General features: G+C 35.7%; 4 protein-coding genes across 14 annotated transcripts; 1 reads left to right on the top strand and 3 right to left on the bottom strand.

Annotated features, from left to right (window-relative positions):
• Positions 1-2,460: 2,460 nt before the first annotated feature.
• LOC104789511 (disease resistance protein RBA1) lies at positions 2,461-4,509 on the top strand. 2 transcript variants are annotated; one of them, XM_087450674.1, is made up of 3 exons: positions 2,461-2,705; positions 2,832-3,077; positions 3,837-4,509. In XM_087450674.1, exons 1-3 carry the CDS (start codon positions 2,482-2,484, stop codon positions 3,940-3,942), a joined length of 576 nt encoding a protein of 191 aa, XP_087306800.1. In that variant the 5' UTR covers positions 2,461-2,481; the 3' UTR covers positions 3,943-4,509. The 2 variants fall into 2 exon arrangements, with proteins under 2 accessions (XP_087306800.1, XP_019101057.1); XM_019245512.2 differs by having other exon boundaries at positions 2,491-2,705; positions 4,194-4,509.
• Positions 4,510-11,433: 6,924 nt separating this feature from the next.
• LOC104787467 (large ribosomal subunit protein eL21z/eL21y) lies at positions 11,434-12,368 on the bottom strand. The gene is made up of 2 exons (XM_010513057.3): positions 12,046-12,368; positions 11,434-11,852 (listed from the first exon to the last, which is right to left on the bottom strand). The coding sequence occupies exons 1-2, from the start codon at positions 12,280-12,282 to the stop codon at positions 11,595-11,597; spliced, it is 495 nt and encodes a 164-aa protein (XP_010511359.1). The 5' UTR covers positions 12,283-12,368; the 3' UTR covers positions 11,434-11,594.
• Positions 12,369-21,827: 9,459 nt separating this feature from the next.
• Positions 21,828-26,969, bottom strand: LOC104787469 (shaggy-related protein kinase delta). Of its 7 annotated transcripts, none has more exons than XM_010513059.3 (13): positions 26,676-26,969; positions 25,635-25,869; positions 25,427-25,519; positions 25,285-25,344; positions 24,938-25,210; positions 24,616-24,690; positions 24,035-24,091; positions 23,813-23,953; positions 23,662-23,712; positions 23,411-23,506; positions 22,880-22,963; positions 22,663-22,765; positions 21,828-22,233 (listed from the first exon to the last, which is right to left on the bottom strand). In XM_010513059.3, exons 2-13 carry the CDS (start codon positions 25,773-25,775, stop codon positions 22,145-22,147), a joined length of 1,263 nt encoding a protein of 420 aa, XP_010511361.1. In that variant the 5' UTR covers positions 25,776-25,869; positions 26,676-26,969; the 3' UTR covers positions 21,828-22,144. The 7 variants fall into 7 exon arrangements, with proteins under 7 accessions (XP_010511361.1, XP_010511360.1, XP_087306797.1 ...); XM_010513058.3 differs by having other exon boundaries at positions 25,427-25,534; positions 26,676-26,930; XM_087450671.1 differs by having other exon boundaries at positions 24,616-24,682; positions 26,676-26,920.
• A 17,267-nt stretch (positions 26,970-44,236) lies between these two features.
• LOC104787471 (beta-glucosidase 29) lies at positions 44,237-49,157 on the bottom strand. 4 transcript variants are annotated; one of them, XM_010513060.3, is made up of 13 exons: positions 48,816-49,157; positions 48,104-48,173; positions 47,934-47,989; positions 47,776-47,851; positions 47,609-47,686; positions 47,399-47,486; positions 47,043-47,298; positions 46,768-46,886; positions 46,474-46,691; positions 46,320-46,354; positions 46,112-46,214; positions 45,900-46,008; positions 44,237-44,904 (listed from the first exon to the last, which is right to left on the bottom strand). In XM_010513060.3, the coding sequence occupies exons 1-13, from the start codon at positions 48,957-48,959 to the stop codon at positions 44,484-44,486; spliced, it is 1,773 nt and encodes a 590-aa protein (XP_010511362.1). In that variant the 5' UTR covers positions 48,960-49,157; the 3' UTR covers positions 44,237-44,483. The 4 variants fall into 4 exon arrangements, 3 of the variants coding, with proteins under 3 accessions (XP_010511362.1, XP_087306794.1, XP_087306795.1); XM_087450668.1 differs by having other exon boundaries at positions 48,954-49,152; XR_015557452.1 differs by lacking the exon at positions 46,320-46,354 and having other exon boundaries at positions 44,287-44,904; positions 48,816-49,061.
• Between the last annotated feature and the right edge of the window lie 11,791 nt (positions 49,158-60,948).

The raw sequence follows: 60,948 nt of genomic DNA, 5'->3' as shown, positions 1-60,948 counted from the left end.
CAATTTCTCAAAATAACACTCCTGTCAACATTTTTTTGGTATGGTTATTTATTATACAAAATTTAAAATATATAAACTTTTCTATAAATCAAAAATTAACCAATACTACAAAAAATTATTACAAATTGATGAGCTATATTAATATAAATAATAATATAGAAATTTAAACATTTTCCTAATATGAGAGAATCTATGTTTATGATCATGTTTTATAAAGGTTAAACATTAATTTAAAGATTTTTTCTTAATGACATTGTAAACATAAGACTGTAGTATAGTAAAATTGAATCAAATAAAATTATCAAAAAATTTAGTAACTACGTATAAAATTATTGTATATAGAATATTCCTTTTTCAAAGTTTAAAGCAATTAAAATAATTAAAAAATATTAAAATTTTACCAAAAATATTTTTTCTTGAAAGATAAATATATTTGTTGGAGGAGTTAATGTAAAATTATTGGATATGAGCTACATTTGAGTTAAATGTAGAGTTAAATGGAGTTAAATGCCTTTAAAAATGGGTTAATAATCAATAAAAATTTTAATTTATTTTTGACTTAAAAGAAAAGGAATACCAAGTGGCTCAATCAAAATTTAAACTTACACTTTTTGATTGTTTTGTTGATATAAACTCAACACTAATACATAATATTCCAAATTGAAAATATTACTTTTGAAGTGACAAACTAAATTAGTTTCTTAAAAAAATTATATGAACTTCAATCTAAAGATTTTTTAAAACCCCAAGAATAATTTCAATCCTTTTGTTTTTTTTTTTGTTTTTCACTCATCAATTTAATTTATAGTGCTAGATTTCATACTAATGGTTTCATCTTTAGAGGATTTAGTTAAATGGTATTTTAATAATTATATTATTTTCTATATTTCACTTCCAATTATGATTTCTTTTTGGAATCATTTTTTTATTTTGCTTAAATCAAGAAAATCATTTTTTTATAATTAAGTTCTTTTTGTTTTCAAAAACCTCAAATCTTAAATAATATAAATATTATATTGATCTTTACATATTTATCTATTGGATCACAAAATAAAATAGACTTTATAAATGGATAATTATATTGATCATTCTATATTTTTAAAAATGATACATGAATATGTGAGATAAACAGAGTACATAATAGAGAATTAGATATGGATTTTTTCAATTTCATGACCTTATTGTGTGGTGAATATTGTAAGAGTATGAAAAACAATGACTTATAAGATGCTAATCTAAAATAGATAATGAAAATAAACCTTTTAAAACAGATTCTCAAATAAACTTGATTTTTTGTTAAAATCAACATATGTGAATTTAAATTTAGCTATAAAAATTTTAAAAATAAATATGAATAGATTAGAAAGGCAAGAAATATAAAAGAAATATTTATTTTTATATAAATAAAATAAAAACTGAAAACAATGTTAATAATATATAATACTTTCTAAATTAAAATATAGAATCAAATTCTTACAACACATATTAGATATAACAACATTTGATACTGGTGAGAGAGGAGGAGAGAATAATTACTTATAAGATGATAATCCAAATTAGATAATGGAGATGAATCTTTAAATATAAAAACAATGTAATATATATATCATGTAGTCTCTAAAATTAAAATTTTACAATGATATTTCATTTGGTTTTTTATAACCCATACAACAAAAATAAGAAATTGAAAACATAAAAAAAAAAAATGATTTGAGATATTGTGGAAGAGAATGGGAGAAGTGAAAGAGAATGAGAGAATGTGAAAATGAGAAAGTAAAAAATGTCAATATGAGAGAATGAGACAATGCTTATTTATATGATAAGAATTGATGGAAGTTACATTTAGAATCATTGGAGTTACAAATATTATTTATTGTGTTTGAATAAAATTGAGTGGTGGAATATGATTAATGCATAATTTATTTTATTTTCAGTTATAATTTTATTTTAATGTATGAATTAAATGTATTGTGTTAATTGGGTCTTAAATATTATTTAAAACAATTAAACAATTAGAAAGCAAAAAAAAAATATATATATTAAATGAAAATCAAAATGTTAAGTATGTTGCATTTCCACAACGAATAACGAGAAAAGAATATTAAAGGTAATTGTGCCTGCGATTTGTCCGCGGGATGTTGTCACATGTAATGCTAAAGAAAGTACATGTAGTTCATAACTAAATCTAATCCAACATATTAATATATTTTTTAACAATCGATAAAGAACAGCTTGCGACAAGACAAAAAAAAAACCATAAAAAAAAAAAAGAAAAATAAAATAAAATAAAAATAACTAAAACGAACATCCCGTGTATAATCAGTGTATGTAGCTAGATCAGTGTGACTCTTCATCTGGAATTTTGTAGTACTGAAGTCAAGTCAGCCCCTTCACAATCACACAATTAGGATCGTCAAATAGTTAACGTGTATAACTAGTGACAAAATTTCTCTCAAACTCAAAACACTAAAATTATTAGAGATGTCCCACATGAAAATTATGTCTCTCCCTGACGTCCATCAAGTATTCCTCAGTTTCCGAGGAGATCAGTTGCGCTACAGCTTCGTCAGCCACCTTCTTGATGCCTTTGAGAGACATGAAATCTTGTATTTCGTAGACAAAGACGAGCTAAGGGGAAAAAGTATGACAACCCTTTTTGTGAGGATTAAAGAGTCGAAGATCGCGCTAGTCATCTTCTCTAGTAGGTACGTACTGATAATTAATTAAGACTTATGAGTGAAAGTATCCTCTAGTTTTACATGTCTTCTTCATTCAATCTACTTCAGAAAGGTAGAAATACTCCATAGGTATTGACAATATATGTCGTCCAGGTATGCCGAGTCGAGTTGGTGCATGGATGAGTTGGTGAAGATAAGAAAACGTGTGGATAAAGGAAAGCTCCAAGTCATTCCCATTTTCTACAAGGTTAGGGCAATTGATGTGAGAGGACAGACCGGTGAGTTTGGTGACAAGTTCTGGGCGCTTGCTAAAACTTCTCGAGGAGTTCAGATCATGGAGTGGAAGGAAGCCCTAGAGTGTGTTTCCAACAAGATGGGTTTGTCCTTGGGAGACAAAAGGTACCACCAGTGCTTCTTTGTTTTTATGTTTTGTTTTTGTCAAAACAACATGCAATTTGCACACGCCAGTTTTAATCAGGTGGTAAAATGACAACTAGACTACAAGTCTTGATTGTGTTTATGTTATATTTGAAAAAACAACACAACAAAAATTAATTTTAAATATTTTAATGTGTTAAATAATGCTATTTTTGGAAATTTATGGAACGTGTGTTATAATTGTCCATAAAACTTGTTTTAGTGTTATTTTAGGGCATTTCTCTTTTTTTATATCAGATGAAAAAAATAAAAAAAGTTAATTGGTTCATTTATCACATTTGGTTTTTTAAATAATATATAGAATTTTGTACATCTTTTAAACAATTGATACTTTATATACCAGAAAACAACACAGATAATTTTACATGGTATTATGCTATTGGTTTAAATCACATGCAAAATACACTGCTTATCTCCTTTCTTTTTCTTTGGGTTTGGGACAACAATATATATCATGGGGGTTTGAATTTGGATGATGGCAAAGTAAAAAACACATGTTTTAGCCCATTTGTTTCCTTGTGCAATCTTTTCTTTTGTATTCCAAATTTTATCTTAATATTTTTTTCTTGTAAATTGGTTTTATGACGACGCTTAAAATAATATGCGGTGACTTTCAAATGAATTTATCTTTCATATCATGCATCTTAACACTTTTGTGTCTTTTTATGTCACATTTAATTACTACTATTTTTTTTTTTTAAAAGAACGAATCATGTGTAGGGAAAATAATGCAAGGGTTTTTTTTTTCAACCATTGGGCCACAATTGGCCGGCCCATTAGCCAAATTTCTACATTGGTAGGAGCCGAGACTCGTTCCCGGGTGTGATGGTGCCTTCTACAAATGGACTTACTTCTTGCCACTGCACTAAAGTTACTTCACAATGCAAAGGACTTTATAATTAGTATCTTAGAATCTTTTATTCTAATTTTTTGCAATAGAGATAATCTTAAAGATTGTGGATCCTAAGGACTGACTATGGATAAGCTCTTTTGTTTTGCTTTCATGCCTCCTTTCGTAAAAGAAAAGACCTTTTTTTTGTTAAAATAAAAGAAAAGACATTCACAATTTTTTTGCAGTTCGGAAGCCGATTTTATCAAGGAAATTGTTAGAGAGCTTGAGAGAGTTCTAGATGAAATTCGACACAAGGCCACAGAAGATTATCATTGTATCAATTAGGTGCTTCCCCACGCAACGCGTGGGTTGTGGTGTAGTTGGCACTTTCTTATTTTTTTGTTTTTTTCATTTTCTCTTTTGTATTATTTCGTTTTAATTAGGCAGATACGGGCTTTGCCTTCACTTTTATTTATATACTATATCTTTATACCATTTCGTGTAGATGCGTATAATTGTGGCGTTTATTTTTTATGAATTATGAAGATGTTGTTTCTTGTTTTTGAGGATCCAATCTTATCATTGACTGATATTGTTTCCAATACATTTATTGTATTATAGATTTTCTAATTAACTGCTTATATAAACCCTTCATACGTTGATGTTGCAATAATAAGTTATTTTTTTAAAAGGTCTTCCGTGTAAGTGATTATGTTTGTATGCCCATGTTTTGGTCTAATATCAACAAGAACGTTTCTGTTTTTCTTTAGTTGACTTTGAAACCAATATTGAGTTAAGCAAATAATGGGTCGAATTATGGTGTTAATAAGTAATATAAATTCTTATATATATATATATATATATATATATATATATATTGTATATATGTGACTATAAATTTAGCTAACTAAAAAATTATGTAATATTTAAATACAATCTTGATCATATATATATATATATATATATATATATATTTTTTATTTGTGGGAGGAATGTATGAAATTATTGAATAGAAGTTATTTTTGAGTTAAATGAACTTTAATGTCTTTAAAGTGAGTTAAATATTAATAAATTTTTATATGTGTCTTGACTTTTTTAAAAAGGAATACCAAGTGTTTCCTTCCAAATTTGAAGTGATATAGTATTTTAGTTTTCTTATATGATTTTATGAACTTCAATGTAAAAGTTTTTCAAAGTAATAAGTACACTCACTGATTGAATTATAAAATTTGGAGAAATGTTTATTTCGTTTAATCATCTGCTCTTTTAAATAAATTAAATAAGTATGTTGTTATTCCTACAAATGGGACAACATATATTATAGTTTAACCATGGAGTTAAGCAATGGAAATGGAACTTGTGATTGCAAGACAAAATGCTTATATGTTACACATTGATCGTTTAAAAATTAATAGGAACATCTAATTCTCAAATAAAGTTGATTGTTTTGTTAAACCAACATATGTGAATTTAAATTTAACTATGCAAATTTAAAAAATAAATATGAATAGATTAGAAAGGCAAGAAATATAAAAGAAATATTTTTTTATATAAATAAAATAAAAATTGAAAACAATGTTAAATATATATATAATACTTTCTACATTAAAATATAGAATCAAACTCTTACAAGTTACAACACATATGAGATATAACAACATTTGATATTGGTAGGAGAGGAGGAGAGAATGTTTACTATAAGATGGTAATCCAAATTAGATAATGGAGATGAATCTTTAAAAAATAGAACAATATAATATCTATATATATATAATACTTTCTAAATTAAAATATAGAATCAAACTCTTACAACACATATGAGATATAACAACATTTGATATTGGTGGGAGAGGAAGAGATAATGATTACTTATAAGATAATAATCCAAATTAGATAAAGGAGATAAATCTTTTAAAATAAGAACAATGTAAAATATATATCATGTAGTCTCTAAAATTAAAATTTAGCATTAACAATTTACAATGATATTTCATTTTTTTTTTACAACCCATACAACAAAAATAAGAAATCAAAAATAACAAAAAAAAAACGAAAAATGATTTGAGGTATTGTAGAAGAGAATGAGAGAATGTGAAAATGAGATAGTAAAAGAATGTCAATATGAGAGAATGATAGATTGAGAGAATGCTTATTTATATGATAAGAAATGATGGAAGTTACATTTAGAACTATGGAGTTACAATAGTAATTTATTGTGTTTGAATAAAATTGAGTGGTAGAATATGATTAATGCATAATTTATTTTATTTTCAGTTATAATTTTATTTTAATGTGTGAGTTAAATGTATTGTGTTTATTGGATCTTAAATATTGATTAAAGCAATTAGAAAGCAAAAAAAAAAAAAAAATAGAAAACATTAAATGAAAATCAACCAATAAGGAGAGACCAAAACCTTACTTTTATATATATGATATATTGCTTTAAACTTTGAAATGAGAAATATATTATAAACAATAATTTTACATGAGAAATATATTAATTTAGCCAACCAAAATATGAATATAAGTTTAGCCAACCAAAATAAATAAAAAATATTAAAATTTAACCAAAAATAATTTCTCTTGAAAGATAATAAGTTAGTAGGAGGAATGAATTAATGTACAATTATTGGATAGGAGTTACATTTGAGTTAAATAGAGTTACATGTCTTTAATTATAAATAAATATTTTAATTTTTTATAACCTAAAATAAAAGGAATACCAAGTGGCTGAATCAAAATTCACATGATTTGGTTGTTTGTTGATATAAACTCAACACTTACACATAATATTTCAAAATAAAAAATATTACTTTTGAAGTGACAAACTAAATTAGTTTTCTTATAAAAATATATGAATTCTTCAATCTCAATAATTTTAAAATCCCAAGGATAACTTATATATTTTTGGTTTTCACTCATCAATTTAATATATAGTGCTAGATTTCATACTAATGGTTTCATCTTTAGAGAATTTAGTGAAATGATATTTTTAAAATTATATTATATTTTTATATTTAAGTTCCAGTTGAATATGTTTTGTTTTTTGGATCATTTTTTATTTTGATTAAAGACACAAAAAACCAATTGTTTAATTATGTTCTTTTTGTTTTCAACAACCTCAAATCATAAAAAATAAATATATATATTATATTGATCTCTGCAGATTTAACAATTGGATCACAAAACAAAATAGTCTTTATAAATGGATAAATGGATAATTATATTGATCTTTAAATATTATATTGATCTTTATAAATTATTAAAAATGATACATGAATATTTGAGATAACCAGAGACATAATAGATAATTACATATGGATCATTTCAACTTTATGATCTTATTGTGTGGTGAATATTGTAAGGAAGTATGAAAATAATGACTTATAAGATGTTAATATAAAATAGAAAATGGAGATAAACATTTTTAAAGATTAAAATAAATATATAAGATATACATATCATACAAACTCTAAAACTAAGCTTTTACAATGATATTTGATTTGATTTTTTATAACCCATATAACAACAATAACAAAAAAAATACAAAACAAAACAAAACAAAACAAAAAAAGAGATTTGAGAGAATGAAAGAGTGATAGACTAAGAGAATAAGATAATGAGTATTTATAGGAAGAGAAATAATAAAAAATTACATTTAGAAAAATGAGAGTTACAATTCTAATTTATTGTTTTGTTTTAATACAATTGATTAATACAACTTAGTGGATAAATAAAGTTAATGCATAATTTATAGGGAGAAGCTATAAAGATTTCAGTTTTATATCATGTGAGTTTAATGTAAAAATTAATTGTTTTAAATTCGTGTTTTAATATAATTTTATTTTTTATTAAAATTGCATTGCCAAGTGGACCAATAAGGAGAGACTGAAACTCTACTTTTATATATATGATTTTCTCCAGAATAAGAAAAGAAAAAAGATGTATCAATTTTTTTCCTGAAAGTGAGAATAAAAGTCTTGGAAATGGTCATATCAATTTCTCACATGTAAGAGGTCAAGAAGACTCAAGAGGAGCAAAACGGAGAAGTTCTGATATATAAACGTGGTGCAAAGTACGTTAGATAGAGCACCGTTTTTCAATAATTAAAATAGATTCACCCTAGGTTGCATGAAAACGGAAACGGATACGCGGAAGCGAAACGTTTCGGAAATGGGAAACGATTTTTTTCTAAAATTAAAAGATGGAAACATATGTATTATAGACGGTCCTAGCACCGGAGATATTACCAGTACGGCTGCCCCCTGTGTGAGGGGGAGTTTCGGGGTTCCACGGTCTCTCTCGAGTTTTACTTGTTATGTCGATGGTTCCTGGAAAGCAACAGATCCTTATGTGGGAAGAGGATGGTTTTGCATGTTGCCTTGGGGCGACGCTCCCATTATGGGTGCTGCCAACATTCGCCGTAGTCTCTCTCCTCTTCATACTGAGGTACAAGCCCTTATCTGGGCTATGCGATGTATGATTGGCGCAGATAATCAATCTGTAGTTTTTCTCACCGACTGCTCTGACTTAGTGAAGATGGTATCTTCGCCTTCTAAGTAGTCATCTTTTACACCTTACTTGGAGGACATTCAGGCGGATAGAGAGGAGTTTGCTTCTTTTTCCTTGGTTTATGTCCCACGCTCTCAGAATGGCAAAGCGGATAATTTAGCGCGACGGGGTCGCACAGTTCCGCACCTAGCTACTTTTGTAAACAATGTTCCTTCGTATTGGCTTGTTTGAGCCAATATTGTTTTTCTGTTGTAAAAAAAAAAAGAAACGTATGTATTATATATATGTATACATAGTAAAACACCAAACATAAAAATTATATCATAAGGAATATTTGAAACAACACAAATTCAAAATATAAATATTAAATAGTTAAATTAAAACATTAATAATATTATATATTTATATGTATCATGAATATATATTTTTAAATTATTTATTTACTAAGTTTCTAAGTTAAAAAAAAATTTCTCTCGTGTTTCCAAAAGAAAAACGGAGTTTCCATCGTGTTTTCAAACAAATATTTGTAGGAATCGTGTTTCCATGACTTGTTTCCATGTTTCCACGAGTTCCGGTTTCTGAAACTTTTCGGAAACGGGAAACAGACATTAAAAAGAGTTTTCATGCAACATAGAACTCACCAATTTCTTTATTTCATTGTAAATAATATATAAGGACTTTGCATATTATTTTTTGTTTAAATGTAGAAATTTTTTTCTTACATTTTTATTTTTATTGTCTGAAATTATGATACCTACATAGACTAGAGTAGATAATCATTTTTAATTATTCAGTTCATGATATGTGCAATATAAATTAGTTATTTTTATAAAAATATTTTTTTATAAAGTCTTGAAACTGTCACGCGTTAAGAAATTACATTACCAAGGGCTACAATATCTATGTTTGTATTTTAATTTTACCAAGGGCGAATGAAGAAGGGAATTGGTTACTACTCACTAAGCTTCTTTTATACAACACATAAGTGATCAGCGCAGGTCACACACTGGAATCAAGTTGATTTTCATTTTGGTAAGAAAGAAGAAGCCTTCTTGAACCAAACTGGTGAAGAGCTGTCTCGCCCCGTCCCTCGCTCAAGTATTTTATCAACCTCCGGCGAAAAGCTTTGGTTGTGTTCTTGCTGGCCAGGCTGGCTCTGTTGTGGCTATTACAATACTTCGGGCTGGAAAGGTCTCTTAACTTAATGACTTTACAAAGTGATTTTGTTTCCGTTGCTCTCTCTGTTTTTGTGGCACTACTTTATAACATTGAAAGATTGCTAATATTGATTGATCTCTGTTATTGTGGCACCAATTACTAAGACTGAAAGAGATTATTACTACATGTTTCGACAGTTCCTTGTTTCAATAGCTTGTCCTCTCCTCCTATGTACCGGATTCAGGAATCAAACGACTGCCCTATTTAACGATTCTTGAAATCAAACTGGTGGAAACATCTTTGATGGCCATTCTATCTCGCCCTGTGGTCCATCAAGTGTTCATCAACTTCCGAGGAAAGGATATTCGCCACGGCTTCGTCAGTCACCTAAAAGAAGCGTTGAAAAAAAACAATATCGACTTCTTCATGGATACACTTGAACAAAGAGGAAGAGACCTGAAACACCTCATTAAACGGATCGAAGAGGCCACTGTAAACTATAAACGGGTTAACCATTTTGCCTGCCTCTGTTTTCTTACTCAAATTTTACAGATCCGAAGCCGAGTTTATGAATAAGGTTGTAAAGGCGGTTGAGGAAGTTTTAACCACACCATTCAATATTCTGATGAAGCAAAAGAAGGCAATTGTGTGGAAAATGTGAAAGCATTTAACGTTCCACTGGCTCTGCTTTTGTCATGGTTTGGCTCGACATTTGAGCTGATTGGTGCAGTGCTCTGCTTACTCGTTGAGACTGTTCAATCTGATGAAGGAAGAGAAGATGATCATGTGAAGAATGAAAACATTTAGCATTCCATTGGCTCTACCATGGTTATGGTTTGGCTCAGCGGTTGAGCTGATTGGTGCAGTGCTCAGCTTACTCACTCAGACTGCTCACAGGTATGCCTCACCAGCGATGGTTATTCTTGCTAGTCAGGCTGGCTCTGTTGTGGCTATTTCGAGCCCAACTGATACGTCTGTTTGAGAAAAGCTTCTGTTTCGAGTTTGTCTCTTTTTTTTCTTTTCTTTCTTTCTATGTGGCTTTAATTGCTAATGGAAATAATTCAAATTTGCTCCTCCTTGATGTAGTTCAATTGGAAACAAAAGAAGGAATAAACATTTCTCTGAATTCTATCTTTGGCTAAAAGATTATACAAGAATACGAATTAGTAAATCTTCAGGTGAGTTTTTATCCAAGTATGTGTGTCATCTCTGTTCTTTTCCATCTATGTCAATACCCATTGGCCATTGCAATGAAATATCGACCCTTCTATCTTGACCAGTTTGAAGTGAAGCATTGAGTTCCGAGGTTATGCATAGATCTTTGGGTATAATCTGAAAACGTTGATATCCGTTGGATAATTGATGTTCTGCTCAAGTCTGTTGTTGCATTGCAATTGATTTTTATGAGGGACATGGGTGATGAACTACGACATTGGCTTAATCTTCCACTCTAATTTTTAGGGAGGTTCAAACTAATTCACAGTTACAATACCAATGGCTGCTTTATTTGGCAGATGGTTTCTTTCTTAAGAGCCTCTAGTGAAAGCTATCTTATCTAGATCATTGGTGAAGAAAACAAAAAAAGATGTCTTTTATAGTGGAGATTGAAGCAATACTTTACGAACTAGAATCATTTTTCTGAGTCGAGTTTATAATAAGATATCGCAACTGTATTTCCTACGTGAAATTCTAGGTTTCTATGTTACCAAGGTGTGATTAATATCTATCCAACATCGAGAGTCGAGACAATGGTTGGTGTACATGGGAAAATGTTGAACCTTGGTATTGTACTTACCAATTTAAGAGACGAGGAACAAACAAAAAAGAATGCATTAACCAAAATGGTAATGTAAACCAATCTCTCCTAACAAAATCTCAACTGCACTGTCATACCACATAGAAATCAGTCTTGTTTGGTACAAAAGCATCATTAAGAACACAAAGCAAGTGCAAAAATTCCAAGTAAATAGAAACACTTAATAGCCGCCCTTGAGATCGTTGACAACATCGTAAGGGATGGGAGTAACAGTCTCCAAGGTCATACCTTCAACCATGAAACCCGGTTTAGGACCTTTAGGTTGTCTCTTGGTGCTGATTGTCTCACCTCTGGCTTTAGCTGCAGCCTTGAGCTCATCGTTCTGCTTCTTCCTCAGTTTGAACTCCTCAGCACACCTTGATTGCTGCACATGCTCCACACGCACATGTATCCTCTTCCTTATGATTCTGTTCCCAATCTATAAACCAAACCCAAACACAAAATTAAGTTACACTCCAATTTAATAACTCCAAATAGCAAAACCCAAAACATGAGTCCTCTAAACCAATACAAAATCTCACATTTCAGAACTGAGACAGATACCAAAGCCATAAAAAACAACACAAACACACACAGATCCTTGAAATTCAACAAATCAACACATTACAAACCTGTTTGTTGACTTCAACACCAACGGCACGCTTGGTAACGTTCCAGATACGACCAGTACGACCATGGTAGAACTTGTGAGGCATACCCTTGTGGATGGCTCCATTAACCTTGACATCGACGTAATCACCGACCTTGAAGGTTCTGAGGTAAGTGGAGAGTGGGATATAACCCTTCTTCCTGAACGGTCTCGCGAAGAGATCCCTAGTTCTCGCCCTCACTCCGTGTCCCGCCGGCATTTTTACTCCTCTCTCACTTCTGTCTCTGGTGAAACCCTAAAAATGGGAGAGAGTGATGAAACTAGTTTAAAAGGCTTTTTGTATACATGGGCCTATTGGGCCTTATATATTTATGTCTTATTGAATTGACAGAAAAGCCACTGTACTTTCAGTTATTTCTGATTTGCACCCTGGTATATTAATTTATGGATTGAACAAAAGTACATAACCAACACGTGGCCGGAAAACCTGAGCTTCTGATATACCAGGGTGCAAATCAGAAATAACTGAAAGTTTAAAGTTGTGGTTTTTAACATTATGAAGAAGGGAACACGAAGAATTTATACAAGTTTAAAGTTGTGGTTTTTTTTGTGCACAAAAAAAAAAGTTGTGGTTTTTAATTATTTGGTTTTTCTATCTCGCAAGTCTAAATTCATTATCAGACAAAATCAAGTTTGTTCTTTTAGTCCTAAAGAATATCCATTATTTATAAATAAAAATGTCCTAAGATTCAAATTTGTCTTTATATAAAGAAGAGATCAATTTAAATACTTAAATATTAACATTTAATCATTTGTTAATAATTTTCTAAAATTATCCGAAATTATATCTTATTGATTTTCATATCGACCGTTGATGAATTCGTAAGATCTATAGTTTAGAAGAAAAATGAATACCACCTCAATTTCTCGTTTGTTTCCAAACCGTCAGAAGTATCGGCCTGGTCAATGGTTAATCGGCGATTCGACTATGGGGTCAGATCGTTGGATCGGACCAGGCTCTGATACCATGACCGACGAGTTGACCGAGGTATCACGGTACGTCCGGTACCAAGCTTCGGACATGAGTGGTACGGGAAGCCGATAGCACAACCGATCATCGTGAACCGAAGGGATTATAAGTTCCCATCTCTAATCTGTGCAAGCCTGTGGGATTGGTTAGTTGTATGGCTAAGCACAAAGGGATGGGTCAAGGTTAAAGTTATATTTCGCTGCCTATAAAGGTTTACAAAGCAAGGCCGCGAGCCAAAGCTAAGTAACAGAATCAATGGATATACGGCCGGGAATAGGGCCGTACGGAAGCCGTGACCACGGACGCAGAGACGTCCGAGTCAGGGTCTTTCAAGTTGGTATCAGAGCATGCGCGATCCTGTGAGGACGTATGCAATTGTGCTATGTGTTCGGACGAAATAGAAATCGCTGTTAAGACCGAAAACATGCTTGGGAACGGAAATGTGTTCGCCAAGATGCACTCGTGAATCGAGCGATTGTTCAAAACGTCGAACACATAGCATATCGACCAGAAGGTCGGGAATTACGACCACGTCCGGGGAGGACCAGGGTCAGGGAATATCGACCAAAAGGTCGGAAATTATGACCGCGTCTGGGAAGGACCAAGGTCGGGAATTATGACCGCGTCCGGGAAGGATCAAAGTCGGGAATTAAGACCGCGTCCGGGAAGGATCACGGTCGGGAAATATCGACCAGAAGGTCGGGAAACAGCGACCAAAAGGTCAGGAATTATTAAACGCACCGAATTCGAGGACGAATTCATTTTAAGGGGGTAGATTTGTAATGCTCGCGTCCCGTGATCCTAAAGGGGGGCAATTTGTTTTAAGCAAAATGATTGCTAGATGAGCTTAAGTAGCTAAGCTACTAGCTCAACTAGCTGGAACATAAGCTGAACGAGCTGAACGAACTGGATGAACAAGTCAGTTCAGCTCTGGACAGCTATCGGCCAGCTGAGGATAGCTATCGGCCAGCTGCGGACAGCTATCGGCCAGCTAGCGTCAGATCGACCAGCTGCCACTAGCTCGACCAGCTGCCAAGGAGCTTGACCGAGCTCGGCCAGCTGGACAGTGGTGGACAGTGTGCAGGTCAGCTGGGTAGCTCGTGGGCGGTCATGAGACGTAGTGACCGAACAGGCATGTCTGAACAGACATGGACGAACGGTCATGGCCGAACAGGCATGACCGAACATGCACGGCCGAACATACACGATCGAAGAGTCTTGTCGGACAGGTACCTTTTGGGGCCTAGACTTCAGCCAAAACCTTATAAATAGAGAGTGTGGCCTTCATTTTCAGACACCACCATCATCCATCCATCATCCATCAATGCTAAGAAGAAAAGGGGGTGCGGCTCAGTGAGTACTACGGTACATCGTCCGAACTGATGCGCATGCTACTTCTCTATTGACGGTACGATGAGACGAGCGACGGTTCGACAATCGGGTCGAACCGATCGAAGGATAAATGGTGGTTCGGCCATGGAGTCAGTCTGATCGCAGGATGATCGACGGTTCGATCATAAGCGTCGGACCAATCGAAAGGTCATCGACGATCCGCGTCAATGGACGGATCGATCGAGGATAGACTGGTGATTCAATCGCTAGTCGGATCGCAAGATCAAAGGATCGACGATACGAGCCGTAGGTTGGATTGGTCGGTCGGGTGGTCGGCAAGTCAGTCAGAAGTATCGGCCCGGTCAGTGGTTGATCGGCGATTCGACTATGGGGTTAGATCGTTGGATCGGACCAGACTATGATACCATGACCGACGAGTTGACCAAGGTATCACGGTACGTCCGGTACCAAGTTTCAGACATGAGTGGTACGGGAAGCCCATAGCGCAACCGATCACCGTTAACCGAAGGAACTATAAGTCCCTATCCCTAATCTGTGCAAGCCTGTGGGATTGGTTGGTTGTATGGCTAAGCACAAAGGGATGGGTCAAGGTTAAAGTTATATTCCGCTGCATATAAAGGTTTACAAAGCAAGGCCGCGAGCCAAAGCTAAGTAACAGAATCAATGGATATACAGCCGGGAATAGGTCAGTACGGAAGTCGTGACCGCGGACGCCGAGACGTCCGGGTCGGGGTCTTTCAATTGTCATGTTCGAATTCGAAACCAAAATGTGGAAGATTATTGAACATGCCACGTACGTTGCAAAGTACACTAGAGAACAGTCTCTACGTTATAATAATGTGTCCTTGGATGGAAATCTGTATTGGACAGCTTATAATCTAGAAACTAGTCGGTATTTCATCCGCGTCCTCGATGTTTTGAAAGAGATAATCAAGCCCTTTTGTGTCCTACCGTTTAAGAAGAGAAATTATTCCCATACACATGTCCTCACGGTTTACAAGGGAGATCGGTTTTCGTTGTTAGAACAGTGCAAGGAAACAAGGAAGACTAAGATTTGGGTGACAAAGAAGAAAATTAGGAGTGGAAGTAATGGAGACGATGTGGTGTGGATTAAATTCATGAAAGTTAAGACCTAACTATCCCAGGTTTTATCACGAGCTTTCAAGATACATGGTGGATGATATATAAAGAAAGTGTTTGTACCGGGGATTGCACAACACTAAGTAAATAAAGATTTTTTGGGGAAAGAGTGAAGCTGGTTCTTTTATTAACAATAAAAACGTGAGATCGTCACTAACACGAGTCAAGATTGAGCTTGTCAGTTCACACGAAAACTAACAAGCCAATAATGACGAGCTCGGAAGCTGAAATGAATTATACAAAAGACAATATCGGTTTTAGATGCAAAGTATTGCTCTCGGGGTCTTGTACGCGAGTCAGGTTGGTGATCCTAATAAGTGATGTTTCCTTTTATAGGCGATTGTTGACCTAGAGTTTCCTAGAGTTTTCATCGTGAATTCCCGAGATTGCCCTTTGCGGATTGTTAATGGCTTGCTTCCAATTTTGTCAGGCCGAGATCACAATTAATGAGTCTTGTTGGGCCGAGCGGCATATTGGGCGCAGCCCATGTCCAACAATAGTCCCCCCTTAGTCCGGAGAGCGGCAGTTCTTCTGTGATCAGCGGGCGTGCTTGAATTCTGTTAATATGCCTGCTCGGCACAGATCGTCTCGGGTTGCTAGTGAGATTGCTGATGATCGGCGATCGACAAGACTCCACAGTTGGAGATCGGCACGGCGCTGATGATGTGGAATCGGACAGGGGTCACCGTGATGACTTGACTTTGAGCGGGTTCGATCGATCTTGCTGGGCGTCGTCGAGGATCGCCGCACGAGAGAGTGATCTAGGTGAGATCGGTAGATTTAATGATTCTAGGGGGATCGAAGATCGGCCGATTGAGATGAGTTGAGCGGGGGTAATGAGTTGAGCAGTGGTAATGAGCTCGGCGGTGAGCTCGGCGAGATGAGCGGAGGTAATGAGTTGAGCGGTAGTAATGAGCTCGGCGGTGAGCTCGGCGAGATGAGCGGAGGTAATGAGCTCGGCGAGATGAGCGGAGGTAATGAGCTCGGCGGTGAGCTCGGCGGTGACCTCGGCGGTGACCTCGGCGAGATGAGCGAGAGGAGGTCGGCGCCACCGAGAGTGAGATTGTGGTCGGCAAGCGAGAGAGTGAGTGAGTGAGTTTGAGGTCGGCATCGAAAATGAGAGTAGAGATCGGCCATGAGAAGGAGAGTAGAGGTCGGAAGTTGGTGACGAGCTGAGGGGGTCAGTAAATGGATGTAGGACTTGCGATCAAGTGGGGAGATCGGCAGGGGGAGGTCGGCCTTGCAATCGATGGGGAGATCAGCATGGCCTTGTGATCGAGGGGAGATCGACAGGTTGAGCTCGACCTTGCGATCGACAAGTGGAGATCAACGGATGGAGGTCGGCGATATGAGATGCGCTCGCATCCTACATCCTTTCATGGGAGAGGCAATGAGAGGTTTGATCGACAACTTGAGATCGGCAATTGCGATAGTGCGGGAGAAGGTTGAGGTTAGCACCGAGAATGAGTTGAGATCGGTACTGAGGAGAGTGGAAGTCGGCACCACGCTTGAGATTGGAGGTCTACATTGAGAATGAGTGGAGGTCGCCACCATGAACGAGTGTGGCAAACGCAAGCGAGCACAAGAGCGTCGAGCATGAGGACGGCGAGCACGAGAGCATTAAACGTGAGTGCGTCGAGTGTGAGGGCGGCGAGCGTGAGGGCGTCGAGCATGAGGGCGGCGAGCGCGAGAGCGTCGAACGTGAGGAAGGCGAGCGCGAGAGCATTGAACGTGAGGAAGGCGAGCGTCAAGTGTGAGGGCGGCGAGCGCAATCACGTCGAACGTGAGGGTGTCGAGCATCGAGCGTGAGGGTGTCGTCGTGAGGGAGCGGGCAAATGTTCGATATGCAGCTCGGCTTTGTGCCTTACCAGAGTTAAGTGGTAGACGGACTCGCCGTACCTTTAGGTGCGGCATTCTTGTCCGGCTTACCCTGTGGGTGCTTGGAGTTGACAAGAACATGCAAGCCGGAGCTTGTCTTATTAGTTTAGGCACCCTCAAGATAGTGCGAGACATGCTGGGCTTTTTGCTTGGTTTCGAGATGTATTTTACGGGGCGAGACGTCTCTCGGCTTATCCTATTACGTGTTTTGAATACCAAGTTTTTGGGTGGTAGTTGAGATGAGCTCGTCGTACCTTTTAGGTGCGGCCCTGGTGTCCGGCTTACCCTGTGGGTGCCCCGAGGTCGGCAAGAGTGTGCAAGTAAGAACTTGGCTTATTCAAACTTGACCGCCTGCTAGCTGAATGCGAGACTGGGCTCGGCTTTTTTTGTGCGGATTATTTCACCGCTGCATCCATGTGGAACGCATTTTAAATCGTACACCTGGCCGGGGTGACGATGTAGAAGCTGGACACTCGTTAAGACGGACTCGTTCGAGAGAGCTTATTTGATTAAGTGTACTCTTGCGAGTGTAACTTTTTTATTAATGGTGTTCTTACGAAGAATTGACGAGCTCGGTATGCCGAGCGTTCTTTTTTTTTTTTGAACTCATTTTGCTATGAGACTTCTTTGTGTTGAGGGTGAATAGAAGGATCCGAGAGAATTCGAGTGAGATTGGTGGTTGTGAGCATGTTTGAATATTCCTGATGAGAGCGGCCGTTGGCCATAGGCTGTAAGGGATTTGCGTTACACTCGGTTGCATTTACGTCTAAAATATTGAGCTGGTCGGCTCTTGGCGTGGAGGTTCTTTCGTGTGTTTTATGATGAGAAACCGATATGTTTATTGGAGTCGAATTGGAAAGTAGAGAGCTCAGAGGGAATAAGAACTATGCAGAGATTGAGAGCGGCACTCGGCAAATGCAAACTGTTGATTAACTAGTCGACGCTAGGTTTGTTGATGCGGAGATCAAGTGTGATTAACACGTTTGACTTCGGATCAAAAGGTCATGGGTTCGACTCCCACTGTGGTCGCTTCTTTCTTTTCTTTTCTTTTCTCGGTTTGGTCGTACACTTAAAACCTAGCCGCCGCTCAAAGTACCAACCACGTGGTCGCCATCCGTGGGAATCGGAGATGTCTGATCAGCATGGTTCGGCGGCTGTCGAAAACGAGATCACCATGGTCGGTGGTTTCGTTCGAGATCTGGTGCATGGAGGTCGACACAGACCGTTCATGGGCTCCACTTTGACTCTAGCGAAGTTGGTATGAGCAGCGTCAGAGGGCGGCACGGTGACAGAGAGGGGTCATTCACAATGAGGTCGGCGATAATGGTTCCTCTCTTCGCGGGGTCGCTGGTTGGCACGGTCCATTGATGGTTAACACCGAGGTTGCTGATTCTTTCGGCCTGGGTTCGATGGCGGAAATAACAAGGTCCACTGAAGGGAGGTCGGCGCTGCTGTCTTATTTTACCCATCGCGAGGTTGGCATGAGTGATATCGGAGGGCAGCATGATGGTGAAGATCTCGATGAGATGTTGGTTCCAGGCCATGGACTCGAGATGTTCGTCGAAGCTTGCGTGATGCCAGCGAGGTTGGCAATTGTTAGATGCGGATCGTCAATTTGGGGTTGACAACAGTCGATTTATGTTTATGCTCCTCTCTCTCTTTTCTTCTCTCTTGTTCGATTGCATCTCCTAGAACCCTAGCTCGCCGCCACTCAAGACCAAACCCATGGTTGGCAGTTTGAGATCGGAAATGGTAGGTCGGCATGTCCCTTTAGTTTTAGACAGAAATGGGTTTGCTGAATCAGGGTCGGCGCGCCATAGTCCGGGTTACATCGAGCGCGATGGAGCTGATAACATCAAACCGGACAGGGGTCGCCGCTCTATGGGTCGCGAAAACAGATCCTATGGTTTCGGTGGGGTCGAGAGCGGCAACTTAAGTAGTGAGATCAGGACCCAAAACGAGGGTGGTCGGCGAATCGGGATTGAGATCGGCGATTGTCAAGCAAGATTGGTCGATCACCGCTCTCAGGTTGCATCTTTAGGTGCCGGAGCAAGGGTTGTATGTTCAGCTTATCTGCGGCAAATCGAGCTCGGCGTTCCGAGTTTGAGTGGAGAGATGGGTTTTGCGAGTGGTGCGGCAGATCGGCGCATTGGTTCAAACAGAGGTTTGCATGATGGGACTGAGGTTGGTGTTGCAAGTGCGAGTGTGGGTTGGCGAAGGGACGAGCGTGAGGTCGGCACAGTTGAGGGCGCCACCACCATTGGTTGTCGAATCGAGGTCGGTTCCAATCTCGTGGTTGATAGTTCCCGCGAGGTCGTCTGATGATGGCGATGCCGACCTCATGATGGGAGGTCGGCGTCAGGAGGGGTTTTAACGTGATTGGGAATGAGGCTGAGTTTGGTACTGCGAGTGACGGAGGTCGGCAGAATGTAGAGATTGAGAGAGATCGGCGGGACTTGAACGGGGTCGGCACTTCTCGCAAGGTCGTCACATCCCACGAGGTCGGCAGTTCCCGTGAGATCGCCTTTGGCGACATTGGGCTGATCAAAGGGTGGAGCGACCGAGAATCTGCCGATCTGGATCCGGCTAGCTTTGAGACCGATCGAGGGGATGTGGAGCTGAGCGTTGATGTTTGGTTTGGTTGTCGCGAGCTTGGCGATACCTCTCATGAGGTCGGCACTTCTCACGGTGATGCTTTCGACGGTATCGATAGATATTGGGTAAGAGTGGAGATTTTGGTTTCACCATCGAGGGTTTGATCGACGATCGTGATTTTGATGACATTCTTGAGTTTGGTGAAAAGTGATGGTGTCATGGATCTTTCTTTGGCTAAGGAGAGGCCGACTACATCACCCATGGCTGTTACTAGAGGTAAAATAGGTGCTCTGAGCGCTCCCAAAGTCGATGGTGTGTCGGTGCTTGTTCCTCTATTGTTGGAGTCAGTTGATTTGATTATGGTTAGCTTTTTATGTTGTAGCGAGTGTGTCAAGTCGCTCGGTTGTTCGCCTGTCCTGGCTAACGAGTATGTCCATGATAGTGTACATCAGATCGTCGAGGTTGTTTCTGTGTCCAGCAAGCAAGGGAGCTGGGAGGGCGGCACTGTCAGTAAAAACTAGAGTCACGGTTTGGAGATGCTAGGCATGTGTGGTAACAAGAGGTTCTGATGGCGTATCGAGCGCTGGTGTAGAGGTTGTGTTGTTCAGAGTAGCGTCCTCGACTGTTGTCATCGCGGAAGGTGGAGGTGGGAGAGTGGCAGCGTTGGTGACCAGCTGGGGCTGCGGCAGGACCGACTTCAGCGTGTGCAGCTATGAGAGGCTCGGAAGGCGCGTCGGGCGCTGGCGGAGAAATTGTGCTCGGTAGGGAGCCTTCGGTTGTGCTCGGCGGAGGGACAGTTTGTGTTCTCGTTCGCCCCCATCGCTGCTCTGTTGCTTTGTTGAGGTCTTCGCTGTGGTTCGTCATGAGTCTTGAAACTTCGAGGAAGTGAGGACCGTCGGTCTTGATTCGTCAAAAGAAGCGCTCTACTCTTGCCCCATGGTGGGCGCCAATTGTTTGTACCGGGGATTGCACAACACTAAGTAAATAAAGGTTTTTTGGGGAAAGAGTGAAGCTGGTTCTTTTATTAACGATAAAAACGTGAGGTCGTCAATAACACGAGTCAAGATTGAGCTTGTCAGTTCACAGGAAAACTAACAAGCCAATAATGACGAGCTCGAAAGCTGAAATGAATTATACAAAAGACAATATCGGTTTTAGACGCAAAGTATTGCTCTCGGGGTCTTGTACGCGAGTCAGGTTGGTGATCCTAATAAGTGATGTTTCCTTTTATAGGCGATTGTTGACCTAGAGTTTCCTAGAGTTTTCATCGTGAATTCCCGAGATTGCCCTTTGCGGATTGTTAATGGCTTGTTTTCAATTGGACCGAAATCACAATTAATGAGTCTTGTTGGGCCGAGCGACATATTGGGCGCAGCCCATGTCCAACAGAAAGACTTTCATCATGTGTTGTAGCAGCAATAAAAATAAACAAGCTTACGTTTATGTTGTGAGGGGAGATGTGTGCAGAAAGATTAGGATAGAGATGAAGTGGCTCATCAGTCAGGTTGCTCTATTCATGTCCCAAATCTGATTCCTTTTTCTTTGAGACTATCGTCTTTCGATGAAGTGAACCAAGAAGATTTACAAGTTTGATCCCCATTGTCGCTTTCTTGCTTTCTTGTTTGTTTTTGTTTTTGTCTTTTAACTATCAATCTTTCTGTGTCAAATTGGTTCTCATTGGTTTGGAAGGATACTACTTAGTCTACTTTCATTGTTTTTCCCCTAAAGGTTCAAGACATTCACAATTTGTTTGGCCTAATTCGAGTAATAGACTTTTGGTTTAATTCTTGTTCGTACACATGAGAAAATAAACCAAACTGAAACAAAAATTTATTTGTTTCACAATTTTTTGAAAAATTGTGTTATGGCTTGAGAGTATTGTAGAATGTAAGTTTGTTTCCTCTATATCAACATTATCTAGCAAAGTAGTGTTGCATTTTACGCATGCCCTGTTCGACACAAGAAAGGATGTGCAAGCACCTTAATAGAAAGTCATTGCTTCTTTTTCCAGTGAATTTCTGTTTACAGAGAGAGCTCTACTGGTTTTTCCCAAAGACTGAGATCTAGAGAGTTTAGAGGAAAGGAGAGAACACCCGATAGGTCGTACAGAAAACGCGGAAGAGACTTACGAGTCTAATGCCATGAAGTGGATCTGTTTACGGGCATGTTCTGGGACAAGCCGGTCCAAAGTTTCAGGAGGGATACCAGAGAGTTCTGTAAGACACAAGCTTATCAATCAATTCATGCAACACACACACACACACATATATATCCGATTTCGAGCTGACGAAGGATCACAGATTCATATGAATAATGAGTGGTGATTACTACAAGAGACGAGCAATTTGGATCTTAACGCCATGAAGAACACATTAGAAGACTTTTTTTTTTTTCTATAGAAGGCTCAAGAGAATCCCACATCGGTCCTTATATTCTAAATAACTAACTTCAATTTACTAACTATGCTCATTGCTGAAAGAGCATATAATATTGTTGATTATGGTTTATAATTGTATGACTATTAGAAATCAGGTGATTAAGCAGCCTACAAGCTAGTTGAGGTCGGGATCAACCCAATAATTTTCGTCCCCTAAAAAGAATTTTAACAACAACAAAAAAAGAAGCAAAATAAGGGTACCTTACCTTGCGGTTTAAAATTGAAAAGTGGAGGAAGTGGCCGGCCGTTTGGCAGACGAGCGTTTGGGTTTCTTAGCTCATCAAAGAACGGGTGGATACAAGCTTCCACCTATCAGAACACCATAAGACATATTTATAAATGGGTTAGCTTCTGATTCTGATTCCAAGCAATATATGAAAGTGGAATATGTAACAAAATCAGAGAAAACTATGAATAGTGTACCGCTGTGCATCTCAAATTAGGAGAATACTGGAAGAACCTACAAAGAAGATCTACTGCTTCAGGTGGCAAACGTTTTTGGAAGACCTGAAAAGAACAAAAACATGATTTTTGTGCTGTAAAAACCAAGAAGATCACCAAAGCGAAATTTTAGCACAGGGCACAAAAAAAAGATAGGAATAATATAGAGCAAGCTACAGAGTTATGTAATGTCAGCTGAATAAAACTTCTTCTAATTAGAAAATTAAACAAGGGAGAAAAGCCAAGATTATGAAGACTAATTGATTTCAAATTCTTTGTTTACATAACGATCTTATACACAAAGATTCCATTGATTAAACAGAAGTACTTTATTTCATTCAAAAAGTACTACGTCTTAAGTCATGTCTCTCAGTAAGGTTGTCAAATTGCTCTTTGAGCCAGATGAATGAAATATGAAATTATGAAGTTAATTGATCACCCTCACTAATCGGAGATAAGATTGGACAGATATTTGCACCTAGAATCCAATTGATTAGGTGACTAGCGGCATACCTTGTGCCAAGGATGAGGTTTAATCTGAGGGAATTTAAATTCTGTGTAGTTTGGATTCATACATTTGATCTCCTCCCTTGTTGGTGTACCCAAAACCTGCATGACAATTAAAATCCCATGAAGAAAAAATGTAAGAGGTCCAACTAAAAGAATCATCAGCAGTGAGCAACTATTAATCAGTGCCAGCTCTAACATATGTCATTTTCTTTGTAAATACTAAACCCTAAAAGAACTGATAGCAAAAATACTACCTTTATGATTTCGACAAGTTGATCTACTCCACTTTCGCCTGGAAACAGAGGCTGTATAACAAATTCCACAAGAGCAGAAACGACTAAGAGAGTGAAGAAATAAAATAACAAGCACAAAATCATATAGTTAATACAAAATTACTGCTCCAACCTGTCCAAGAAGCAGTTCAGCCATCACACAACCTGTGGACCATATGTCTATTGCAGTTGTGTACTCAGTGGCTCCAAAAATGAGCTCGGGGGCACGGTAATATCTCGAACAAATGTAAGAAATATTGGGTTCTCCTTTCACCTGTGGAGCATGACACGTCATAATCCAAGCATGAATCAGGAAAAACAAACCACTAAGAGCTATACAGCTGATAAACTTTACCAACACTTTCGCACTCCCAAAGTCACAAATTTTTAGCTGATGTGTGTGTGGATTCACCTGCACATCAAAATAGGTGTAAAAGTATAAGTTTGTTGATATTAAACAATACCACATTTTCTAAGAAAAATTTAATCAATTGCAGGTACGGCGAGTCTAGACATCTGCAACATTAATGAAATAAGTTCATTCTTTGTAAAATCACAAGAAAAGAGGATTCTAAATATTTGACCACTGACCAGCTAAAAACCAAAACTATTTCCTAAAGGTTATATTTTAACATCCTGCTTGAACCAATAACATCTCCAGTGAAATCAACTACGGAACAGAAGTCCAGTACCACTATGAGTAACGAAAATAAACATTAGCGAGATGCATACATAACCCGTTGTTAAAACTCTCCAGGCATGTAAAAACGAAATATGATCACTTCAGTATCCAACCTACTATATAATGATCAACTTTGTAGAAATAGCACTGTCTTATATCTAAACTAGTGTCTTTAAAACTCTTATGTGTGGTGACAAAGACCTTACTATAAAAAGAAATCAAACAAAAGTAGCTTACAGAAAAGTGAAACTTACTAGCAGGTTTTGGGGCTTAATATCACGGTGACAAAGACCACAACAATTATGAAGGTAAGCAAGTCCCCTGCAAATCTGTACCCATTAACATAAAATCCTCAAAGATCATTGGAGAATGTCCAAAAAATTATCAGGTTCGATTCACACTTAAGTTAAGAGTTCTACAAAATTTTGAGCATCACTTCCTTTGCATAGAGACAATCAATTATGTACAACAGTTCCAAATTCTAACGAAAAGTTGTATCAAAGAAACTGAATATTTTGGTACTTATGAGGCTTACATAAAGAGAAGCAAGAAAGATCAAAAACAGGAAATAATCACCTGATAAGTGTAGAGTTTGACATAAATCAATGGCATCAGCTGTTTCATTCTACTGTAGCTTCTGGCAGTACGATTGACAGTCTCGGGAACAAATTCAAGAACAAGATTCAGATAAACCTCTTCATTTTCTGTTCTTGAATAGAAGCTATGCTTTAAACAAACAACATTCGGATGGTCTAGCATCTGCATAATTTGTAATTCCCTGTTCTTGTACCGCTTGTCTTGTAGAACCTTTTTGATGGCAACAACCTCCCCAGTTTCTCTGCATTTAGCCTACCACAAGGATACATAAAACGTTTGGGAATCATAAACAATAGCAAGACAACAAGAAAGATAATCAAACTTACTTGGAAAACCATTCCAAAGGAACCAGTTCCGACTACGTGCTCTGCTATGTAACTAACTGTCTGTCAATCAAAATTAAACAGTTGTATAAAGATCAGTACGTCTCACAAATATTCTAAACACACTTTTTCTGGACCATCTAACCTGTCTTGATTGACCATTTCGTCCACGGAGTGTAGTTCTGATCACATGGCCAGGTTCTGCACCAACCCCATCAATGATATCTGGTTCACTGTCCTGCAACATAGCAAACTAGTTCATCAATAGATGGGTGGTCAATGAGAAAGGAAGATAAGCTACAACAGTTCAAGATGAAATAAAAAAACACCTAAAAAGGAGATGCAAAACTTACTCTCTCCTCATCAGCATCTGTCTTGTCCCTTATCTTCATCTCAAGCATATCTCTACTCAACCAATCAACTGAACTAGAAGTGTTCTTTACACTTTTGGCAGATCTCGAACTGCCTACTCCATTTCCCAGGTGAGATTCCATGGTCGTTGTTCTCAAGATAAGACGTACTAGTAGTATATGATAACACCATAAACCTTAGCAATATGATGTCCCATCATCCCATCAAAGCACCAGTCTTCTTATTTTAACGTCAAAAAAGGTGTAAGTAAATTATCAGAATATCTACCCACAGGATTCAGATCGTTGGAAAATGACAACATATAAACCAAAGTCACTAGTTTCTCCAATACTTTCCAAGAGAGAAAACTAACAAAAACAAAATATCTCAACAATAAAAACACGCAAGAAGAATAAAACGAGAGAAGAGAAACAAAATATCTCCCAACTCACTTTCATAAAAGAAATAAAAATTAGCCAATCTCTACTATCTTACCACTTTCTGAGAATATATTATTATACAAATTAGACAATTTCACAGAACCAACAAGCACATTCTTAAATCTTGTACACCAGTATAAACATCCACAAGAGCTATATAATAACTCAGTGCCCTGATATCTAACCACTTTGGGCAATGAAACTAACAAAGAGAGAAACAAAAACAAAGGAATCAACAACAAAATACCTAATTTTTTTTTTTTTTTTTATTCCAAGCTTACAATAATTTCATGGAGTTTAAGACAAAGAAACATAAAAGTCAACAATTTCAGCTTTTTAGAAAGCACCACTGAAACATAGCAATAGTGGGTGATAACACTGATACTACTACTACTACACAAGACTAGAATTGAAAAACCCAGATGAAAATTATGACAGAACCGATCTAGAATTCAACTAAAAACCCGACAAGGCTTGTCCTCTAACACTGTTGTAATTACTACAAAGAACCCTAAATTCGTCTAAGATTAGGACAAAACTACATATTTAGAAGCGGTTCGAGGCAGTGTCGTGAGGTTACAAACCGAAGACGATTGATATTACCTTCGAACGGAAAGTAAAAAAAAGAGGCATTTGATTTGATGATTGATCAGTGTCTTGTTCGTCCGTCGTCGTCTTTTTACTTTCAATTTACACAAAATTGAGATCGATTTGTTGATAAGATGATGATCATTGATTGATCAGCTAATCGAGTAGAAGCTGATCAGTGGAATTTACTGGTAGAGATAGATAGAGAGATTTCTCTGTGGTTTCTTTTGTAGATTTCTTACCGTTTTGAATCAAGAGAGGTTTCTAGAGGAAGGAATTAAACTTACATATCTTATTATTTTAAAGGTTGGTTTTTATTATAAATTATTTATTTTACAGATAAATGAGTTTAACAAGTGTTAAAAAATTTCAACTATTAGCATTTTTTTTTGTCAAACCAACTACTAACATTTATATATGAAAAATTCTAAATTTAAGAAGATGTACTTAATTAGAAGTATATGAGAAACAAATAAATATATATATATATATATATTTCTTCCATTTTCAAATTAAATTTAGTAAAATTATGCAATCAATTACTTAAAAAAAAAAATACATATTGAAATTATAAAATAACGAAAAAAGGAAAATGAAATCAAACTACTTCTATTTGTTGGTTCAGAAGAAAATGAAAGGCTAACATATTAAAAATTAATCTCATTTAAATAGAAAAATAAAAAGTTTCTAAGTTTTACATCTCACCTAACGTAATAATCTAAGGAGAAAAATAATCAAAACAAAAAGGAAATAATTTATTTTTTATGTAAAGTCAGAAAGGAAAAAATTAAACTATTTTCTAGAGAAATATCATAAAATAGCACTAAAATAAGTTTTCTGGACAATTATAGCACACACTACATAAATTTCCAAAAATATCACTATTTAACATATTACAATATTTAAATTAATTTTAAAAAAAAAAATTTGGTTTGGGTTCTCAATTTCATATTTATTGTATTGTTTTGAGGGGTAGAGTTTAATATTTTGAATTTAGAGTTTTATTTTGAAAGATTAATTTTGAAATATAGTACTATTTTAGACTTTTAGAGATATTGTGCTAAATTTGGAAAAAAACTTATTTTGATGTTATTTTTGAGAATCTTCATTTTTCTATGTCAAGTCAGAAATGAGAAATGAAAATCAAATAAGTTAGAGAAATTAGTGCAAAGAAAATATTTGGTTTTGTCGTTAATTACATTATCTTCATAGATATTTTGACATATTCCTCTTACACATGGTCAATTTATAAGATTTTATTACATGTAAAATATATGATTATCATGAACGACTCCACATACAATTTCATTACGTCCAGCCCTCCTCATAATACTCAGATCTAGTGATGATTTTTACAAGATGATAAATTAGATAATAATCCGCGCTGGTAGAGCGGAGAATTTTTTTGGGGCATTCTAAAAAATGTCCCTTTTTCCATACCCTTTTAAAAAATACCCTGTTGACCATTTTTAAAACTACCCTTCTTTATATATAAAATGACCAAATTACCCTTTTTTGAGTGACAGCAAGAATGTACAGTCATCAAAATCGAAAATATTTTCCCGACAAAAAAATTTCCCGCCAAATTTTTTTTTCCCGCCAAAATCGAAAATTTTCCCCGCCAAAAATATTGAAATTTATACCTTTTAAAAACATTGTAAACGCTTTTAAAAAACTTTTAAAAGCGTTTACAAGGTTTTTAAAAAGTTTTTAAACACATTGTAAACGCTTTTAAAAACCTTGTAAATGCTTTTAAAAAGCTTGTAAATGCTTTTAAAATGTTTTTAAACACCTTATAAATGCTTTTAAAAACTTTTTAAATGTTTTAAAAGCATTTACAAGGTGTTTAAAAACCTTTTAAAAATCTTATAAAAACTTTTACAAGATTTTTAAAATCATTGTAAAAGCGTTTACAAGGTGTTTAAAAATCTTTTTAAAAACCATTTGAAAACCTTTTAAAAACCTTTTAAAACCTTTTAAAAACCTTTTAAAACCTTTTAAAAACCTTTTAAAAATCTTGTAAAAGCGTTTACAAGTTGTTTAAAAAACCTTTTAAAACTCTTTAAAAAATCTTGTAAAAGCCTTTACAAGGTGTTTATAAGGTAGAAACCTTATAAAACCTTTTAAAAACCTTGTAAATTTTTTTTGGCGGGAAAATTTTTTTGTCGAAATTTTTTAACAAAATTTTTTTGACAAAAAAAATTTTGGCGGGAAAATTTTTTCGAAAAATTTTTGGCGGGAAAATATGTCGGAAATTTTTTAGCGGGAAAATTTTGTTTTTCTTTTTATTGAATAAAATAATTTTCATCTAAGGGTAAAATGGTCACTAAAAATTAAAAGAGGGCAAAAATAAAAATAGCCAGAAAAGAGGGTATTTTTGAAAAGGGGTATATCAAAAGGGGCATTTTTAACAAATTCTCAATTTTTTTTCATTTTGTTATTTGTTAATATTATGTTTATGTTGTATCATTCATTTACATGTTATATAATATAGTACTATATGGTGAATTTTGATTTATATTAAACTACTAATAGATAGGCCTGGAAACTACTACCGATACCCGTATTAGACCCATTTTTCGGTTTGCATCCGTACCGAAAAAGGTACCCGCAGCTTTAGGATCGAGTGAAGGGTATAATAATTATATTATCCATGAATAATGATCGAGTATCGGATATTAATTTAATTTTTGAGCGTCTCGTTACCCGTCTCATTACTCGTTTTATTATCCGACTCATAAATACACGTTAATATTTTGTAGAATAATGTTACCAGCGTGAGGAAATATTTATGTAAAATTGGATTTGTTTGTTACAAAATAATAGTAGAAAATTTATTAATTTTATATATTTTATAAAATCATATATTTAATTTACTTAAGGTCATACTCTGATTTCGACCCGTAGTTGGTACTACTATTTTGGTTTGGTGCAATATCAAATTCGTTAATTATACATTCGGTAAAGCCAAAAAAATCCAACAAAACATGTATTGACCCGTGATTTGGTATTACAAATTGATGTGATCATGTTTAGAGATCTTAATATACCAAATTTACAAATTGAAGTTATTGGTATAACATGTTGTATATTAATTTTATAGGTGAAAATTACAATTAGGTTATGTATATTATCAATATTATACACTTAGTATTATTTATATAGTGAATATTGTGTATAAACAATTAAGTTTTAGCTAATTAAATAGTTTGTTATTATTTTCTAAGATTTATGAAACAATAAATAGAGTTTTATTATTTTGTAAACAAATCTAAACTTTTCTTTTGTTAGTTATTAGAATAATTAAAATATAATAGCATTTTTGTAATATGTCACATCAGAACTGGTTAAATTTTTAACAACATAGCTTAAATAAGTATATAGATATATTTTAAAAATATAAACAATGTTGTATCCTACTTTTGATATATATTTGTTATTATTAAATGATTTAGATATGTAAATATTTAATCTTAGTTTTATAAATAAATTTAAGTTTTATAATTTTCTAAATAGTTTGTTATTGTTTCTTAAGATTTCTTAAACAATAAATAGAATCTGTTTAATTATTTTATTACATAATTTCGAAATAATTTTCTTATTATTTTATTAAATAATTTCGAAATTATTTTATTAATGATTTCTTGTAATCTAAAAAATTAATAATTACTATTTTTTTGGATAATTATTTTCAGGTTACAACAAATTAATATTAAGATTCTGTTATTATATTTTGTATTAAAATACAGTGGCATTTTGTGTAATATTTTACATGGAGTAGGGTTATTTGTTTAAAGGTTGCTTAAATAAATATATAGATATTCTTACCTCTAACACCAGTGACCATAACGGACGGCTCCGTTGGTCTTTGTAATTTAGTTAATTTCTTTGGTTGAAGACTTGAAGTCATTCTCATCCTACTATATTAATTGGGAAGTACAAATATAAAACTAACCTTAAAATGTGTAAAAAATTACATTCACTTGCCATTAGAAAAACTTAATTAAGATTAAATAATTAATTAAATAAATAATTCTAATTCAAATAACAAAAATAAGGAAACATCAAATAAAATAAATTGTAAAAAGGTAAAAAAAAAATCTGTTAGAATCAAAACTAATTTGTTCTTAAAAAAAACTAACAGATGCGATTTTTTTTTATATGTTAGTTATATCCTTTTACTTATTTCACAACTATAACAAAGATTTCACAAAGGTTTAAATAATTTTATTTATTACATGCAAATGTTTTATTGACAGGTTTTCAATAAAAAATTATAAAATACAAAAATTATAATATAAGCAACAAATTTTTAATCACAAACCATTATAAATAACATAATAAAAAATAAATTATTACAAATTTTCATCAAAAAAATGTTCAGCCCGCGGTTTTCCCCGGGATAGTAACTAGTTAATCAAGTATATATAGTGTACAATGATAAGACTAAGGGGGTGTTATTCAACCTTGGATTTTAATGGAGTTAGATGTATTTCAAAATCCAGTGTTATTCAATTAGGTATTTAAAAAAATACAATAAAATCTGTTGTTATTGGATTTAACATTTGTTGGATGATTTCAAATCACTTGTAAAATCATTGTTATTCTATTTCCAATGGATTTTGTTTCACTTTGGATTTTAAAGTATTTTACACCCAAAACATGAACAAACACAATCCTAACAATTTTTAAGTATTTCATCTCTCTCACACTTCTCATAGGTATCTCTCCTGATCGATAACATCTGGTGATTCGTCATCATGGTCATCATCGTCGTCATCATGGTCATCATCATCGTCATCACCATCATCGTCGTCGTTATTATTTTGACTCTGAAATTTTTGTTATTTTCTTCAGGAATAATGATTGATGCAGTTTAAGTTCGAGATGGGTTCAACTCCGTTTTGCTATTCAATCAACCCATCTCCATCAAAGCTTGATTTCACGAGGACACATGTGTTTAGTCCTGTTTCTAAACAGTTTTACTTAGATTTATCATCCTTTACTGGGAAATCAGCAGGAGGAGGAGGAGGGTTTAGGAGCCGTCGAGGTTTGGTCGGAGTAAAGGCGGCGACGGCGTTAGTTGAGGAGAAGCGAGAGTCAGGGACAGAGAAGAAGAAGAAATCGAGGGTTTTAGTTGCCGGAGGTGGAATCGGAGGGTTGGTGTTTGCTTTAGCTGCGAAGAAGAAAGGGTTCGATGTGTTGGTGTTTGAGAAAGATTTGAGTGTTATTAGAGGAGAAGGACAATACAGAGGTCCGATTCAAATACAGAGCAACACTTTGGCTGCTTTGGAAGCTATTGATACTGATGTTGCTGAACAAGTTATGAAAACTAGAAGTGAGAATAATGATTTATGCAGTTTAAATATTTATTTTGTTATGAATTTACTTTTTAATGTAAGATTTTAATAATTTTATTAGTTTAATTTTATATTTTAACAGTTGCAATACCAACTAAGGTAATGTAATGTTTTATTTTGGTTTTAATTCACAACACAATAATTTATCGATAAGTTATTTTTTTTTTACCTTCAAAAATTAAAAAAAAAAAGTCTACAAGTAAATGACTTTCAAAACCATGAGTAATGCTTTTCAAATCCACTAATGACATCCAAATCCACGTTCAATGCATTTCTAAAACTATTGGACTCTGAAATCTACTAATATTTTAAATCCATTAAAAACCTTTGTTGAATAACACCCCCTAAATATGTACCAAAGATATCGAATATAACTCAATGACTACTCCGCAACAGCATTTGCGACACCTCTATATTCCGACTCTGCACTAGACCGAGATGTTGTTTGTTGGCGTTTGGATGCCCAAGAAATGAGGTTGTTACCGTTAAAAGACACAATATCCCAAGGTCGACCGTCGTGTTGAGGGGCATTCAGCCCAATCTGCATCCGAGTAAGCTACAAGGTTGGTTGGAGATGACTTGTAGATATGCATGCCATGAGACAAGGTGCCTTTGATATAACGTAGAATACGCTTTAGAGCAGCAAGATGATCTTTCCGCAGATCATGCATGAAGAGGCACACTTGTTGAACAGCAAACAAAATGTCAGGACGTGTAAAGGTAAGATATTGTAGTGCCCCAGCCAAGCTGGGATAAAGAGTCCGGTCCTAAACTGGTGGACCATCATCAGCAGCAAGCTTCGGCTTAGTATCAACCGGAGTTCTACAAGGATAGCAGTTTGTCATAACTGAACAAAACCAACACGATGAGCATAAGTTGCAAAACGATTATACCACATCCGTGGAGTTTGCTTCAACCCATAGAGAGAGTGATGAAAGAGATACACATGGTCCGGTTTAGATAGATCTTTAAAAGCAGAAGGTTGATGCATATAGACCGTCTCGTTGAGGTCACCATGTAGAAAGGCGTTTTTGACATCCAGGTGATGAAGCGGCCAGTTCTTTTTCATTGCAACGTCTAACACTGAATGTATCGTTGCTGGTTTAACAACCGGGCTGAAAGTTTGTCACAGTCAACACCTTGTTATTGAGTTTCCCATTAGCCACCAGTCACGCCTTGTAGCGAACAAGCTTCCCTATTGCATCAAACTTGTGCCTGAATAACCAGATGGAACGAACAATATTAGCAAACTTAGGCCGTGGTACTAATGACCACGTACTCGTTTTAACAAGAGCATGATATTTGACTCCCATGGCTGGATTTCAATTAGGCTCCTTTGCAGCCTCAATATGGGATTTTGGTAAGGGAGAAGTGTCAGTGGTATGAAGGCAAAGACGTGTTTGGGGCTTGAAAATGCCGTTCTTGCTGCGAGTAGTCATTGAGTGAGTAGAGACGATAGGGGGCGCTGGTGAAACAGGCGGTGGCGCCACAAGTGGAGGAGGTGGCGGTTGTGTCTGTCGCAAGGCCGGTGGAGCCGCAGGTGGGTGTAGCATGTGCATTGGCACCAGGATTGGCGTAGGGAGAGACGTCAACAACGTAGATGGAGGCGGCACTAATGGCAACGAAGACTGAATTATAGCAAACGGGAAGGTCGACTCATCAAATATAACATGTCGTAAGAGTATAATATTTTTTGGTATAGAGATCAAGACAACGATATCCTCTATGGTCAGTTGCGTAACCAAGAAACACGCACCGTGTTGAGCAAGGAGCGAGCTTTTGAGGCGTAGTAGACAAGAGATTTGGATAGCAGAGAGAGCCGAAAACGCGAAGATGATCATAGCGCGGTTGTTGATTAAACAACTTCATGAACGGGATGTCATCGTTGATGGCCGTGGAGGTTAAAATATTCAAATGATGAGCCGCTGTGTGAAGTGCTTCGACCCAATAAGAGAGGGGCATATGAGCTTGTATAAGAAAAGTGCAGACCAGGTTGTTAAGTGTACGTAACATTCTTTCAGCCTTACCATGGTGGTGGATTGTAGGACCACGGTGGTTGAGGATATGAATGATTGTTGCAGTTTTTGTGGTTGTAGCGTCCCCTACCACGATAGTTGCAACCACCCCTATCGCGGTTCCTGTTATTGTAGTTTCGACTGGAGTAGCCACCGTTGTTTTTCTATGGAGAGCGTTGTTGTGGTGGAGCTGGTTCTGCATACATGATGTTTGGAGAGGACGATGTGGTGCTGTGTTGCGGGACCACTTTGGTTTGTTTGCTGAGACATTTCTCTTCCATGAGTATCATGGAGCGAGCTTTAGTGAATCAAGATTTGCCAACAAGTCGGAGAACGTCTTCAATTTGTGGGTGTAGTCGGTGATGTTCACGTCACCAAGTTCAAGAGTTCGCAGCTCGTTGTCATATTAGAGGGACTGGGCTTCTTTGTTAACACGAAAAAGACTTTCAAGAGTGCATCAGATATCACGGGCGGTGGACTTGGCTTTGAGGATTGTGTCAAGAAGCTGTTCGGACACTGTGCTGTAGATCCACATCTTGACAAGTTCATCTCTTTCTTTCAACTGCTTTTGGAAATCGGGAGAGGGAATAGATGAGCCATCCAAGAGTCTAAGGACACCAAAACTGGTGCAGTGAGTCTGGAATAACTCACGTCAAACATCATAATTCAGTTCAGCGAGATCGAGCTGGATCGAAATATAGCCTCGAATTTGAGTAATTCCGTAAGGTTTGTCAGAGGGAAGAGCCGTGATTGCAGCTGCTGTAGGGGACCAGACATGGTTGTTGATGAAGGGAAGGTCAGAGGATCGAAGAGAGAAGAAGGAAAAAGAACAAGAGAAGACGATCAAGTAGATGTAAGAAGAAAAGAAGAGGAGAAGTGTTAGCTTAGAAAGGCTCTGATACAATGTAATTTGGTTAATCTCCTTGGTTGGAGTCCTTCTCTTTAATCAAGTACTAGGTACTAACTTGCGGAAAGACGCAGGCTGAACTTTTTTTTGATGAAGATTTATAATTATTTATTTTGTTATTATGTTATTTATAATTGTTTGTGATTAAAAATTCGGTTTGCTTATATTATAATTTTTGTATTTTAAAAATGTTTATTGAAAACATGTCAATAAAACAATTGCATGTAATGACTAAAGTCTATTATTTATTTTTCTTCCTCTCTCTCTGTATTTGAAACTGAGTAATTCAAACATATAAAATAAAAATAGGGAAAATTAAAGAAGAAAATGATAAGATACTATATCTATATCTTTTATTTATTAATTTTTAAAATCTAAGCCGTTAAACGGAACTGTTATATATTTTATCGATTAGTTTTTTGATAAAAAGTTTAACCCGTGCTGCAAAATTTTTTTGATGAAATTTGTAGTTATATAGATTTTATTCGATTAGATTTTAAAATCTTACCTGTTGATTTTTGTTTTTTTAAGTACGAATTAGTTTGGATTCTAATAGATTTCTTTTTTTATTTTTCTATAATTTATTTTATTTGATTTCTCTCCAATTTTCGTTTTTTAATTAATTATATTTATTTAATTGATTAATTAATCTTAATTAAGTTTTTATAATGCCAATTGAATGTAATTTTTTACACATATAAGGTTAGTTTTATATTTGTACATCCTAATTAATATAATAGGATGCACAATTTGATAAGACTAAATATGTAATCGAAGTATATGGAATATAACTGAATCTAAGATTCAGGTATATCTTATCTAACAGTCTTGCATCATTAATATTCAGAAAATGCATTCTTTGGGATTTCGATGCAAGACCTTGTGTAAAAGACAAAAGACCCTTGACCTTTTTTGTAGTCAACTAAATTCACCATGAGAGATGTTTCATCTTATCCTAATCTTATCTATATATAATAGCAAACTCACTTTTTTGTGTCAACTTTTAATCCAACGGATGAGATTAGTTCCACTTTTAATCCAACGGTTTAAAATTATTAATCGTATCTTTTCGTCGCACCCCCATCTTTCAAAAATTACACCTCTTAATTTTGCATCTCTTTGTTGCACCTTCTGATTCAAAAATCACATCCATTAATTTTTACACCTTTTTATTTAACACCTCTATGTATTACACCTCTTTGTTGTACCTCCATGTTTCACATCTATTAATTTTTACACCTTTACAATTTACTCCTCTATGTCTTACACCTCTTTATTTATTATATACTTTTAATCTAACGGATGAGATTAGTTTCACTTTTAATCCAACGATTTAAAATTATTAATCGTGTCTTTTCGTCGCACCCCCATCTTTCAAAAATCACACCTCTTAATTTTTGCATCTCTTTGTTGTACCTTTTGGTTTCAAAAATCACATCAATTAATTTTTACACCTTTTTATTTAACACCTCTTTGTTGTATCTCCATGTTTCATATCTATTAATTTTTACACCTTTACATTTCACACCTCTATGTCTTACACCTCTTTATTTATTATATATATATTTTTCTTGACTATATATAATAGCAAACCCACTTTTTTGTGTCAACTTTTAATCAAACAGATGAGATTAGTTCCACTATTAATCGTGTCTCTCTGTCGCACCCACATCTTTCAAAAATCGCACCTCTTAATTTTTGCATCTCTTTGTTTTACCTCCTGGTTTCAAAAATCACATTCATTACATTTTTACACTTTTTTTTATTTAGCACCTCTATGTATTGCACCTCTTTGCTGTACCTCCATGTTTTACATCTATTAATTTTTACACCTTTACAATTCACACCTCTATGTCTTACACCTCTTTATTTATTATATACTTTTAATCTAACGGATGAGATTAGTTCCACTTTTAATCCAACGGTTTAAAATTATTAATCGTGTTTTTCCGTCGCACCCCCATCTTTCAGAAATCACACCTCTTAATTTTTGCATCTCTTTGTTGTACCTTTTGGTTTCAAAAATCACATCCATTCATTTTTACACCTTTTTATTTAACACCTCTATGTATTACACCTCTTTGTTGTACCTCCATGTTTCACATCTATTAATTTTTACACATTTACATTTCACACCTCTATATGTCTTACACCTCTTTATTTATTATATATAAACTTTTCTTGACTATATATAATAGCAAACCCACTTTTTTGTGTCAACTTTTAATCCAACGGATGAGATTAGTTCTACTTTTAATCCAACGGTTTAAAATTATTAATCGTGTCTTTCCGTCGCACCCCCATCTTTCAAAAATCACACCTCTTAATTTTTGCATCTCTTTGTTGTACCTTCTGGTTTCAAAAATCTCATCCATTAATTTTTACACCTTTTTATTTAACACCTCTTTGTATTACACCTCTTTGTTGTACCTACATGTTTCACATCTATTAATTTTTATACATTTACAATTCACACCTCTATGCCTTAAACCTCTTTATTTATTATATACTTTTAATCTAACTGATGAGATTAGTTCCCCTTTTAATCCAACGGTTTAAAATTATTAATCGTGTCATTTCGTCGCACTCCCATCTTTCAAAAATCACACCTCTTAATTTTTGCATCTCTTTGTTGTACCTTTTGGTTTCAAATATCACATCCATTAATTTTTACACATTTTTATTTAACACCTTTATGTATTACACCTCTTTGTTGTACTTCCATGTTTCACATCTATTAATTTTTACACCTTTACATTTCACACCTCTATGTCTTATACCTCTTTATTTAATATATATAAATTTTTCTTGACTACATAAACAAGTTTCGAAAAATTGTTTTCTGGGTACTAAATAAAACTAAAGAATTGTTATATTGAAGTGTTTTTTAACTAACAAACATCAATATCTAATTCAAGGTAATTTTATATATTTTCACTGCAAATGACCTATTAATGTTTCTTATATATGAGTGTACCTGGCTTTTTAATATTTTCGCTGCCGAGCTGTTAGTGTTTCTTCGGTTAGATTATTATTATTGTTAGTCGACACTACTAAGTTCATACATTAATCTTAGTTTTGTAAACTTGTAGTCTCTTATAAAATTTTAACCTTTTCCGGTTTTCCTATTAAGCGTGCCATATTTTTTGCATGGCTAATGTTTTTAATTCTCAGTGTGCAGATTTTATTTTTTGACTTTTCTTCTGAATGCTCGATTAAATCATCAAACGAAACGGATGATGTTGTTTTTTTGGCATTGCTTATGTTATGTTTGATTATAAGTGTTTCTTCGGTTAGATTATTAGTATATATAGTTACGGTGAACAAATATATGAGTGTACGTAGCCTTTTAATTTGTTAAGTTGGGAAAGAGTATAATATTCAAGCATATAAAGTTTATTGCAGGACAGTACTCCTATAAAGTCAAAAATATCAATAAAGTCTTCTTCGTCTAGAGTATGATCCGAGTCGTGGTCATTCAGCGACAGTAACTGGAAAAATCAAAACCAAGATACGAGAGGCATGATGATATGCAGTGATGCCTAGCGCTACAGATAAGCCAAAATTTGTTAACAAACATGGTATAATTTTTATTAACTTATTTAACTTGTTTAATTTTTTTAACAAACATGGTATAAATATAAAAATATTTTTATTTTATTTTTGTTATGTAGGATGTCCATTAGATATAAATGATCCAGGTTAGTTTCCATTTTTTGTAAATAAAGTTTTTTAAAATTTTAGTTAAATTTTAATTTTTTATATTTTCTGGGTATCAAACATTTTGATAATATATAGAAATATTCTAAATGAGCATGGAAATAGAGAGTGCTGAAGAAAAAGCCAGACATACTTGTGACAACACAAAATCAAATTCTAGAAAGCGTAAGCACGACCAAATGACAAATCAAGTTAGGAAAAAAAATCTTCTAAAGGTAACTTTTTTTGTTTTTGATGACTTTCTAATATGTATATACAATGCTTTAAAAACATAATGTATATCAGTCAAAAGGTGAGATATTATTATCATCTGTTTCACCACACCGACTTCGTTTTCAATGTCGTTGATTGAAGAACATGATGGTACCGATTCATAGACATAAGTGGGAAATCAATTTCTAATATATGGTGGTTCTGTACGTAATTACGCAAAACGAATAATGTCATTAGAGCTCACCACTACTGAACTAAAGTTTTCCATTAGAGCTCTACGCTTCGTCTCTCTCTCTCTCAATTTTCTTTCTGTAGATTTAGCAAATTTACTGGTTTGTTTTTTACGTTTTCATTATTACGGTTTCTCGCGCTAATTAATAAACAAATTGGTTATTTTAATGTAGGTAAAAAACCTGCATCATAAAAAAAAAATGAAACGGAATCAATTAATAAGGTGTGGGGATTGTGATGCGTTAGTATGGCCTAAGGAAAGTACTGCAAAGGATTGACAAACAAAAAGACCTCTATTTACAATATGTTGTAAACAAGGGCATGTCAAATTGCCTAACATTCAAGAACCTCCGCTTCTGTTAAAAAAGCTTCTCTCCGATCCATCTTTCCGAAGACACATGGGTGCTGACATTGATTATTCAATTTTAAATTCAGCAGGTCCTTTTTGTAAATGCATGGTGAAAATTATCATAGTATTAGGTCACTTCTACCATTGGATGGGCAACAACCTAAATTCTTACAGATGTATATATTTGATACCGCTAATGAGTTGAAAAATAGGTTATCTATATTTCCAGATGACAAAGAAATAGTAGATGAGCAAATTTTGTTAGCTCTAATAAACATGCTTGATGAAAATAATATTCTAGCCAAAACATTTAGAAAAGCTAGAGATCGTTATGAAAGCAGGAATGATGAGGAACTGAAAATCCATATGGTAGGAGATGATAAGAGGAAACGTCAATATGAATTACCATCAGCTAATGAAATAGCAGGTTTAGTTGTTGGTGGTTTCTCAGATGTTGGTGAACGTGATGTTTTATTACAACATAAAACAGGAAATTTGCAGAGAATTTTGGCTTCTCATCCTCTGTATATATCTTTAACATTATTATTGTCACTGAATCAATTTTTTATTTTAATATATACAACAAATATTTTATTTAACTAATTTGGTTTATTCATTTTAGTCACTATTTACGATTTTTATATTACACAAGTAACAAATTACTATAAAATTTTACTCAAAATATGAAATTAACAATGTTAGTTATTTCAAATTTTCACTTTTCCGTGCGGTAACGCATGGGCCGACATCCTAGTTATGATAATACTAAACTAGGACAATGAGTGAACCTCTTCATTCAGTTCCTTATTAAATATGGAAATAAAATTTATATACATTATTGTAAAATAAAAAAACCTAAACAGCTTTTATATAAACCAAACCGATATATATTTTCGTTTTAATTGTAAAATATAAACCCTAACCATCTTATTTGTAAATCCAAACGGACATATAGTTTCGTTATAATTGTAAAATCTAAACCCTAACCATCTCATTTGTAAATCCAAACCGACGTATAATTTCGTTCTAATTGTAAAATCTAAACTCTAACCACCTCATTTGTAAATCCAAACCGACATATAATTTCATTCTAATTGTAAAGTCTAAACTCTGATTCTTATTTGTAAACTCAAACCGATATATAACCACCTTTAATTAAAAAATCTAAACCAGATCAAAATTTAACTTTCCTTAATTAAAAGTATGCATAGTTTGTTTCCTTAATTTGTTTTGCTTTTTTATTTAATTTGATTTATTTTTTTAATAAAATATTAGATAAAAGATTCTGATTGGTTGATAAGAGAAGAAGTGAATACAAGTCTTCACCCCTAGAGGTGAACCTAAGTATTTTTCACTTAAACTATTCATGCTATATAAGTGATTATAACGAACAATTCCCACGAACAATGATTTCATGGTACAACTTTCTTCCGAGCACTCAGATCCACAACAGACACAGTCTTATATAATATGAGAAGGTTTTTCTCAACTTTTGCTAAGAAGATGACATTTGGCTTGTTATCTATCCGACACCTGTACACTTTTGTTGTTTGGACATAATTAACTAAGTTTATTTGTACTCTGGACCTAATTCACTAAAAGCCGATAAGACTAAAAAAAAAAAAACTTTAAACATTTCCTTCTTCCCTTCTTCAATTAGGCTCCTTCCGATCTTAACCCACCATTTATCAGTTTGTGGTTTTATCTTAAGAACAATCTGATTATAGGTTATTTTGAGATTATAAAAATATGTTTCAATCTTATGTATGATTCGCGGGCAAGTATAAAAAATTTTGGGCTTCAATCTTATAAATGATTCATAAGCAAGAAAGAATCTAAATTATGTTAGATTGTAGATGTTTACATGTTCTCAAAATTCTCTTATAAATTCATAAATTTTTGACTCAAAATTTGATTTTTGGGTTTCCATTCCTGGGTTTAGTTTCTGACATTTAATCTTATATAATCTAATGGTGGGATGTTTTATGAAGTAATTTGATAATTGCTTACTCATTTATTTTCCATTAGATCTTACCAATTCATTTTCCATAATATTAGAATTCAATCCATTTTTCTTAAAATTAAATTTCAGTCCCTAATTACTCTCATTTTAAGAGAATTTTTTCAGTCATTATTATTGAATTTCAGTCATTATGTTCCTATGAAGAATTATATTTTTTATATATCTTTCCAAATTTCAATAACTATTCTTGAATAATTTAAAATATTTTTTTGCAGGTTATCATGTTTATTGTTCGTATTAAAACTACATCAGAAAAAAATATAATGTGAGAATGTTTGACAAATTCACTTATTCATTAGAGTGTTTATGTATGTCTTTCCTAATCTCCATGGGTCGGTCCGACAATTTTGGATAACCTATGCTAATTTGTTTTTAAAAAACTATTTTCATTATCGTAAATAAAATTATAAGAATAGTAATATTATCATGTTTATTGTTCGTATTAAAACTACATCAGAAAAAAATATAATGTGAGAATGTTTGACAAATTCACTTATTCATTAGAGTGTTTATGTATGTCTTTCCTAATCTCCATGGGTGGGTCTGGCAATTTTGGATAACCTATGCCAATTTGAATTTAAAAAACCATTTTCATTATCGTAAATAAAATTATAAGAATAGTAATATAAAAAATTGTTTTCATAAGATATTTTCTAAGTTCATAAACCGAAATACGTTTCTTTTGCTTGCTCACATTTTTTTTTGTCTTTTCAATGTTTTCATGTTCATTTAAATATTTATACAAAAATAAAAATTATATTGCCTAATAACTCATTATTGTTTTAAAACACTTCGAACATAGAAATTTTTTTTATTAGAGTTTCATATTTATTTTTCTAAATTAAATCTTACTTCAATATTCATCAACAACTAGTTGAATTAATATTAATCAAATACTCATTCACCAACAATTCAAAAGACGAGATAGTTTTTTACATAAACCTAACAAAACTTTATCCGTAAATTGGATATATCTACATGAATAATATATGTTTTTCTTATATAAAACTTGATCTTATAATTTTTTTTCAAACTTATAAAAAATCTAATAAAAACTGATTTTTTTTTTTATTTTATTTTTTTCTACATAAAAGACAAAAAAAAACTTTTGGTCTGAAGTATGCTTCAAAACATTTGATGCCCTAATGCTTGGCTTCATTTGCTTATCCTATGGGCTAGGCCTAGGTCTAGGCCTTGAACCATTTTTTATATTTACTCTAGGGTTGTCGTGTTTGTTGGTTATGTTAATACTACTACATCATTTCGTTTCGATAGCAATTTGTAAACGCTGTATTTGCCGGTGCCATCTTAGAGGGGGCACATACAATAGCATTTTTTTCCTTTGCTATTATTTGTCTCTCTATAATAGTGCATTATTATCGTTATATTAAGATTATTAGTAGCATTTTTAATTTGCTATATTATAATTAATATATGAGTTGCATTTTTCTATACTAATTAATTGTACTTTTATAGTTTTGAGTAGTATATGCTAACTGTATATTGGTATCATATATTTTTAGGAATCTTAGTATCAAATAGCTTTAGAATTAATCATCTTAAAAGAGCAAAAATAATTTCCATAACATTTTCCACTTGCACATATAATAATAGTTTACTTTCTAAGAAACTTTATTATTATGACATTTGATATTATAATATTCTGCGGTTTGTCTTCTAAGTAGTTACGACAAAATAAGTATTTGTTTTATTCAATTGCATTTATGTTAAAGCTAAATAGACAGATGTAAAAATTCATTTCGGCAATGGAACAAAACTATTGTTTTCTTTACTCAACCAAAACTTAGAGTAATTTTTTATAACTTTATTTACTTGGATTCATTTTCATTATTAAAATTTTGTAAAAACTATTTTAATTTGTATTAGAATGTGTAAAAAATAAATTATATTGAGGGATGTGATTGCATTTTTTACCTCACCAAAAATTAGCTGGTAAAATATATTTATTAAGTTCATTGTTGTTTACCTAAATTTCATATTTAGATTGTATTCATGTAAGTTATATTCCAAAATTACATGTTTTTGTAGATGTGGTAATATAAATTATACAAACGCAAGCGTGAAAAAAAAAATGGTGAATGCTTAATATGTCTTGAAAATCTAAAGGGAGAAAAAACCATAAACACACTACTATGTAATTAAAAATTTCTCCACATGTTGAAATACTCTAAAACTCTATATAAAAGGAAAATTCGAGTAAAACCAAACACAAAAACCCAAATTTTTTTTGAAATAATCAGTATATTTTTAAAATCACTAAAATAACAATTGTTGAGTAAACATATAAAATAACTAATAATATCAACATTACTAAAATTCAAAAACAATGTAAGTTAAATCCGTGCGTAGCACGGGATGACTTCTAGTTTACATATACGACATACCTAAAATTGACATGTTCTCCATGTAACATACAATACCACAATGAAAGAGCCTGCGTGCGATACTCTAGACCTCCGATAAGGTTTGCACCTTTAATCTGTAAAAATTGTAAAAATTAAATCCAATATAGATGATTTCTACTTTAAATCTTTCTTTTCTAAAAATTGATCATTTTTCATATATTAAATAAGAGATTTTACGATTTTTTGTTTTTTAAATAATAACCATTTTTACAACCAAGTGTTACTTTGAGTCGAAGTTTATGAGTTACAGTACATCTTAAGTAAACCTTCGAATAAAAATTTAGTCGCTTGATGTTGTACACTCATATTTCTTTTGGAAAAAAGTTAACAGATTTAGACTTAACACATATTTCTTGATATCTTCCTCCAAACCCGCCTGTCGTGTGAGATAATATCTCTCTGTTTCAAAACCTTATACAGAAACATACAACAAAAAAAAGGCGAAAGAACATACATATATACACTACTAGTTTCACGTAATTAGAATCCATACTCACTAATACATATAGACTTGATATTTCCCTTATTGATAATATACATAGAACTAAAATACCACAACTAGAAAACCTATAGATTTCTCTAGAGCCCCATAGATTTTAGTGGCTTGAGCAAGAAACGAAACTGGTCATTAGGATTCAAAAGAGCACAAAAATCTTTCTCTTCTTCTTCTTCTTCGTCTTCTTCAATTCTCGATCCATTTTTCATGAGATAGACAATAGAATCAACTGAACTCTTGAAACCCTCTAAACCAGTCTTATTAATGTTATATTCTTCATCACCTAACACATTCCATACTTCTTCATCGTGTGTTTCTTCAGTTTTTACCACCGGTGGTCTACTCAGGAACTGTCTGAACCAGTTAACGGATTTTTTAGGGTACCGTTTGAGATTTTGGTAGTCAACATAGTACAGACCAAATCTGGTTGAGTATCCAAACTCCCACTCGAAGTTGTCTAGTAAAGACCACACGTAATATCCTCTGACGTCACACCCATCATCTCTGTTCCAAAACAGTTAAAAATTTGAATTAATTTGGTGAAAATGATTATGGAGAGATCTTTGAAAAAGAAAAAAAAAATTCTGTAGGTTATTAGCACATGAAAAATGCGTACTGCAAAAATTTTGGATGAAATTTTATCGAATCTGTACTTTTCAATTAATTAAAAAATAATATAAATTAATTAAAAAATAATATAAATAAATTAAAAAATAATATAAATAAATTAAAAATAATATAAAGAAAATTCATTATCTAAAACTTCCAATATAATACTAGTGAAAAGAATATAGTTAATATGTTTAAAGACATAAATATTTTTAGTAGTAAACTTAATATAACTTCTTGCCACATCTCCTATATATTAATAGAGAAGCATTCTCAAAAAAATGTTAATGTGTCGTCACTAGAGAGCTCGAGACACCATTGAATTTATTGCCCTCATTTTTATGGATATTTACACATAGTTGCTATTAAATGATTAATGAATATTCCTTTTCAATTAATTAAAAAATCAAACATTTCAATTTTTAAATATATTTTAATCATTTTTATAAAAAAATAATTACTATAATATTATTAGATCTAAAACATTTTCAAACTCCGAATTTATTCACCTATTAAAAAAAACTGATTACTATTCATATATTTAAATTTTCCAAAATAAAATTATCAAGGAAATTGACTTATTTAATACCATTGATATAATATTCCATTGGTGAAACATATTCTTACACAAAAAAAAGTTAAACAAAATAAAAATCTTGCATAGATTGAAGAAAGATCAGATTATATATTTAGTTGATACATAGTAGTTTGATCTAAATATATTCTCACCGATTATATATTTAGTTTTTATCCAAACAAATTTTAGATTCTCGAAAATAATTTTACTCATAACACTAATTTTATGTACATAGATTTATCCCGTACATAGTGCGGGTTGTTACCTAGTCATACTTATAATATGTATATGTAACCTGTGGACTGGAGTTTACATTATAGCTTTGTGAAGTTGTTTAAGATGATCCTCATGGTAGCTTATCCTAAATGTATCATTGAGAATATCTTCCCGTGATTTTGAACCATCATCGTAGTCATTAACTCCTGCAAAGTTATTTAGCAACGAAAAAACTTAGTCAAGAAAAAATAATTATTCAGTTTCACTAAGAAAAAGGTAAAATAATTATTCTATTTTTTTTGTTCTCACCATTCTCTTTTATATAGATGATAGGGTTATTATATTTATCTTTGATGTAGTTAAGAAGTCTTCGTAAACCTTCTGGGTACGAGTGTATTATGCCTCGCTCTTCCTGTTTGAAACAAAGGAAAATAAACGTTCTTAAAATGTTTATGGATAGTTTTTTTTTTTTTTTTTTTCAAAAAATGTGGGTTATAAATAATTAAACGTTACATACCCCTGGTCCGATTTGGTGGTTACTGTGATTTGTTACTGCTCGCAAGTAATGCATATAAGAACAATAAAGAAAAATAGTTTAGTTTACTAGTTTCACCTTAATTAAATCATACAAGAACAATAATTTTGGGGATTTTACAAGTTAGCATCCTTACCTCTCTTCTCATAATGATGATCAGTTCTGAATCGGGTCCGACCAGGATCAATGCGAGGAAGATGAGCGGTGAAGCGTGCGCTATAATAATTTACTCCGATGAAATCTGAAGAATTTATTAACATCTTTGATTCCTCTGGTGTGAAAGAAGGGAGTTTATCCCCAACATACTTTTTCATTATTTCTGGATAATCTCCGTAAATCACCGGATGTAAATGCCTAACAGAAGTACATTTAGAATATATATGACCCGAAAATATATAATTTTCTACGTTATTTCGAAAGTATAACTTACCAATCTACTTCTACGGCAAGGCCTCGTTTAACAGCTTTTTTGTCAGTAAAAGAAGTGGAGTCGGAAGGCTCAAGCCACCAAGGCGATAGCACTATCCCAATCTTATCATCTTGTAAAGTCTGTCCCATGAGACAATTTATTTATTTCTTAATAAACTATATCATCAAAATATTTATAGTAATACGACCGTTGTGTAATGCAGATTCAAATTCAATAATGAATGTGTATAAGTGTGTTATAAATGATAGAAAAGAATCTATATATAAAATATATACCTTGTTACAATTTCGGAACTCTTGTACTGCTGCAGCATGGGAAAGAAGAAGGTGATGTGATACAATGTAAGGCTCAACAGCTGAGTCACCGGCTTGACACCGGCTATTCACCCATTTTGAGCACCTTCCAACCGCTTTGTTGCCTGATTCATAGCCCGCAACACTTATGACATAAGGTTCGTTGATAGTTGTCCACATCTTAACTTTGTCTCCGAAATTTTCAAAACAAACTCTTGCGAAATTTCGAAAATCATCTCTAAATTATCGAATAAAAAGAAGTGTTAGTCATAATATTTTGTAAACAACTAAAATAGGTAAGTTAATATGTCTTTGAATATTTTGTTTAGTTAGCTTACATTATTTGAGGGCTTAAAAAACCACCATACTCGTCCTCAAGAGCTTGAGGATGGTCCCAATGATAGAGAGTCACTGAAGGTTGAATGCCTACATAATTTTGCCCACCAAAAACCGTATAACATATATAAAATCATCCATACCTACTCAGTAGTTGATTTTGACTAGAGGGGTTTAGTTTTATTAATATATATTAACTGAGTGAGACATACCACTAGCAATAAGCTCGTCTATAAGAGCCCTGTAGAATTGTATACCTTCTTTGTTTACTCCATCTTTTACCTTTCCACCTTTATATCAAAAGTATAACATTTGATATACTTGGATTTGGATAAATACATTTTTGAGAAAAACAAGAATGTAATACTACTACACTTACTAGGTATTAGTCTGGCCCACGAAATCGAAAATCTAAAAGCGTCCATGTTTAACTCTTTCATCAGTTTGATGTCATCCTGATTTAATGATTTTTTGGTCATTTAAACAATTAGGTAAATAAAACTAAGGATCCACAGTAACATACATAATTTGTAATACCTTATAACGATGATAAAAATCGGCGGCCACATCTCCATTATGCATATTGGTTCTTTCTGCACTTTTAAATAACTCACCTATTATAAATCTGTTATTCACTATTATATATATATATATATATATATATATAATTAGTGAAGATTACATAAATATTTTTAATACAAAAAGACCTGGAAATGTGTGGCTAAAGTAATCCCAAATAGTTGGCGATTTTCCACCTTCACTTGTTGCACCTTCACTCTATATAATGGATAAATTGACTAGCTAAATTTAATATGCAGACAAAACTAGAAACAATTTTATAGGTTTTATTATAATTTTATAAGCTATATAAGGTGAAACTAAGCTATATAAGGTGAAACTAACTTATTATCATTTGAAAGCCCTTATCAAAAAAAAAAAATAATAACAATAAAAAATAAAGAACTTCTTATCACATATTAATTATTATATTTTTCTTCTTTTTTAAGAAAACCTTCACTTTTTCTTTTTTTTACCTTAAAAGAAAATAAAAAAGACTTCACTTATATCACTTTGTTGGAGCCACCCTATAATCCACAATATCTAAGACTATGAAACTACATGAGTCAGCTCCTCCTCCCAAACAAGAACAAAACTAATGTCCAAGATTTAATCTATTTTAGAAGAACCATTAAAACACTACTAGTACAAGGATGATTTGTTTTTTTTTTTTTTTTGAATATTCAGACATCGAAGGAATTATAATTATATACGGTTTAAATGATCTCATATTATTCTTCAACTACTCACAACAAGAATATGAGATGAGCAAAACATTAAAACTTTGGAAATGGACCGATTACTGATTTCATGTTACCAACTTTTTCGTTAATGCATGTTATAGTTGTCATCTTAAAATACCTGAAAGGCTGATATAGCAGTTCCAAAAATAAAATCATCAGGAAAACTACTTCTATCTAGTACTCGAGATTCTTGAGGAACACAAGTAATCTTCTGTGTAAGCCATGAGATTATCAAAAGAAGGATGAAAAATTGCACCTTCATCTTTTCTTTTGGTTCTTGAATTCAAAGATGTTTGTATATTTTCTTTCAAAGTGAAAAAGAGTTGGAATTTATAGACGTTACAAACAATGTGCTTCTTTTTTTCTCCAGCCAAAAGACAACAAACAAAAAGACGACAACAATAAACAAACAGACAATGCACTTTTCTACTAATAGATATAGAACTAAGTCTCGTGACTTGACTTTGATCTATGTAGAAATGCATATATATCCTTGTGATCAAAAATATTTTTGCATGTAAAACTCTTTATAACGCTTACAACTCGCACCTTCAAAATACCGAGTTTATAGAGAAATCGTGATCAATGATTAAACGTTTATTACTATCCAATTTTTTTTTGTTGAATATTTTCAGTTGTAAATTGTTTCACTAGATTTAATTACTGAATTTTATTTTGTCAAATATTAGATTAAATATTAGATTTCATTTATTAAATTTACTTAGTTAACAAGCGATATAATTGCTTCCTTGAGTTATCGGTATTAAGTAGCGACATCAGACTAAAATAAGAAAAATATGTAAGAATTATAAACAATTTTTTTGAAGAATTTATTCCCAGTAAAAAAACTGATAATAAGATGATTAAAATTTTATTATAAGAATTATAAAAAATTCTTGTTTGGACTATGCGTTGAATGAGTGGAGCGGATAACCAGAATGTTGTTTTTTTTACCGACTGCTTCGACTTGGCGAAGATGGTGTCCTCACCTTTAGAGTGGCCAGCGTTCACTTTTTATTTGGAGGAAATTCAGAAAGATAAAGAAGAATTCACGTCTTTTTGTTAATCTTAATTCCTCGCTCGCAAAATGGTAAAGCAGATAATCTCGCACGACAAGCTCGTTTTGAAGCGCATTTTATTACCTATATAAACGATGTTTCGTCTCATTGGTTCTAAGCCGATCTTGTATGCTGTTGACCAAAAAAAATAAATATCAGGAAAATAGCAAAAAATATAGATTAGTAACGTGTGCTATTGTCGTTGTTATATCACCATCCTAGAATATGCATAGTATATGCTGCTAGACCAAAATAAAAATGTATATATTAGGAAATTCAAATTATATTCCAACAGAACTGTAATAAACTTCAAATATAATTTAGATAAATTGCATTTTAACATAAATAAATAAATCGAAATCACACAATCAAATCCCTACATCAAAACATCTTCAAAGCAAAAAAAAAAACAAGTGGAAATTAAGAGGAAAAATTATGTTATATTTTAGCATACCCAACATCACATAATAACACAAAAATATATAAGAAAATCTAAAAATGCTTTGAACATCTCTAATTACCTTCTCATATCTTTTTGTAATGAAAAGAAAAAAAGTGGAACGTGAAAACCCCACCAATTAAGATACATTTCCTTCATATGTCACTTTTTCGGAAATTTTGGAGTCAGTTTCCCTAAAACTTCTTGCAATGGTGTTCCGGAGTCCACTTATTAACAACCCAAATCTAGGGAAAATGGCATATTTCAACATGTATAGTTTTTGTCGTGTCTTTTTGTACACCAACTTGGGTAATGTGTATATATTTTTCTAATTTCTTTTTAACTATTTAGAAGTTGGGAAGTTATTAAATTGTAGGAGATTTGAATAAGACTTATCTGCATGTTGGCCGGAAATTAGAGTCTTACCGTTCGACAAATATAAGAAAGGATGGTATATACTGTTTTGGATCGGATTTTGTACTAATTTACAAAAAAAAAAAAAGGTTTCTGTTTCCCCAAGAAACGATAATTAAGATTTTCAAACTTTTTTTCGAGAACATATAGATTAAGGATATTGTTTGAGCTCCATTGTAACGCCCGCGAACTAATTTGTGTATTTTTGGTGTGGGTGTCGATCGACACCCTTGGTGGCATCGATCGACACCATGTTTTCCGGTTTGGTCGGGTTTGATTTAATTACCGAATTGGTTCGGTTTGGTTTGATTTAAAACCCTAATCGTGTGTAAAAGGGGAAAAACGACCCTAGGTCGTATTATTTGTGGTTCTCGCCGTTTTTGAGAGGAAAAGAAAGAGAGAAAAGAGAGAAAAACTTTTCTGGGATTTCTGGGCTTGTTCTTGGTGATTTTGGAGAGATCTGAGGCTGTAGGAGTGTTAGCTGTTGCTGGAATCGAAGGGGAAGCTTCTGGAGGTGTTGTTTTCCACGTTTCTCAATCCAAACTTCTTGTTCTTGAGGTGAGTGCTTGACCATGGTTGATCTAAGCATGAGATCTCCCTTGTTTTGTGTGATTCCTTGTTATTTGTGGTGTTTGCTTGCTTGGGTACATTGTATTTGTGATTTCTAGTGAATTCCGAGATGATTAGACGTGTTTGGAGTCGAATCTGTGTTGATTGAGATCGGAGTTCGTCGCTGAGTTTCGCGCAGATCGTGACTGCAGAAGAGGCGTCGATCGATACCACTTTTGTGGAGCATCGATCGGCACCGTCTCGAGTAGCATCGATCGTCACCATTCCGGCATCGGTCGACACCAGTTCCTGTAGCATCGGTCGACACCGATTGAGCATCGGTCGACACTAGTACCTGCCGAGTCTTATTTTCCTGGTTTGATATGTTGATTGTGTTGTTGTTGTTTGTTGACTTGGGAGTCTCATATGCTTGTGTGTATAACCCAGTAGATGGGAGGACGGCCTCACTAAGTATTTATGATAATACTTACGCATCTCAATTGTTGTTTGTGATGTGCAGGTAAAGGCAAAGTGCAAATTGATTGTGGTCTAGCTGTTGTTAGGTTGCTAGATTAGGTCAAAGGAACATTGTAGGATGTTAGTGGTTGGTTATCTCTTTATTTGATTGATGTTATTGGTTATTGGATTTGAATGTTGGAATTCTTTTGGTTTAATGGAATTTGTTTTATTTGATTATCCGCGGTTATTGAATGATGATAGGATGTAGTGGGTATGGGACCACTAGTAAATTAAGGTATTAAAAAAAAAAAAAAAACGGGAAGGGTTGTTTCAATTTGGTATCAGAGCCCTTACGGTTCTAGGTCTAGGGTTCATTGTGCTTTTGCTGTTGATGTTTAGGATTACATGCTATAATTGATTGTGTGATTGGCAATTGTGTGTGGCATGAAGTCCTAGAACATCCTCTTCGAGCCTGATTGTGATTCCACGGTGAGTTGTGTTTCTTGTGTATTAGAATTATTGTTTGCTTAGCCTTCTGTTCTTGGATGATACAGATGGTTAGGGGTGAGGATGCTGTTGGTCGCGGTCGTGGTCGTGGGCGTGGTCGTGGTCGTGGTCAGGGACGAGGTCAGGTTCCTGAGGCCAGTGTGAGTGTGACCCAGAGCATGGCCAGTGAGGAGGTGGCGGAGTCACAGGTTCATCCTAGTGTGTCTGGAGACCAGGCTGGTTTGGGTGACGGCAGGGCGGATGGGCCCGGTGTCGGTCACGGTGTTGCCCCGGGTGTGGGGGTTGCAGCGGGAGGTGCTCCAGGCAGGGAGGATGTCTTGATGGACTTGCTAGCTCAGGTAGCTCAGGCTTTGCAGCGACTTCCAGAAGTTGTGCCGCCAGTGGTTGGTGGGCAGGATCCAGTAGTGCCGCCAGTGGGTGGTGGACAGGTTCCAGTGGTGCAGCCTGCAGCGGGTTTGCAGGCAGGTGTGCAGCCGGGGGCCGAGGTAGTGGATGCTCAGTACGTTCGGATGATGGAGCAGCTGCGGCATGTGGGAGCAGGGTATTTCTCAGGAAGTACCGATCCGAGTGTAGCGGATGAGTGGAGAGAGCGGATGGAGGATATTTTCCTTTCGCTTAGGTGTCCCGACCGGTACAGGGTGGATCTGGCAGTGTTTTACTTGTCCGGAGATGCACGTGTGTGGTGGAGGTCGGTGACAGCACGGAGGGTGCAGAGGGGTATGTCTTGGGGAGATTTTGTGGGGGAGTTTAACTCCAAGTATTTTCCTCAGGAGGCTCTTGATCGTATGGAGGCACGGTTCTTGGGTCTGACTCAGGGGAACCGTACAGTGCGGGAGCTGGATGCAGAGTTCAGTCGGCTTGTAGGGTATGCAGGCAGGGCATGGGAGCCAGAGGCGGCTCAGGTGCGGAGGTTTTTGTTGGCTCTGCGGGATGATTTGAGGACTCGGTGTAGAGTGAGGAGTTATGCTACGAGAGCGGAGTTGGTTGAGGTTGCAGCTGGGATAGAGGATGATTTGAGGTCACAGGTGGTTGTGGTCGGTTCTTCAGTGCAGCCACAACAGTCTCAGCAGTCTCAGCCGTCTTCTGTTCCTAGCAAGGGCGGCAAGCCTGCGCAAGGGCAGAAGCGGAAGTTTGATGCTATGCAGAGGTCGAGGCACGGGGGTGCGAGATGCTTTGGGTGTGGTAGTAGGGACCACAAGGTGACTAGCTGTCCACAGAGAGGTGAGCAGCGGGCAGTGACAGAGCAGCGGGCGGTGACAGAGCCGCGGACCGATACTCGAGTGTGTTACTACTGCAGAGAGACGGGGCATATCAAGCCTCGTTGTCCCAAGTTGCAGCAGAGGGCAGTAGCAGTGTTGCAGGCTGGAGCTCAGCCAGGGGTGCAGCAGGGTGTGCAGCACGGTGTGCAACCGGTGGGTTGGATTGAGCCGACGACTCAGGTGTACTCGACCCAGGAGCCCGGTGGCACTAGTGCAGGAGCGATCACAGGTATAACTTCTGAGATTCGAACTTAGTCAATTCAATAGTTCAGATTATATTTGTTTTTGCTTGTGGTCAAGTGTTAGGTTCTCAACACATGAGATTTGTGTAGGGACCTTGTTGGTGGGCGGGTTTAAGTCCCATGTTATGTTTGATTCTGGAGCTTCTCATAGCTTCATTACTCCGGAGTGTGCCGTGAGTGCGGGGATCAGAGGGGATTCTGGAGAGCGTTCAGGAGTTGTCAGAGTTGCTGGAGGCAAGTTTCTGAGGGTTATTGGACGAGCTGGAGGAGTTGATATTCAGATCGCAGGAGAGTCGTGGCCAGCGGATTTGCTTATCAGTCCAGTGGAGTTGTATGACGTCATTCTTGGTATGGATTGGTTGCATCGGTATAAGGTGCATTTGGATTGCTATCGGGGTAGAGTGGAGTTTGAGCGTCCAGGAGGGAAGTTGGTTTTTCAGGGTATTAGACCGACTTCGGGGAGTCTCGTGATCTCAGCCGTTGAGGCAGGGAAGATGATCGAGAAGGGCCGTGAGGCTTATCTGGTTACTATATCTATGCCAGAGTCAGTGGGGAAGTCTACGGTTAGCGGTATTCCGGTTGTGGAGGACTTTGAGGATGTGTTCCAGTCATTGCAGGGATTACCACCATCTCGGTCGGATCCTTTTACCATTGAGCTGGAACCGGGGACGATGCCGTTATCCAAGGCTCCTTACAGGATGGCTCCAGCAGAGATGGCAGAGCTGAAGAAGCAGCTGGAGGATTTGTTGGGCAAGGGTTTTATCCGACCTAGTTGTTCACCGTGGGGAGCTCCGGTGTTGTTTGTTAAGAAGAAGGATGGGAGTTTTCGGTTGTGTATTGACTACCGGGGTTTGAACCGAGTTACTGTGAAGAACAAGTACCCTCTCCCGAGGATTGATGAGTTGTTGGATCAGTTGAGGGGTGCTACTTGGTTCTCCAAGATCGACTTGGCTTCAGGTTATCATCAGATCCCTATTCATGAGACAGATGTGAGGAAGACAGCCTTCAGGACGAGATATGGGCACTATGAGTTTGTGGTGATGCCATTTGGGTTGACAAACGCGCCAGCTGCGTTTATGAGATTGATGAACAGCGTGTTCCAGGAGTTTCTGGACGTGTCAGTCATCATTTTCATCGACGACATTCTGGTATATTCTAAGAGTCCTGAGGAGCATGCAGTACATCTGAGAGCAGTGTTGGAGAAGCTGCGGGAGCAGAAGTTGTTTGCTAAGCTGAGTAAGTGCAGTTTCTGGCAGCGTGAGATGGGGTTCTTGGGTCATATTGTTTCAGCTGAGGGAGTTTCAGTGGATCCAGAGAAGATTCAGTCCATCAGGGAGTGGCCGAGGCCGCAGAGTGCCACTGAGATTCGGAGTTTCCTGGGGTTAGCAGGTTACTACAGGAGGTTTGTTCGGGGTTTTGCGAGTATTGCTCAGCCGATGACTAAGCTTACAGGGAAGGATGTCCCGTTTGTGTGGTCACCAGAGTGTGAGGCAAGTTTTGCAAGTCTCAAGCAGATGTTGACTACCACGCCGGTGTTAGCATTGCCTGAGCAGGACGAGCCTTATGTTGTGTATACAGATGCTTCTAGAGTGGGGTTGGGTTGTGTACTTATGCAGCAGGGGAAGGTTATAGCTTATGCTTCACGGCAGTTGCGGAAGCATGAAGCTAATTACCCTACTCATGATTTGGAGATGGCAGCAGTGATCTTTGCTCTTAAGATTTGGAGATCCTATCTGTATGGTGGGAAGGTACAGGTATTTACAGATCACAAGAGTCTGAAGTATATTTTTACTCAGCCTGAGCTGAATTTGAGGCAGAGGCGTTGGATGGAGTTAGTAGCGGATTATGATTTGGACATAGCTTACCATCCTGGTAAAGCTAATCTGGTTGCAGATGCCTTGAGTCGGAAGCGGGTGGCTTCGGCTCAGGAGCAGGATATGGAGGTGTTGGTAGGTGAGATTAGTGCATTGAGTTTGTGTGCTATCTCACAAGAACCTTTGGGTTTGGAGGCAGTTGATAGAGCAGATTTGTTGAGCAGAGTGAGGTTAGCTCAGGAGAGTGATGAGGGGCTGGTGAATGCCTCTAAGGCTGCGGGTGCAGAGTATCAGGTTTCTGCTAATGGTACTATCCTTGTGCATGGTCGGATCTGTGTGCCCAAGGGTGAGGATTTGAGGCAGGAGATACTGAGAGAGGCTCATTCGAGCAAGTTCTCTATTCATCCAGGAGCGACCAAGATGTACCGTGACCTCAAGCGGTACTATCACTGGGTCGGGATGAAGAAGGACGTAGCTGATTGGGTGGCGAAGTGTGATACTTGCCAGCTGGTGAAGGCAGAGCACCAGGTTCCTGGTGGTTTTTTACAGAGTTTACCCATTCCAGAGTGGAAGTGGGATTTGATCACGATGGACTTCGTGGTAGGTTTACCTGTGTCGATGACGTTTGATGCTATTTGGGTCATTGTGGACCGTTTGACTAAGTCTGCACATTTTCTGGCCATCAAGAAAACTGATGGAGCAGCGGTTTTGGCCAAGAAGTATGTGAGGGAGATAGTCAGATTGCATGGTGTACCTGCTAGTATTGTGTCTGATAGAGATTCCAAGTTCACTTCGGTGTTCTGGAGGGCGTTTCAGGCAGAGATGGGCACGAAAGTGCATATGAGTACAGCCTACCATCCTCAGACGGACGGTCAGTCAGAGAGGACGATCCAGATTTTGGAGGATTTATTGAGGATGTGTGTGCTGGATTGGGGTGGTCATTGGGCAGATCACTTGAGTTTGGTGGAGTTTGCTTATAACAACAGCTACCAGGCTAGTATTGGGATGGCTCCTTATGAGGCCCTGTATGGGAGGCCGTGTCGTACACCTTTATGTTGGACTCAGGTGGGGGAGAGGAGCATATTTGGTGCAGATTTTGTTCAGGAGACCTCGGAGAAGATTCGGGTTTTGAGGCTGAACATGAAGGAGGCTCAGGATCGGCAGAAGAGCTATGCTGATAAGAGGAGAAAGGATCTTGAGTTTCAGGTTGGTGATAGAGTGTACCTCAAGATGGCCATGTTGCGGGGTCCGAACAGGTCTTTGACAGAGACTAAGTTGAGTCCGAGGTACATGGGTCCGTTCAGAGTGGTTGAGCGGGTGGGACCAGTGGCATATAGGCTGGAGTTGCCTGAGGTTATGCGTGCGTTCCACAAGGTATTTCATGTGTCGATGCTGAGGAAGTGTCTTCACGAGGGTGATCAGTTGTTGGCTAAGATTCCTGAGGATCTTCAGCCTAACATGACTTTAGAGGCGAGACCAGTGAGGGTGCTCGAGAGGAGAGTCAAGGAACTTCGGAAGAAGAAGATTCCTTTGATGAGAGTCCTGTGGGACTGTGACGGAGTAGAGGAGCAGACTTGGGAGCCCGAGGCGAGGATGAAGGCAAGGTTTAAGAAGTGGTTTGAGAAGCAGACCGCTTGAGCTTGTCTAGCCGGGTCCGAGTTGTAGTCCGTGGCTGGAGCGGGTACGGAGTATTCCAGCCCATCTCTCTTGATATTTGGTCGCTTAGGGGTGGTTGGTTGTGCGACTAAGTATCAAGATGAGGTGGTGCTCGGGATGCGGGTTGTTGGCTCCGGTTGTTGTAATTTTGGTTTTTTGATGTAATTTCGTTGAGATTGTAACGATTATGACATTTTGAGATTAATAAGATGAGTATTTTTCCTTATGTTTGACTGTTGTTGTCATGGAAAAAAAAAGAAATAGCTCGGGTTTCTATTTTTGGAAAGTTTCCATAAATAGAAAGTTTCCACAAAAGGAAGGTTTCCATAAATAGGAAGTTTCTAAAATGGGAATGTTTTGTGGAAAAGTGAGGTAGATCTAGCCGGGAGATACTCGTTGGCATCAGTGTTTGTCTTTGCTCTAGGCCGTGTGGGCCCAACTCACGTGATACCGATAGCTCGATGGACTTTGTGGCCAGAGAGTGGGAGTGGTATGTTACTTCGGATGACGATCCGAGAGCGTGCTTGAGGGTGACGACCCAAGAGCGGGATATGTGAGGCTCCCTGGATACCGTAGCTGTGAGCCGAGGCTCGGCAGTGAGCCGGTATGTCTCGAGGGTTGCGACCCGAGAGCGGGGGGAGTGTGTGTGGGTGACTTCCTGGATGCCGTAGCTTAAGGCGGTTGGCCTGATAGCGAGCCGGCATGATTCGTTGGTTGCGACCACGGACGGGGGAAGCACTGAGTTGTGAGCAGATAGTGTTATGATGCGAGTATATTGGCTAGAGGGAGACCTCGAGGGTCAGTCGGAGGTGTGCGGGCTGTTGCGACAGTGGCACGGGAAACCTTGACTGATGGTGTTTAGTCCGGTCTGGGGACGTGCGGGCTGTGATGACGGTGGCACGGAGGTCCTTGGCAGATGGACGGTATTGCGGGATTCGGGGACGAATCCATATTGGTGGGGGAGAATTGTAACGCCCGCGAACCAATTTGAGTATTTTTGGTGTGGGTGTCGATCGACACCCTTGGTGGCATCGATCGACACCATGTTTTCCGGTTTGGTCGGGTTTGATTTAATTACCGAATTGGTTCGGTTTGGTTTGATTTAAAACCCTAATCGTGTGTAAAAGGGGAAAAACGACCCTAGGTCATATTATTTGTGGTTCTCGCCGTTTTTGAGAGGAAAAGAAAGAGAGAAAAGAGAGAAAAACTTTTCTGGGATTTCTGGGCTTGTTCTTGGTGATTTTGGAGAGATCTGAGGCTGTAGGAGTGTTAGCTGTTGCTGGAATCGAAGGGGAAGCTTCTGGAGGTGTTGTTTTCCACGTTTCTCAATCCAAACTTCTTGTTCTTGAGGTGAGTGCTTGACCATGGTTGATCTAAGCATGAGATCTCCCTTGTTTTGTGTGATTCCTTGTTATTTGTGGTGTTTGCTTGCTTGGGTACATTGTATTTGTGATTTCTAGTGAATTCCGAGATGATTAGACGTGTTTGGAGTCGAATCTGTGTTGATTGAGATCGGAGTTCGTCGCTGAGTTTCGCGCATATCGTGACTGCAGAAGAGGCGTCGATCGATACCACTTTTGTGGAGCATCGATCGGCACCGTCTCGAGTAGCATCGATCGTCACCATTCCGGCATCGGTCGACACCAGTTCCTGTAGCATCGGTCGACACCGATTGAGCATCGGTCGACACTAGTACCTGCCGAGTCTTATTTTCCTGGTTTGATATGTTGATTGTGTTGTTGTTGTTTGTTGACTTGGGAGTCTCATATGCTTGTGTGTATAACCCAGTAGATGGGAGGACGGCCTCACTAAGTATTTATGATAATACTTACGCATCTCAATTGTTGTTTGTGATGTGCAAGTAAAGGCAAAGTGTGATCGTGGAATCAAGGCGATGATGAAGGGGTGTTCTAGAGACTTGATTGATTGTGGTCTAGCTGTTGTTAGGTTGCTAGATTAGGTCAAAGGAACATTGTAGGATGTTAGTGGTTGGTTATCTCTTTATTTGATTGATGTTATTGGTTATTGGATTTGAATGTTGGAATTCTTTTGGTTTAATGGAATTTGTTTTATTTGATTATCCGCGGTTATTGAATGATGATAGGATGTAGTGGGTATGGGACCACTAGTAAATTAAGGTATTAAAAAAAAAAAAAAAACGGGAAGGGTTGTTTCATCCATCTATCTTGATACAATAGTTTTTTTTTTTTGGGAGGGGGGAGGAAATAAATCGTCAGCCCCTATCAAGTACATGAGAGTTAAAAACCGGTAGTCTAAAACGATTGAAGAAGAGATGGAGAGTATGATAAAAAAAAAAGATATCAATGCGATAAGTGTCTTCTTTTATAGGTACTATTTCTAACAAGTTGCTGTGGCAAGCACTGGACCAGATATTCAACATATATAGGACTACATTTAACTTTGCTATAATTAGCACGAAAAATATTTGGAGGACTATTTGAATTTAAGGGTATGTAGTCATATTTGGTTAGCAAACAATTGTTCAATTTACTTCGAAATTTCATATATCCTAAATAAAAAGAGGAGTATTACTTCTAGTGTATGAAAAAGACAACATATATATATATATATATATATATATACCTATATATTATATATTTAGGTTTTTAGAAACTTCAAGAATTATATTTTCAACATAATTTTTAAAAATATAGACACATAAACTATGTATTATATAATTCCAAATATCAATTACTTTTTTGTTTGGATTGAAATAATTTTTAATAGATAAATGGATTTGAAAGATAAAATAAAGTTGGATCAACAAGTGTTACATTATTTAGTTTCTTATGTTAAACATACTTTTAACATGAACCCTAAGATCTTAAACATCTATATTAATCACATAATATAATCATAAAGAGGGTTAAAGTAATACCTCCACTCATTGTAGAAATGATGCTTCCTTGAATGGTTTCTTCTTCTTCAATGGCTTAGCTTGAAGACTTGAAAAGAAACTCTTAGATGATCTTTAGGTGGAAGATAAGGTTTCTCTCCCCTTTCCTATAAACTCTTTTCTTTATGTGTTGTTTTTGTTCTTGTGATGATTTGTGATGGAGCAAACCATCTATTTATAGGTGGGAAGAGGACCTTACTCCTCATTAGGGTTTTGTCTCATGATTTAATCTCAACCATCCATCATAGTAGAGATGAAGACAATGGTGACATGTGTGATAACAAGTGTCTAGTATTGCTTCAAACACAACATGCAACTTCACACTTGTCCTCTTATAAGCTTTAGCATGACATGTAGCTTAATACTTGTCCTTATAAGCATAAGCTTTACATGTAGCTTAACACATGTCCTTTTAGTTCCCAAATGATTAAAATATAACAAACCCAATTAAATAACCTACTAACTATAAGACCACATACATGGGTAAGAAATAATTATTTTCTTATTATTTTCTTACATTCTCCCACTTGGTCGTTAGTATAATGGTTTTATTCGGGAATCATAAGGCCGGCATAATATGTTATATTTTTCATTTGGTCTTTCATAAGTGTCTTCACTAATCTTGTAACCAATGAGAGTCATGGCGGTCACACATCATTTTGCAACATGATTCCTTCCATGTACTACTACATTGACTACTTTTCATAGCTAGACCATAAACATTATTCCATAAGTAGGAGTTGTCTTTAATGGTCTCTTTGATGTCTTTTAAGACGTATTCTGTTATCAATAATTCCAATAAACAATAATGTGTGCGCACGTTGGAAACAGAATAGAAGATGTAAAAGTCATAAGAGAGCTCTTATAAATGTCAAACATAGGCTAAAACATTATCAGACAACATAATTAAGTGCTATCCTCCAGACCCATACTTTCT

Source organism: Camelina sativa, chromosome 5, assembly GCF_030686135.1.
Source record: "Camelina sativa cultivar CO46 ecotype springtype chromosome 5, ASM3068613v1".
NCBI lineage: Eukaryota > Viridiplantae > Streptophyta > Magnoliopsida > Brassicales > Brassicaceae > Camelina > Camelina sativa.
This window is presented reverse-complemented; position numbering and strand designations above follow the sequence as displayed.

Excerpts from the sequence above, each read along its gene's own strand:
- LOC104789511 (XM_087450674.1), top strand. The coding sequence starts at position 2,482 with ATGTCCCACATGAAAATTATGTCTCTCCCTGACGTCCATCAAGTATTC. Across the intron at positions 2,706-2,831 it reads CTAGTCATCTTCTCTAGTAG|GTATGCCGAGTCGAGTTGGT; the intron begins GTACGTACTGAT and ends TATGTCGTCCAG. Across the intron at positions 3,078-3,836 it reads TTGTCCTTGGGAGACAAAAG|GGAAAATAATGCAAGGGTTT; the intron begins GTACCACCAGTG and ends AATCATGTGTAG.
- LOC104787467 (XM_010513057.3), bottom strand. The coding sequence starts at position 12,282 with ATGCCGGCGGGACACGGAGTGAGGGCGAGAACTAGGGATCTCTTCGCG. Across the intron at positions 11,853-12,045 it reads GTGTTGAAGTCAACAAACAG|ATTGGGAACAGAATCATAAG; the intron begins GTTTGTAATGTG and ends TTTGGTTTATAG.
- LOC104787471 (XM_010513060.3), bottom strand. The coding sequence starts at position 48,959 with ATGAAGGTGCAATTTTTCATCCTTCTTTTGATAATCTCATGGCTTACA. Across the intron at positions 48,174-48,815 it reads CTGCTATATCAGCCTTTCAG|AGTGAAGGTGCAACAAGTGA; the intron begins GTATTTTAAGAT and ends TCCATTATATAG. Across the intron at positions 47,852-47,933 it reads ATTTTTATCATCGTTATAAG|GATGACATCAAACTGATGAA; the intron begins GTATTACAAATT and ends TCATTAAATCAG.
- LOC104787469 (XM_010513058.3), bottom strand. The coding sequence starts at position 25,775 with ATGGAATCTCACCTGGGAAATGGAGTAGGCAGTTCGAGATCTGCCAAA. Across the intron at positions 23,507-23,661 it reads AACTTGTCGAAATCATAAAG|GTTTTGGGTACACCAACAAG; the intron begins GTAGTATTTTTG and ends ATTGTCATGCAG. Across the intron at positions 22,234-22,662 it reads TTTCAATTTTAAACCGCAAG|AACTCTCTGGTATCCCTCCT; the intron begins GTAAGGTACCCT and ends TGTGTCTTACAG.